This window comes from Arvicola amphibius, chromosome 1 (genome assembly GCF_903992535.2).
Source record: "Arvicola amphibius chromosome 1, mArvAmp1.2, whole genome shotgun sequence".
Classification (NCBI taxonomy): Eukaryota; Metazoa; Chordata; class Mammalia; order Rodentia; family Cricetidae; genus Arvicola; species Arvicola amphibius.
The window spans coordinates 144,731,729-144,802,856 of NC_052047.1; the positions used below are offsets into that span (position 1 = coordinate 144,731,729).

The window sequence follows — 71,128 nt, forward strand, 5'->3', positions numbered from 1 at the left end:
TGCTTCGTGGCACAGCCCTTCCTGCTCCTCACAGCTCCAACGGTTGTGCTCCAAACCACTCCCTCCTGAAGGGGTGCTTGAAGCACCCTAAAACCACCTGGGGATCCCCTCTGCCCCTCCCAAACCACTGCAATAAAAGGGAGCTTTGGATACTCGGAGACTTCAAAGCTGCAGAGGTTCAGGGTCAAAGGTGGAGCTGGGTAATATCTCAGCAATCACAGCCTGGTTCCCTGGGCTAAGGAACGTGGGTGGGGAGTCCTTGGGAAGCTTCCAGATCTTCCTTGAGGGATCTACCTGCAGGGTCTAAGGATGGCCACTAGTCCTAGCAGCCAGCACAGGGGCCCAGCACATGCTGGCTGCAAGCTCATGGACACATTTTCCATCCCCTCTAAAACCTGGAAGGTTTAGACTCAGCACCATTTGCCAGCTCGGCAGTTTGCCAATGGCCACCCAGCTGGGTAAGGAAGAAAGAGACCTGGGCCTAGAGATGCCCACAGTTCAGAGACGGGAAGTCAATGGTTCACACACATCAAACTACCCTCCGTCTAGCACCCTGCACTTGCCCCTCTCACACAGACCCTCCCTAGGGGCAAGCAGCCATGCAGGGCAGACACTGGCTTACAGACAACCTGCATAAAAGCCCTTGTCCTCCAAGGTGTCTGAACTGCTTTGCCATCTGTGGAGAGATGGCTAGAATAGGCACTCACACCCATGCATCAGCTCATGCAATGTGGAGCTCAAGAGAAATCTCAGACACTGTCCACCCAGGTCTAGCCCTCACCTAGGAAACAGGGACAAGACGGTAGAAGGCACTGCAAACACCAACGTAAAACAACTTTATAGAATAGTACACTTTACAAGAGCGGGTACACTTTCCCACGCTGGCCAAACATCAGCGGCAGGCTGGGCTTCAGAAGAGGAAAAGTGCAGTCAGGCATCTTGCCCTCAGGACCTGACTGGTCCAAACTTTGGCCAGGTTGGAAAGCTCTAGACAGTGGGGGTGAGGGGACAGAGACAATCTTTATTGTGCTCCAAGCCTAAGGGTTCTTTATACAAAAATAAGTCTTCATATTTTAAGTAGAGTCCCTCCAGCAGTTCAAGTTAATTCGTAAAAAATAGATTGTCATTGTAAAATCCTCTCTCTTGAGAAATCTCCAAGTCCTAGTGCTACACAGACTGGGAGAAGGTGTCATTCCGAGGGGTGGAGGCCGAGCAGAGGTCAGAACTTGGCTTTTGGTCAAGCTGAACTATACAGCACGGGCAAGGCATCACTCCAGGCTTCGTGGGCAAGTAACGCGGGTCTGTCCACAGGAGACAATCAGAGATGGGGCTGTGAAGGGGACAGAATGCGTTAAAGTGTGTGGACACCGCCCCACCTCCCAAGGCGCAGCAGGTAGTTTCGTTTGCTTGGTTAGTTTTGGAGTCTCAGTTCGTGGGTGCCTCGATCCGCTCGGAGGCGCCGACGGGGGCGGGGCGCACGCTCAGAGTCGGCCCGCGGTGACTCAGGGGCCCCCTCCCGCCGACTTATTCAGCACCCCGGCTCAGGACGCGATTTGCAATGCAAACTCACCCCGCCTCCAGCACTCGACTCGGCCGGGCTCCGCCAGTTACTGGGACCTCGCCGGCCCGGCCCTGAGGCCGCTCCCCTCCTCTATCCTTCCCCCTCCCCCTCCCCCATCCGCAGCAGAGCCCAGAGAGGAAGTTTTGCAATCCCGGACAAACAAACGCTGGTCTTGCTCAGGCTTGAAAAAGGTTGAGGAAAAATGAAGCCTGCGCGAAATCGAAGTGATCGCCCCAGCCGAGCCCTAGCTGCACTGGGTCCCCGTGGCGCAAAGTGCCAGGCCCGCCCACCACGTGTCACCTTTACTGCCTTTCCTCCCCGCGGCCCTGGAATTTACCTTAGAGGGGTTGGGTGCTCAGTAGCCCCCTAACCAGCTGGAAAAGTCAAGCAGCTCGCGCTCCACGGGACTCAGCTCTCCCTCGCAGCCACTGTCCTCCGACGAGTAGGCGGAGCGCGGGGAACCAGGCTCCGAGCTGCCCCGGCGGTCTGGGGATGAAGACGCGCAGGACAGCGACGCACTGGGAGGGGAGGCAGCAGGAGGTGCACGGGCGGCCGAGGGCCGAGTGGCCGGTGTTAGCAGCCCTCCGGCAAGCGCGGCGCGCACCGCGTCGTGCTCTGCAAGCAGCCGCTGCAGCGCACGAATGTATTCTACGGCGGAGCGCAGCGTCTCCACCTTACTCAGCTTCTTGCTGGCGCCGCCGTGCGGCACGTGCTGCCGCAGCGCCTGAAAGCCCAAGTTTACCAGCTTCACGCGGTTGCGTTCGCGCTCATTGCGGCGTGCCACTGCCGCCGAGCCGCCCCCAGCCTCAGTTGCGCCAGATCGCCGGCGGCGGCTGCAGCGTAGCAGTTCCGGGGATGCGGGTCTCCGCCGAGCAGCGCAGGTTCCAGCGACTCCAGGCGAGGCGGGCATGAGTCGGGGCAGCGCGCAGCCGTCCATCAAGCTCGCATCCAGCCCTCGGGCGCCTGCTAGGAGTTTCGGAGCGCTACAGGAAAAGTGCCCGCGAGGAACCGAGTACGGTGGGAAGCAAACTGTCTCACCTCCGCTGGTCTCAGGCAGGGCACTGCTGCAGGATTTCCTGGGGCACGCGTCGCTGGCCTTCTGGAGTCCTGGGACCCCGTGTCGAACAAGGACTGAAAGTAGGGAAGCGTGGTACGCTCGTGTCCCGCGCGTGCGGTCAGACCTCCCCTGGTCTCCTTGTGCACCGCTCAGGCGGCTCCTTTTAAAATGTATAGATAACCCTCCTCCGCGGGCCGCCGCCTCCTTTCTCACGCCCTCCTTCTTTCGCCTCGCCCTCCCGCCACGCTTCACCCTCCCCCTGGCGTACACATTCAGCAAAGCTGACACCGCGCGACCCCACCCCCACTCCTCCGGGTGCAGTTCGCAGGCTACTGCGCCCCCACGCTCTGGGCAGGTGCTTAGTGCGTCCACGACAAGTACTAGAGTGCAGAACCCGGACTGCGCTCCTAGAGTCCCACGCCTCCAGGGCCTGTCAGAGGGTCCGTGTGTACTCTACAAGCACCCCTACCCACCCTGGTACTCAGCACTCAAGCCCCAATAGCTGCCAGGTCTCTGCACACCTAGAGCGCGCGACCGGGTGACGAACCCGACCAGGCTTTGCCGTGACCAAGAAGTGAGCGCGAACCCCTCACACCTCCACCCCTGGCACACGCGCCACGAGCCCGCTCCCACGTCCCTCACCTCCCCTCCCTCGGCGGAGGAGGCGGGAGCCGGAGTCTCAGCCAATCTGGGATCGTCCCTTTGGCCAATGACAGCTGGCGCGGTTCTATGCTGGGTCAGGAAGAAGCGTACGCCTGGCGCGTGGCTCCAGAGATGGGGAGTGTCTTGAGCAAAGCTCCACGCCCACTCCGCCCCACCCTGCTCCTCCTCCCGGACCCGGGTGTCCACGTACTGCTGGTACACACCTGTCCCACTTTGAGTGAGAGGAGGTCTTGAGAAGTGGTTCAGACATATGCTAGGAAATTTCATGTTCCCCAGGCACCTTGTCCCCGTTCAGTTCCTCATGCACACCCCATGCCTCTGTGGTTTCAAGGAGCCTCAGGACTCGGTGCCATTACCTGAGGGCATGCAATCAAGCCAACTCTGACCCCTCCTTTCTCACACGCTCTTTCCTATGCATCTTACAACCAGCTCTCCAAGTCAGGGTCCCTTTTCCCAACTATGCCTCCTGAATCCAGCCAGACTAGTTCTCGTTCAGTTCCTGGGCTTTTACTCAAAGACACTCCTCTGGATTCCAGCGGGCCTCTCAGTCCCATCCCTCCCCTGAGGCCGGTGGAGGGAGAGTCGAGGGGCAGGGAAATGCACTGACCTTGGAAAAGTCTTAGTCCTGCCCCCGCTGTCCCGGAACTGTGCCCTTGAGGCCATAGCAAGTCCAGTTTTCCCCCAAATGACTAGGTGCTCCTGAGCCAAGATCTATAGCGCTGAAGTGGTCTATTCGGCGGGTCTGGGTGCCTGGAGTTATATATGATTGAGGGAGGACAACCGGATCCAGGACTTCTCTCTGCTTCGGCACTCCCAGGGAGCGTTTGCTACCGGTGTGGTGGCTGCCTGCTGACTCCGTTACCCTCCAGGATCCAACGGAGCTATATCTACCTAAACTTCTAAACTAGCTTTTTGACCATGCTGTGGGAGGTGGACTATGAGTCTCAGCTTCCTGGGTGCCTGCTCAGAGCACCTAAATGAGTCAAGTCACTTCTCCGCCTTTTGGAGCAATCCAAGTAGAAACAGAAGCAGAAAGTGGGCTGGAGAGATTGTTCAGTGGGTAAAGGGCTTGCTGTGCAAGTGTAAGGATCCCAGTTAAAATCCTCAGAACCCATATAAAGCCAAGATGGGAAGCAGAGAACAGAAGAATCCCTGCGAACTCCCGGGCCAACTAGCCCCCACGAATGCAAAACTGAAAAACAGACTCTAATCTTAAACAGACTGGAAGGGGAGGACCAACACTTGAGATATCCTCCAAATTCCACATGCATCGTTGTATCCACCCTCACACACAAAAGCATGCACACACATACAAAATAAATGTAAACAGATTGTATCCTGGCTCCTTGACAAGCCTTGATCTGCAGACCTTCTCTGTTTAGAGGTCGCTGTTGTCCTGCTTGCCTCTTTTCTTTTCCCTGGGATTTTTTTTTTTGTTTGTTTTTTCAGACAGGGTTTCCCTGTAGTTTCTAGAGCCTGCCCTGGAACTAGCTCTTGTAGACCAGGCTGGCCTCGAACTCACAGAGATCCGCCTGCCTCTGCCTCCCGAGTGCTGGGATTAAAGGCGTGCGCCACCACCGCGCAGCTAAGGATGGCCTTGAACTTCAGAACCTTCCATCCTCTTTCTAATATCTCCAGAATGCTGGGTTTACAGGCATGTACCACCATACCCATTATATGTGATGCTGGGGATTGAACCCAGAGCTCTGTGCATGGTGCATGCTAGACAGTCTAGCAGCTGAGCCACATCCCCAGACCCCTTCCCTGGTTAAAAAATAATAAAGTTTATTTATTTATTATTGTACATGTATGAGTGTTTGCCTGCATGTATGTCTGTGCAACATGTTCATGCCTTGTGCCCACAGGGGTCAGAAGAAAGTGTCAGATCTCCTGGAACTGGAGTTACAAATGGTTGTGAGTCAGTCACCATGTGGGTGCTGAGAATTCCATCCAGGTGCTCTTAAGCACTGAGCCATTTCTTCAAGCCCCTCTTCCCCAATTCCTTCTTGGCAAGCTCAAAATGATGAGAGGTGCCCTTCCCTCTACACACCACCAAGGGAAGGCTGCAGAGCAAGGGTGGTGATAGTACCTGAGCCCTGCCCTGGTGGTGAAGGTCCACACAGGTTATTTCTTGAGACTCTGTGGGACTGTAGCCATCGCTCAAAGGTTTTTTCAAACTTTATTCACTTTGGGACTGTGGAGAACAGCAGCTTGTCCTAGTCATCTACCTGGCCTTCGACTAGATTTTTTTAATTAAAATTTAATTTTCGAAAATTTCATATATGAGAGATGTAATTATATCACTTCCAACCCTTCCTCGTCTCACTCCAAATCCTCCCTTGTCCACCCCACTCCCTCCCAAATGATGACCTCTTCTTATTTATTAGTTTTATACATGTATGCACACCCTACTAAATCCATAATGTTCATATGTGTTTAGGACTGGCTACTTGGAATGGGATAACCTATCAGGGAGATCACCCCTAGAGAAAACAGATTCTCCCACCTACAGAGCTTTGATTGACTGTAGTTTGTCTGCTAGGGGTGGAGCCCTGTGAAAGTTCCCCCATTCACACTGGCTTTTGTCCATTGGTGATGTCATTTTTCAGATCTTGTATAGTCAGCCATATGGTTGAGATTTCCTGGGTGTAGCTTCCCGGTCATATATTGAAGACACAATCTAGACGCATACTTCCTAATCCTCTGACTCGTACAATCTTTCTGCCTCTTCTTCCTCCATGTTTCCTGAGTCTTCCGTGAAAAGATGGCCTTATAAATGTGACAGCCAGGGTGGGAAATCCACAGCCAGTTTTTGCGGATTTCGGTAATGGTCTTTATCTGCTGTAAGAAGAAGCTTTTTTGATGAGATCTAAGAGCTATATTTAACCAGCAGACACAAGGGTAAATATTTAGAATGTGGCTGGCAATTTTACTGGCTTAAGAAAGAAAGTGGCTGTGGTAGGCTCTCTTCTTTACCCATGATCTCACCAGCCACGGGTAGTTGGCTAGGTTTATAGGACCAGGTATGAATTCCCTCCTACTGATAAGCCACAAATCCAATTAGGCAGTTGTTGTTACTACTAAGATGTGTCATGGGGCTGGAGAGATGGCTTAGTGGTTAAGAGCACTGGCTGCTCTTTCAAAGGACCCCGATTCAATTCCCAGCACCCACATGGCAGCTCACAACTGTCTGTAACTCCAGAATCTTACACCCTCACACAGATATACATGCAGGTAAAACACCAATGCACATAAAATAAAAATAAAATAGGCGGGAGGTGGTGGCACATGCCTTTAATCCCAGCACTCAGAAGGCAGAGGCAGGTGGATCTCTGTGAGTTCGAAGCCAGCCTGGTCTACAAGAGCTAGTTCCAGAACAGGCTCAAGAAAGGGGGAAAAAAGCCACAGAGAAACCCTGTATCAAAAAACAAACAAAAAATAATAATATATTTATTTACAAAAAATAAAATATTTTTAAAAGATGTGCCACTACTGCACCTTTAAGGATCTCTTGCTAGGCTGGCTGTTGCTGTTCATAGTTACAGCTTCTTCATCTAGCTCACTCTCCACAGCTGGTTTCTTCCTCTCAGGAGCAGAGTTTTCAAGACTCCTTAAGACCCAGGACTCCTAGGAGTCTCTGTTGAGACTTAAAATCCTTTCTGAGGTCCGACCATGTTTCCTTCATCCCAGGCTGCACCTGCCCTACTTTGTAACTCATCTTTCTCTTGTCTCGCCCAGCACCCAAATAATAACATGGAGACTTCTTACTAGTTATGAAAGCCTGGCCTTAGCTCGGGCTCAGTCTCAATTTGCGCTTAAAACGTAGCCCATTTATATTGATCTACATTCTACCACAGTTTTTTACTTCTGCCCTGGCATCTCTCTCATGCCTAGATTCATCTTCTACTTCCCCTCTCTCTCTCTCTCCCTCTCTCTCTCTCTCTCTCTCCCTCCCCCTCTCTCCCTCTCTCCCTCTCTCCCTTCCTCCCTTCCTCCCCCCCAAGTAGATCCTCTTATACCTCCTGCCTATCTATTGGCCATTCAGCTCTTTATTAAGCCAATCCCCGCAGTGTGTCTTCACACAGTATACAAACATCCCACAACACGACTTCTATCGTCTCATCCCAACCAGCACCTTTCCCACCTCTGCCACCCCACCCCCACCCTGGCCCTCTCACTTTCTGCAAGCTCACCCTGTCCTCCTCAGCCTAAAGGTGATGGTTCTCTAGGGATTGGTGACTTCCTAGGTGTCCCCTTCTTTTCTTAACCTCACTTACCCACACCCTCTGACCTCTGACTTCTTCCAGCCTTCAACATGGGGCTGTTCCCTTGCTCTGGAAGCAGTTCTCTCCTGGACATGTGATTCTCATGTGTCTCTCTTGTAGACCTTGGACCCTGGTTCTGTCTTTATTCATGTAGTCCATGTGGCTATTTTGAAACATATGGATGGATAAAGCGTGAGCTGACCCGAGAAGGGAATATCAATCAAACATGAGAAGAGATGGAACAGTGGTAGGCACCATGGTGTTAGTAGAGATGTGTGAGCAAAAGAAGGCAAAATCAGAAGACCACAGATTATATGACTTCATTTACAAGAAATGTCCAGCATAGGACAATCCCCAGAGACAGGAATAGACACAGGGACAAGAATGAGGGGGAGGTAGGGGCTACAGAGTATGGATTTCCCTTTCATCACAATATTCTAAGGAGGGAAATGGCTCAGCAGATAAAGTGCTTGCCATGCAAGCACAGAGGCCTGAACCCACGTGAAGCCTGGCATGGGAGTGCATTCCTGTAATCTCTGCCTTGCTCTGACTCTAGAGCATCAAGAAAGAAAAATTTTTGCTGGGCGGTGGTGGCACACGCCTTTAATCCCAGCACTCCGGAGGCAGAGGCAGGAGGATCTCTGTGAGTTCGAGGCCAGCCTGGTCTACAAGAGCTAGTTCTGGGACAGGCACCAAAGCTACAGAGAAACCTTGTCTCAAAAGAAAGAAAGAAAGAGAGAGAGAGAGAGAGAGAGAGAGAGAGAGAGAGAGAGAGAGAGAGAGAAAGAAAAGAAAAAATTTAAAAATTGGATAATTAATGATTAGGTAAAGTCAGCTGGGGTATATATTGTTGGTAAAATCATGTGCTCAGTGAGCTCAATGATCTGGGTTCAATCCCCAGAGCCCCAATATCAACAAACATTTAAAAAAAACACCAGAAATAAGAATGCTAACAAGAGCCGGGCGGTGGTGGCGCACGCCTTTAATCCCAGCACTCGGGAGGCAGAGGCAGACGGATCTCTGTGAGTTCGAGGCCAGCCTGGTCTACAAGAGCTAGTTCCAGGACAGGCTCCAAAGCCACAGAGAAACTCTGTCTCGAAAAACCAAGAAAAAAAAAAAAAAAAAAAAAAGAATGCTAACAAGAAGAATAAAGGCAAAAAAATATTTTAAGTTTTTAAGTTGAGGAAGTTTCCATTAATAACTAAGATAAAGTGTCAGGAATAGAATAGAACCTCTCTCTTTCCTAAAACAGAAATGGTCAGTTCAGAAAGCCAGAAAGGGCAGTGTCCAGGAGATGGGCAGCCAGTGAACGGCCGCTGATGCCCTGCTCCTATGGAGACGCTCTCCCTGATGTGGTCCAGAAGTCACCAGAGTCACTGAGGCATGTTAAGGCTTCTGTAGGAAGGAGTCAGAGGCTGAGCAAGGATTATGCTGAGGACTCAGTTCCGAGCCCAGCTCTCATTTGGGCTGTCCAGCAGCCATGGCAGGGAACCCCACATCAGGTACTGTGTGGGGGCTGCAGGAGTAGGGGACGTTATCCTAAGTGAGCACCACTCAAATCCTACCAAACCCCAAAACATCAAAGTGTAACTCCACTCTGCAACTCAGCCATTCCCAGGACAGAGCTGGAAACCAGGAGCACAAAAAATACCTGGGGTCAAAAGGCCTAAAACTTGGCCTGACGATTCAGCAGGGAAAGGTGCTCACCAGGCAAGCCTGATGACCAGAGTGGGGAACCTGGGAGCCATAGTGGAAGAAGAGAGTCCGATTTCTGAAAGTTGTCTTCTGACCTCCACAGGCATGCTGTGGAATGTACATAAGAACACCTGCACGTGTGTGTGTGTGCGCACACACACGTACACACACGCGCACACACATGCGTACACACACACTCACAGGCGCACACGCACACACACGCACACACACGTGTGCGAGCACACACACGCGCATGCAGACACACGTGCGCACGCACACACACGCGTGCACACGCACACGCGCACGCACACGCACACGCACAGACGGGTGCAGAAATGAAATCAAAATTGAAAAGAAAAGGATAGGGCCAGAGAGATAACTTCGTGGTTAAGAACAGCTACTGCTCCTTGCAGAGGACCGGAGGTCAGTTCCCTGCACCTATGTTGAGTGGCTCACAGCTTCCTATAATTCCAGCTCCAGGGGTCCAATGCCCCCTTCTGTCCTCAAATACACACTCAAACACACATACTCACATATCCTATACATCTTTAAAACGTATTTTTTTTAGATTTAAGTTATGCCGGGCAGTGGTGGTGCATCCCTTTAATCCCAGCACTCGGAAGACAGAGGCCGGCAGATCTCTGTGAGTTTAAAACCAGCCTGGTTTACAAGAGCTAGTTCCAGGACAGTATCCAAAGTGACAGTGAAACCCTGTCTTGGAAAACCAAAACCAAAACAAAACAAAAAAGATTTAAATTCCAGTGTCTAGTGCCCAACTATCTTAATAGCTTTTCTTATTACTGTGACAAAATACCAGGCAAAGGGAACTATGTGGGGTGAAGAGATGCTTCTTCGCATCTCCCAGAAATAGTGTCACAAAGCAGTTCACAGGCAGGGTCAGGAGAATATGACTGTACCTGAGTTCCATGTGTTGAATGTCAAGTAGAAGCGCAGGAGGTATTTGCAAGGGCAGAAGATGTGCCCAGAAGTTCTGGAGACAGGAACATCAGCATTTGGGATGGAAAAATGCATCGGTGGGAAACTGGATGCTGTGGAAGGAAAGTTAGTGAATCTGAAGGCACAGAAGTGGGCGGCATCCAAAGGTCAGCGCAGACAGGCAAGGCAAGGAGACGCACGTGTCTAACGTACACTGGAGCTCCTGAATGAGAACGAGAAATGAGACAGAAAAGACACCTGGAGAAAAAAATAGCTGAAAAATTTCCAAATTTGATAAAAATCGTAAGCCCACAGATCCAGAAAGCTCAGCAAAACCTAAGAACAAAGAAAATACATCACGATCATATTATGTGAAACCAGGAAAGGAAAAAACATTCTTAGTCAGAGGAAAATGATACATATGCATACATGCAGAAAAAAAAACAGTCTGTATGCAGAGACACCAAGAGGAGATGACACAATACTGGCACATCTGTTCGCAGCAGTATTTCTCAAAACAGCAAGTGTTGGAGGAAGCCCACATCCACTGGGGGTGGGGTGGGGATGTGTGTGAATGGATAAGCAGAATGTAGTTTGGCCCGTTCTTAAAAATGAAGGAGAGGATGGGATGGAGAGATGGCTCAGCAGTTGCTCTTCCTGCAGAGACAGGCATTGGGTTCCCAGCCTCCACAAGATGAATCGTGTCTACTATTCCAGTTACAGGAGATCCGATGCCCTCTTCTGGCCTCTGTGGCAATGCATGGACATGGAGACATGCACAGACATACATGGAGACAAAACACTCACACACACATTAAAAATCCCCCCTTTTAAAGGGAGGGGGCAGTGAGATGGCCCAGTGGGTAAATTGTGCCTGCCACCAAGCCTGACAATCTGAATTAGATACCCGGGACCCACATTGTGGAAGAAAAGAACCAGTTCCTACAAGCTGTCCTCTGATCTCCATGTGTGTGCTGTGGCAGACACCTCTCTCACCCCACCGCACCCCACCCCCGCCTACCAATCAATCAACCTGTCCATGTAATTTTTAAAAATGAAGGAGGTCTGGAGATGTGGCTTGGTTTGATAGCATATTTACCTGGCAAGCACAAAGCCCTGGGTTCAATCCTCACCACCTCATAAACCAGGCAAGGCTCTCACGGAGAAGTCCAAGGTCTTCCTCGGCTACGTAATGAATTCAAGCCCAGCCTGTGATATGTTAATCCTTGTTGAAAGGAAGGAAGAAAGGACCTAAAGGAAGGACATTCTAGCCAGAGGTGGTGATGCATACCTCCAACCAAGCACATAGGGGGCCAGGAGAGAAGGTCACAAGTTTGAGAGCAGCCTAGTCTACATAGTGAGACAGAAGAAAGAAGAGAAAAGTGTGGGAAATCCATAGACTTTGAGGACACGATGCTAAATGCAATAAACTAGTCACAAAAGGACAAGTGTTGAAGCTGGAGAGATGGCTCAGTGGTTAAGAGTACTTGTTACTTTCTGAGATGACCCAAGTTTGACTCCCAGCACCCTTTCAAATAGCCATAACTGCCTGCCTAGCTCCATGGGAACTGGAATCCTCTCCTGGCCTCTGTAGGCACCAGCAAAACACACACACATACACACACACACACACACACAGAGGGAAGTCTGGGTTGTGTCACCTTTTATTAGTATCAAAATCCATGTACAATAATTACAAGACAGAAAGAGAAATCTGTGCACATCACCATCTGCTCTGCTGCTCCTGCTGGGGGACCAGCTCTCCATCTCTGCTGCAGCAACCTGGTTCCCAAAAGGTGATGGGGAAACTCCAGGCTGTGACTTGCTGCCAACTCATTCACTGTCCAAGAGAGTGTGTGACCCTTGCCCCTCCCTCCATTCTCTTGTTTCTTATCAGGTCACCTATCCCCAGAGAAGACCATGCCCATGTGTATTGGGACAAGCAGCACCAATACAATTGGCTATCAGACCAAATTTCCACAACACACACACACACACACACACACACACACACTTCAATAGATTTTTAAGGCTTATTTTTATTTTTTCCATAAAATAAATTTTAGAAAAATAAAAGGGGACTCAGTCTCTATGAGGACCCTAGAGTCATCACATTCTTGGACACATAAGGTACGATGATGAATATCGGATACTTGCCTTATTGCTGTGTCCAAATGGCCGACAAAAAGCAACTTAAGGAAGGAGGTGTTTATCTAGCTCATGGGTATCAAAGGTACATCATTGTGGAGAAGACACGTCAAGCAGGAGTGTGGGGCCGCTGGCCACATTGCACCTAAGTCAGGAAGCAGAAAGAGGACTACTGATGCTCAGCTCACTTCCTCCTTTTTATTCTGTGTGGAGCTCCAGACACAGGGTGATGTCATCCCGTTCAGGGTGGCTCTTCCTTCCTCAGCTAAACATCTCTAGAAACAAGCTCACAGAGCCACAGACACGTGGAGGAGTGTCTTTTAGGTGACTCGACACCCTGTCAAGTTGATAGGCGTGGCCATCACAGTGGGTGGGGCGGGGTGGGGGCTGGGAGGAAGATTTGTAGTCCAGGTTTCAATGGAACAAAACTTTGGAAGGTGAAGTTACTCTGGAGTTCGATGGTTCTGATAATCGCACAGCAATGTTTATTGTTTTTGTTCCTGAACTCTGCATCCTGAAATGGATAAGGTGATGCTATGGTTTAAATGTGAAAGGTAATGAACACTCAATCCCCAAAGAGTGCTTTTGGGGGATGTTGTGTACCCTTTGAGATTTGGAGTCAATCTAGGAGGGCAAGCCTTGAGTTTAGAGACTAGCTCTGTTCACCTCCTGTCCTGTCTTTACTTCCTGGCTACCAAGGAAATGTAAGTGGCCACCACATACCCCTCCCACTGCTGTTCCTTTCTTGCTAATGGATTGTATCCCCAATCCTGAACTGCAACCCCCCCCCAAAAAAAAAATACAATCCTCCTTTAAGTTGCTTCTATTAGGTATTCTGTAACAGCCACAAAAAGTAACCAATGTGGGATATTGGTATCAGGAGTAGGGCAGTTTCTGTGATAAACCTGATTATGGACTGCACAGGGCTTTGGGATTGGTTTTGAGAGGAATGTGAATGAGTTTGGAGTGCCAAGATACCAAAGCCCTATAATGCTGTAAGAATTTACTGGTCAACTCTAGTGGGAGTCCTGAAGACATGAATGTCTATAGTAATCTAGACATTGAAGAGTGCGTGCATGTGGTTTTAGAGAACAAGGACTTAATCAGGAATTGAGCTAATGGCCATCAGTGTTACATTTTGACAAAGATATATTTTGTCTGTGCACTGAATACTTGATTGTAGCTGAATTAAAAATAATAGACCAAGTTGTCTGGCAGAAGAAAATTTAAGATAGCATAGTGGTTATTGCTTGTTGTGTTGACTAAGATTACAGCAAGAGAAAGCAGAAAGTAGGGAAGAAAGATATGAAAATGTGTAGCTTCCAAAGAAAGAAGCATGGATGAATTTAAGGCTGCAGACAAGGCAGCTATGGACAAAGTAGCATTGATTACTAAAGAAATCAGTGCAGTGAAAGAGAAGCCAAGCACTCTGCACTTGGACAGTAGGAAAGGAATATTGAAGGCCAGAACATACCCATCAATAGCTGTAACATAGAAAATGTAAATTCACTAGAAAGAGAATGCTAAGATAGAATAGTGGCCACAAGTGTTCCTTATTTAACTATCTATGACGTGTTTTCCCATACTGTACTGATATCACGCTGACACACAGAGGTCAAAGAATATCAAGCTACACGTAGAACTGGCAGCAGAAGCTGGCAGTTGTGATCTCATGGTGCTGATTTTGCAGACATGCAAAATGGAAAAAATATGGGGTTCATGGAGGCTTGCCCCAAGGTTTAAGAAAGCCACCAAGTATGTGTTGTAGGGTTGGATTTTCCGCAAGGACCTTAGAGGCCATTATGAGAAGCTGTAAAGATGATTGCATTAGAGACTTCAGGATGCTAGAGATTCCAGAACCCTGGGGCATTTACTAAGGAAAGCTGCAGGTGCCGAATGGAGTCAGGAAAAGTGAGAGGAGCTGGAAAAACAGGGCCATCCAAGGCTTTTGGACCCCACATAGCTCCATAGCTCCATCATTAGTCCTAGACACCAGACATGGAGCTAAGGGACCTTGAGTTGGGGTTTTCACTCTGGACTCCTGTCTTGCTCTGCTTCAGTCTTCCCTTGTCGTATCCCTACCCTTCCCTTTGGAATTCAAATGTTTACTCTGTGCCATTGTGTATTGGAAACATGTGCCAGAAATAGTGGTACTTACTTACTTACTTTATTTATTTATTATTTATTTATTGGTTTTTGAGACAAGGTTTCTCTGTTGCTTTGGTGCCTGTCCTGGAACAAGCTCTTGTAGATCAGGCTGGCCTCAAACTCCCAGAGATCCGCCTGCCTCTGCCTCCCAAGTGCTGCAATTAAAGGTGTGCGCTACCACCGCCAGGCCTGATCATTACTTTATAATAAGAGCACCATCGTTTCATAATTAAGAGCACTGGAGACAGAGCAAAATGTCAGAGCAGTTTATTTTGCAATATGACGAGGCTGAGTGTCAGCATGGGATGCCGAGCACACTGAGCGCGGCAGAGACTAGTCTTTGTAAACCCCAACACATGACCCTTCATCCCTTCTTGAATGATTAGAAAGTACAATTTTATGCGTCACCTCGGACTTATCTTTCCTTCTGACACTTAATTTGTCTTTTTCTCAACAAAAGCCATGCACAGGCTCTATGTTTTACATCGTCTTTGCTTTAAAGTTTATCAGATGTGTGACCTTGTAAGCATGGCCAGTTGTTAGTAGTTTTCTACTCTAAACCTCTAGTTTTGGGGACAGAGGTAGTTAGAATAGCAGACAACCATAAGAGTCCAGTGTTTTCTGTTCATTTGAAACGGAAACTGAGATATTATTTCTAACGGTGTGTGGCTTTTTAAAATTTTATTTTACAGAACTTCACAGTTACTGGCTGGAGTGTCAGGGGAGATGCTAAACTTTGAACAGTAAAACTAGAGAGACTTTAAAAACTTAATTCATTTTCCATTTTGAGCTGGCCATGAATGAGCCTTAGAGGCCTGTGGGGAAATATTACTGTTAAAGGTGAAATGTCCTTCATGGACTCATGGATGGGAACACTTGGTCCCCAGGTGGTGCTACTGTCTAAGGAAGCTGTAGAACCTTTGAGATACAGGGACTAGTTGGAGGAAGTGAGTTTCTGGGGGGCAGATTTTCAGATTTATGACTAGCTCCTTCTTTCTCTCTGAAGTGACAAGCCCCATCACACCGCACTGAAGTAGCTGAAAGCTGTTCCTGCCATTGCTCCTTCCACGCCGTGACAGACAGATTGCATCCCCGGAACTGCAGCGAGCCAGGAAACCCTTCTCCCCTAAAGCTGCTTCCCTGGGGTCGTTTGTCACAGTAATGAGAGAAACAGTTATTAGAGATGGCAAATCTGTGTGTTTTATTTTTAACTATGTCCTTCATAGACTCAGGTATTTGAACACATGGTCTCCAGTTGGTGGCGCTGTCTGGGCAGGTGTAGGAGGTGCATCTTTTCTAGGCAAAGTGTATCATTAAGGGAAGGCTTTGAGGGTTTACCCCACTTCCAGTCCAAACTCTGCTTCCTCTCTCTCTCCTCTCTCCTCTCTCTCTCTCTCTCTCTCTCTCTCTTTCTGTGTGTGTTTGAGATGTGATCTCTTAGCTTTCTTCCTCCTGCTGCCATGACTTTCCCATCATTATGGACACCTAACCCTGTAAACTAAGAATAAATCCTTCCTTAAGCTGTTATTAATTGTGGTATTTTATCACAGCATCAAATGTTTTGTTCATCTGAATGTTTTTAAGGCATAAGAAGCCAGGCAGGGGCTGGGAAGATGAAGATGATGGTTCTGCAGTTCAGAGCATTGGCTACTCTTGTAGAGGACTCAGGTTCGATCCCCAGAACCCATAAGACAGCTAGCATTAATGTGTAACTCCAGTTCCAAGGGGTCTGATGCCCTCTTCAGGCCTCTATTGGTACTTTACACATGTAGTAAGCATGCAAACATATAGGCAAAATACTCATACACATAAAATAAGTGCTATTTTTTTAAATAAACAAGGAATTGAATAAAAATAGCATATCTCAGAGTAAATTATGTCGTACTAACAACAAGGCCAGGAGGAAGTCACGGAACACACTACCTTCAAGTTCTTTTTTTCTTTCCCATTTTCATGTGTGTATGTGTGTGTGCTCGCATGTTTTTGCATATGTGAATGCATGTGTGCACAAGCATGTGGAGGCTCAAGGTTAAACAGGAATTATCCTCGACCTTTCTCTCACCTTATCCATTGAGACAGGGTCTCTCAATCAAACCCCGATCTTGCTGGTATGGCAAATCTAGATAACCGCTTTGCTCTGGGGATTCTGTATCTGCTCTCTGTGGCTGGAATTACAGGCAGGCAGTCCACATAGTTTGAATGAGAATGGACCCATAGTCATATATTTGAATATTTGGTTCACAGTTGGTGGAATGTTTGGGAAGGATGAAGAGGCGTGCCCTTGCTGGAAGAGGTATGCCACTGGGAGCAGGCTTTCAGTTTCAAAAGCCCATGCTCTTCCCAGTTAGTTCTCCCACCCCAACAAATCTCTCTCTCCTCTCTCCTCTCTCTATTTCTCTCTCTCCTTGCCATCCATGATGGTCATAAACTCTAACCCTCTGGAACTGTGAGTCCCTGAATGAAATGCTTTCTTTTATAAACTGCCCTGGCCATAGGAAAGTAGCTAAGTCAGAAATTGGTACAAGGGAGTGACATATTTCTGTGACAGGCCTGACCATGCTAGGGTTTTTTGTTTTTTGTTTTCGAGGAATGTGGAAGACTTTGTGACTTTGGACTAGGAAAGTGACTCAACACTGTAAACTGAGATTAATGGGTCATTCTAGTAGGAGCTTGGAAAGCTGAGAGCAATGTAGACTATGGAAGCCCGGCTCAAGAGGTTTCAGAGGGGAACAATTGTTGGGGAAGGTGTTCTTTCGTACCCAGCTGCCCAGACTCGAAATAAGCACATAAAAACTGTATTAATCAAACTACTGCTTGGCCTAGCAGCCAGACACTAGAGTTCTTACCTGTACCAATGCTCAGACCAAAGGGGCGATCCTGTTCTCAGACTGCCTCCTGCCTGAGACTGCATCTGAGCCCTGTCTCCTCCTGCCTCATATTCCTCTCTCCGCCCAGCCACATCGCTTTCCATCTCCGCCTCCCTGGTGCTGGGATTGAAGGTGTGAGCCACCACCCCTGACTCTGTTTCTCTTTGAGACTGGGTCAATCTAGTGTAGCCCAAGGTGGCCTTGAACTCACAGAGCTCTCTCTGCCTCTGTTTCGTGAGTCTTGGGATTAAAGGTGTGTGCCATCACCACCAGGCCTCTAGTGGCTTATTTGCACGTTGATCTTCAGGCAAGCTTTATTTGTTAAACACAAACAAAATATCACCACAGAGATCAATACCCAAGGTTGGCCTACGACCAACACACACAGACTATAGATAGCATTCTTACACCTACGCACATACATATACACACATCTACAAAAATAAAAATTTCTAGTCAGATGCCACAATTTCCTTAAGGAACGTAAGAAGACAAAAAAGGCAAATTAAATTCAATAATCTAATAGAAGTGGACAAACTAGAGACACAGGGCCATTAATGAGCCAAAATATACACAGAGAGAAATGAGAAACCAAACACAGTCTTTGAGAAGGTAAATAAAATTGACAAAAGTCAGATTGATTAAGGGAAAAAAAGAAAAGAAAATCCACTAGCTACCAAGAGCAGGAATGAATGAGAGAACATCAGGTCTTGCAGACAGCAGTAGACACACATCTAGACAACAGAGAGCAGCTTCATGCCATTAGTGCCTCAATTTAGCTGGGGTAGGTATATTTCTTGAAAGACACACACTAGCAAACTTTACATAGGAAGAAATAGTTAAGCATAATAGCCCCACATCTACTTAGTAAATTAAATCTGTGGCTGTGCTGATTAGGGTTTTCTATTTTATTTATTTATTTATTTATTTATTTATTTATTTATTTATTATTGTCAGCCTGACACAAGCTAGAGTCTCATGGAAAGAGAGAATCTCAGCTGAGAAAATGCCTCTATTAAACTGGCCTGTTGGTAAATCTGTAGGACACTTTCTTCCTTCCTTTCTTCTTTATTTTTTCTTCCTTCCTTCCTTCCTTCCTTCCTTCCTTCCATCCTTCCTTCCTTCTTTTCCTCCCTCCTCTCCTCCCTCCTTCCTTCTTCTTCTTCTTCTTCTTCTTCTTCTTCTTCTTCTTCTTCTTCTTCTTCTTCTTCTTCTTCTTCTCCTCCTCCTCCTCCTCCTCCTCCTCCTCCTCCTCCTCCTCCTCCTTCTCCTCCTCCTCCTCCTTCTTCTTCTTCCTCTTTTTTGCTTGTTTGTTTTGTTTTGCTTTTTGAGATAGGGTCTCACTATTTAGCTTTAGCTATCCTAGAACTCACTATGTAGACGAGACTAGCCTTGAACTCACATAGATCTACCTGCCTCTGTTTCCCCAGTGCTGGGAATAAAGGTATACACCACCACTTGCTTCTTAATTAGTGATTGATATGGAAGGGCCCAGCCCACTGTGTGGGGTGACACCACCCCTGAACAGGTGGTTCTCTGTTGTATAAGAAAGTATGTTGAACCACAGGGAGCAAGCCAGGGAGCAGCTTTTCTCCATGGCCTCTGCCCCAGTTCCTGCTTCCAGGTTCCTACCTTGAGTTCTGCTCTGACTTCTCTCCATGATGGATTGTAAACTGTAAAATGAAATGAACCCTTTCCTCCCCAAGTTGCTTTTGATCATGGTTTTTATCACAGCAGCAGAAAGCAAGAATAAAACCTTCCAACAAAGAAAACTTCGTGTCTGTGTGGCCCATGTCAGCGAATTCTACTAAATAGTTAACAAAGAAATGTAGCGGCGGTCGGAGGAATTTGGAAATTGGAAATAACCGAAAATAGTCCTTTTAGAATAAATCAGGTTTTTTTTTTGTTTGTTTGTTTGTTTTTTTTTTTCGAGACAGGGTTTCTCTGTAGCTTTGCAGGAGCCTGTCCTGGAACTAGCTCTTGTAGACCAGGCTGGCCTCGAACTCACAGAGATCCGCCTGCCTCTGCCTCCCGAGTGCTGGGATTAAAGGCGATCAGTTTTAATAAAAGGAGAATAAGGGAACTTACAGAGCCAAAGGTCCAGCGAAGCAGAGCGTGATTGGGGGGGGGGGGGAACAGGGCCTCCCTCCCGGACCGGTTCTTTTTAAAGGTACCCTTCTCCCCTGGGGCAGCCACGCCCCTGAACGCAGGGATTGGGCCAGCTGCCCCAACAAAGAAATAAAACCAACCTATACAAACTTATCCAGAAAACCTTGAAAAGGATGCAACCTTCCCAACTCTCTTTATGAACCAGCATTGCTCAGATGCCCAAACCAAATGAACCAGTCTTTTGTGCCTCGTGAACGCAAGAATTCTAAAAGAAAATTCAGCCAATCCAAACCAACCTACACAGTGATGTTTGTCCTTGGAATGCAAGGTTGACTTAACATTTAAAAAAAATGGACTTGACTGGGGTTGGACAGAACACTGGCTGCTCTTACAGAGGACCAGGGTTTACTTCCCAGCATCCACATGGCGGCTCACCACCATCTGTAATTCCAGCCCCAGGAGATCCAATCCTTCTTTTGGCCACCAAGGGCACTGAACATACATGGTGCAAATATATACATAGAGGCAAACCATTTATCAACATAAAACAAAATAAATAAATTAAAGGAAAAAAAAGAACTTGATCTCTAGAAACTTTCAAGTTCATTGTACTTTGAATGGCATCTTGTCCAGGTTCCATCCTTCTAGATGCCTCTATCACCTTCCTGAACTTGTGTCTCTGGTTGTTTGAGTATTTCTTTCAAAGGGTTGGTACAGTGGCTCTTTTTGAAGCAGGTATCTGTAGCATGCCTTAGATGAGTGTGCCTAAGCTTATTTTTATCCCAACTGCATGTAAATACTAGTTATAACCTATAAAATCCCATGCCTGGGCTAGGGAAGTGGCCAGTCAGCAAAGTACTTACATAAACATGAGGATCTGAATTTGGTGCCCAGCACCAATGCAACAGCCAGATATATAATCCCAGTGCTGGGAGGCCCAAACCGGAGGATCCCTGAGGCTGACTGACCAGTGAACTCCAGGTCCAGTGAGAGACCCAATCTCAAAAAAAAAAAAAAAAGGAAGAGGAAAGCCATTAAGGAGAAACCCATGGACCTCTAGCCTCTACATGCACAGATGCACACACACACACACACACACACACACACACACACACACATTCTCTCTCTCTCTCTCTCTCTCTCTCTCTCTCTCAAACACACACACACAGTGTCCAAAGATATTTCTCTTTAGAGCTATAGAACTTACTTTTCTCACATTTAGCAGTGTGTTGTGTGTGTGCGCGCGCATGTGTGTGTGTACATGTGTGTGTTTGTATGTGTGTATACATGTGGGAATTGAATGTTGATGTTAGGTATCATCCTCAATCACTCTTCCACTTTATTATTTGAGGCAGGGTCTCTCTATGAAACCAGCACTCACAGAACTAGTCTTGCTAGCCATCTTACCTCTCCTTCCTCGGGTAAAATTACTGGCGGCCTACTGCGCCCATCCAGCAGTTCTGTGAGGTCTGGATGTCTCATGCTTGCCAGGCAAGTGCTTTAACAGCTGAGCCAGCTTCATTTCTAAAAATTGCATTTTGAGCCGGGCACGGTGGCGCATGCCTTTAATCTCAGCACTCAAGAGGCAGAGGCAGGTGGACCTCTCTGAGTTCAAGGACAGCCTGGTCTACAGAGTGAGTTTCTACATAGAGAAATCCTGTCTCAAAAAAAGCCAAAAAAATTATTTGTGTGTGTGCTGTGTGTGTGCACAAGCGCATGCATGCACAAACATATGTGTGCAGAGAGGACAGAGCACAGTTTTCAGGGTTCAATTCTCTTTTTCCACTTGTAGGTTCCAGGGGTTGAACTCAGGCCATCAGGACTGATGTAAGCCCTCTTACATGCTGACCCTTCTTGCAGATCCTCTAAAATTACCATTTTTCTGATAAAAAGCAAGAGTTCTTTAGAGTGAGGGCCATTCCACCACCAGGCATAAAGCACCTGAGATGACACACCTCATGTCAGAAAGCACATCAGCACTTGGAGGCGCTGGGCACTTGTCAACATGACACAGGAGCCAGCTTCAAGGGACAGCACCACTGGCCACACTAGGGACACCAGGGTAAATGGCAGTGACAGATTTCAACAGTTGGCAGTGGGTACATTTTAAAGGTCATTTATTATTCACTTTGCTGTGGGGAAGAGAAAACAGGAGTTTTTTTTTTGTTGTTGTTGTTTTTGTTTGTTTTGCAGCAGAATGTCAACTAATAAATGTACAGGGAAGGATGGGGTTAGAAGGCCATCTCTTAGCAACACCACAATAATGAAATCGGCCCAAGTGGTAACAAGGAGGTTTTAATGGGACAGTTAGGTGGCTTCAGCTTCCCTCACACCGTGGGTGGGTTTTTTACAAGGGAAAAGAGGGCACGACACTGGATAAAACTCCTGGGCACAACTTTTAGCCAGTGCTCAGTCAGTCCTGCCTGTGCATCTTTTCGGACAGTGATGACAGGAGCAGGCCACACGTGCCTGTCCACTTCCAATACTTGAAAACAGGACGTGATCTCACCCAGGTGAAGCAAGAGCCTCCGGGCGGCATCAGCAGCAGGAAGCCAGTGAGGCCTGAAGCAACCAGGGACCTGAGCCGTTCACTGAGCTGAGGGCTCCTGAGGTGGGAGATACCTGGGGGGAAGGGAGGAGGAAGAAGTGGAAGAGGGGAGGAAAAGGGAGGAGGAGAGGAGGGAGGGAGAACAGGGAGGAGGAGGGGGAAGAAAAGGAGAGGAAAACAGACAAGGGAGGAGGAGAATGGGAAAAGGAGAGAGAAAGAAAAAGAGAGAGAGAGAAGAGGGATGGAGACAAACAGATGAGGGAGAAAGGAGAGAGACAGAGATGGGGGAAGGAGGAGAAAAGAGCAGGGACAGAGGAGGGGAGAGAGTGAGAGAGGTAAGGGAAAAACAAAAACAGAGACAGCGTGTTCTGCAGGTCCCGGGGAGGGCTTTGAGACACTGGCAGAATACTAGTCCCCACATGGACACGTGGTCTGGAAATTGGGTCACATTAACAGTTAAAATGGAGGGAGAAGCTTCAGAAGTCTCTCAAACCTTGATGTCAGATGAACCTTGACCTTCAGCAGCTCTGCTAACTCATTGATCTTCAATAAGACTTTTTCATAGGAGGAATGAATTGGGGTTCTGTGGCTTAGGTATGGCTTGAATCACCCCCAAAGCTTTCTGTGTTAGAGGCTTGGTCTTCAGTGTGGCTCTGTCAGAGGCCCTGGGTCCTTTAAGAGTTGGTAGTAGTAGCCCAGCAGCGGTGGTGCACGCCTTTAATTCCAGCACTCAGGAGGCAGAGGCAGGTGAATCTCTGAGTTCTAGGCCAGCCTGGTCTACAAGAGCTAGTTCCAGGACAAGCTCCAAAAGCTACAGAGAAACCCTGTCTCAAAAAACTAAGAAAAAAAAAAGGGAGTCAGCAGTAGTGAATGAGAGACCAGGTCTCTGGAGGCAACATTCTAGGGAGAGATTAAATAGATTAAATAGTATTCAAGGGCCCCAAAGAGGACTGGCGCAAAACAAACAAACGGCAAACAATCAAAGCAAAAACAAAAACAACAAAAAATCCAAGATAAGCCATATCAGGTAAACTGCTTGTCCCACAAGCACGCAGGCCTGAGTTCTGTATCTGATGGCCACATAGGAAACCAGGCACGGTGTTCCAAGCTTGTAATCCCAGAGCTGGGGAGACAGGTGGAGCCCTGGGGCTCGCTGGCCAGACAACCTGGTCTTATCTTCAACTTCTGGGTTGCAGTAAGGCACCCTGTCTCAAAACACAAGGTGACTGGCTCCTGAGGAATGACAGCAGAGACTGACCCCTGACCTCTACAGACACTCGCACAAACATGCACCTAACACACACCAACGAGTGCGTACTTGCTTACACACAAACAAAGCAACTCTCACCCCTCCCCACTCTCTTACACCTACAGCTATGGTGACACCATCATCACGAGGTCGTCACCAAAGCCAAGCTGAGACAGCTATCATGTTTTGAACCTATACAAATCTCTTTTCTTCACACTTTCCCCAGCTTCAGAAGTTTTGATATAGTGAGGAAAAATGGGCCAAGACAGGGTTTGACACTTGTCCTAGACTGAGGTGAACACGGGTAACTGCTACCCAGGGACTCATCTGCATCGGACACACCCTTTAATGGAATGTGCCCCATCCCCAGATTCCTTAGCTTGGACTTGCTCCCTATGTGTTCTGGCTTGAAGGTGATCTGAGTGTGTCCCCACAAGTCTGTGTTCTGGAAGTTCAGTCCCCAGAATGGCAGGGCTGAGACCTTGCAGAGGTGGCTCTGTCCCTGGAGGCACCCACCTCAGAAGCATTAATGCCAGTCTCAACCTCGGCTTGCGTATGTGGTTGTGAAGGGAGGCAGCTTGTCCTGAGTCCCCTGGCATCCTATCTCACTGTGGGTGCTCTCCTGCATAGCTGATGAGACACAGCCAGGACACACTGGTCATCCAGGAGTTGAATGAGCAAATAGGAGGCAGCCACTGAAATTCCAGTGGAAAACTGGAGACCCCTCGGCATTCCGTGACATTTAAACCCACGGAAGCTGATTCTATCTTTAAAGGAGGAAGAGGGAGAAACAGAAAGGCAGCTGAAGGAAACCCTATGTTTCCACAAGTAGAACAGTGATCTAAACGAACCCTTTTCTACTATAAAATACCCGCCCTTGGAATCTTGTTACAGCTTCAGGAAGCAGACCAAGATGAACTGACAACATCCTTCTTGTCTCTGTTGCATGCATGTGACTCTCATGCTTACGCATTGTAGCAAATGTGTCACGAGTCTCTTGGTCATTCTGTCTATCCTCGGTTTTATTTCATAGACTAAAACAACAAAACCATCAGAGGCCTCATCAGCCCATGGCTGATTCTAAGATGAGAGCGGCCAGGTGAACAAGGCAAGGCTGGGGGCTGACTTGTGGGCTATGCCTCTTATTCTATCAGGACCCCTTGCCTGCTGACAGGCAGGAGTTTCTAGTTTTCCCTGCTTTCCCCCTGCCATCATGGCTGCTGCTACACATTCCTTTGGTGAAGGGGTCGGCAATGACTACAAGGCCACTGGTGGGGCTTCGGGGGTGGGGAGTAGTGACGCTTCCTCCAACTACTGGCCCCTGTCATTGCCTCTGGCCATTCATCAGCATGTACATGCATGTACATCCACGTGCACACATGGTGCAGTGCAAAACAAGGACAGTACAGTGCACACACATGGGCCCCACCTACCCACATGTATGCACACATGTAAAAAGATGTGTGTGTGTGTGTGTGTGCGTGCACACACACACACACACATACATACCCTGCAAACATGCAGACAGGTTTGCACACAGGTATAAATATACATATCTATAAATGTTTGCACACACATACATGCACATACACATGTATGAAGCACAGAAACACTTGTACATGAACATGCAGGCATGGATATGTGAATGAACACATACCCACACCAACACAGTCTTTAGTATTTGGTTGGTTGCAGGCTTTTCCTCAGATCCCTGAGAGGCAGGATCTATAGTACTAATTGGGGGGTAGAAACACAGTCTGGGCAAGCTCACCATGCTGGCTACTAATGCTAGCTCAAAATGGTCATACTGTTACATAGATAGATTAGGTGAGGGAGGGACAGTGTGGAAGAAGACTTCTGGGGGAAGGTGAGCAGAAATGATGGCCTGCACAGTCAAGGGGAAAGATGTGGAGCAAAGAATGTTCCAGACACTGCTCAGGAAAAGAAGTCTACCACAGAGACATGATATAGGATCCCTCTCCTGAGATCTCTGGAGACCCCAGATCCACAGAAACAGAAAAAAGGGTGGGATGATGGGTGCTGAGGAGAGACAGAGAGTCCGTGTTTCATGGGGAAAGATGCAAGCAGGAGGTGAACACCGCCGAGCTGTCATTTAGACAGTGCAGTGTTGTACACTTTACCACAGTGTGTGCAGGTTGTACACAGGCGTGTCTGTAGAGGCTGCTAGGACTGGATGGGGTCTCTGCTGACCTCAGGCTTCTGCTGTAGTCTGCAGGTGGGATGGGAGGGGATGAGGATGGGAAGAGAGCACGGGGAGCATGAGACTAGGGCCCATGGAGCTGGCTATGCCATCGAAGAAGCAAGAAGAGAAAAGGCAGCTTGAGGATTTTCCTTGTTTCTGCAAGAATAGAACAAGAAGAAGATAGAGAGTGGTCACATTCTAGTAACCAGAGCTGGGGACAGATGCCACCCAGGCACTTCATGGGGAGAAGTCAGGGCCAAGACAGAAGAGCCCTGCTAGACTTGGGGGCCAGGAGCTCGTGGAACATGTCCTGACTGGGCACAGTACACAGTTACCTGTTGGGATCTCAGGGGATGAGAAGTAGGAAACAGGAGGTCCCCTAGGATGCTGGGCTCCCAGGAAATCTGGATTAACCTATGGCAGACAACTGCACGGCTCTGACCTATGAACAGCATAGGAGGAGGCCAGTACCCAAGACTTCAGGGACGGGTTCTAGGTGGGCAGGCCAAGACAAATGTGAGACCTAAAGAAGATGGTCGCCCCTCCACCTCCACACTCAGGGCTGCCACTTTCAGCTCAGGGAAGGTGGTACCATGCAGACCCCATCTCCCCCTGGCATCCATAGATACTTCTCTATGAAAATAAAATACTTCATTGCATCTAATTGACATGGGATCTGATTTGCTCTTAGCAAACATAACAGCTCTGTCCTTTTCAGTAACTCCACTAGACAATCACCATTATGTGACTTTAGAATATTCCCAGCACACAGGCCCCAATCTCCCTACCACCATTAGCACCTACTCCCCCCTTTATTCCCTCCGTAGCTCCAGGAAGCCACTTCCTTCTCTAAGAACCCGGCTCTTCTGGGTTTCTTACATAAACGGAACCCTTTGGTGAAACTTCCGGATAAAACAAAGCAAAGTTCCACTTTCACCTAACGGACAGCTGGGACTGCACAGCCAGGTGTACATCCCCACCCCCACAGAGGGGGCAGGGATGGTACCCATCCCCCTTCTGGCTGAGCTGCAGCTGGAACAGTCAATCCTGAGAGAGAAAGGTAGCATCTAGGAAATCATAAATACTAGGTGTAGCGGTCTAGAGGAGGGGAAGGAAGAGTCGTTCATTCCGTCCTACTTGCTCACAGCATAGGGAAGGATTCCATAGCCCTCACAGGCTCAGAGCTGCAACCGGTCACATGGTCTGGCTGGTATTTATAACCATCTTCCTGCATGTCTCTTTCCTTCAGCTAGTGCCTTGGCTGATTGTGGCCCTTTACCTGGTGGGTGACCTAAGCCTTCATTCCCGAAGGGTCTGGGCCCTCGGCGGTCCAGCGTGGATTGGGCAGTAGAATCTTTCCACTGATGTTAATCATTGGGACCCGAGCTGCAGGTCATCATCTATGTTCTAGACTTTCTGTTGTGGAACCACAGCCTATCTCCCCTGGTCAGGGCAGTGGCACCAGCCCGTAATCAATCAGCCCCTTGCAGCCTGGCGATTCTCTCACAAGAGTACCTCAAAGTGGACCTATGGTCACCTCAGCCTCCAGGGTACTGGGAGTTAGTGTAGCACCTACTGGCAGAGGTTTTGATCAAGAGGACCTAGACTCGTGGGGACAGGGAGACAAATGCTACCGGCAAAGGGCTAGGATATAACTTGGTAGCAAGGTACTTGCCTGCTACGTGCAAAAGCCCTGGGTTCAACCTGCCTGTCACTGGTGGACTTTCACTGGGGAACAAGAATATGATTGATGTGTTAACCTCTGTGTTTCCAGGACCACGAGCAGTGACTACAGGGACACAGGCACATGGATGGGTTCAGAGGATGTTGTTCCGGCTCCTCAGTGTCCTCAGACCAGGGAGGGGGAGCCTGTGAAGGATGGCGGTTCTCTGAGCTTGCACTCTCTGCTTTATGGCCCTGCCTGTGCCCAGTCCCTGCCCAGAAGGAAGCCCTGTGATACACAGCAGGGCGGCAAGCAGGCTGTGAAGGTACCCTGGGGTCAGGAGAGCCAGTTCATATTCAGGTTTGCCTTGGTGCCAGTGGCAGCAGAGGGGTACCCCCATGATGGCAGTACTCCAACGTCACCCAGCAGTGTGTGCCAGGCAGGGAACCTAGCAGATGGGCCTCGACGAGTGGACACCCATGTACTGTGCCATACCATTCTCAAACCCTTTTGGGACTGACAGGGACATCTGGGGGAAAGCCTGGCTGGCGGCCACTGACTAGGTCCTCTCATCCACCGCGGACCTCCATTCGGCACAGGGCTTTATTTCTGTGGCCACCATCTACAAGGGACATATGCCTCTTCACATCCTGTGCTCTGCACCCCGGGAGACCCTGGGAGAGGTCCAGCCCTTTCCTCAACCTCCTACCTCCTGCTACCACCTTTTTCAAATGTTTGCCTTTCAATCCTTTGATTATCATGACTGACTGGCCACCAAATGGTGAAACCTATAACCCTGATCTCTCCTTCCATGTCAAGTAGAGCAACCAGGGTAACTGTGCTGAGCCTCACCTGCTGGGGTGTAGCCTTCCCCCATTTCCGACAGGAGGCTGCAGGTCACCCTCTCACTTTGGGATTGGGCTGACGTGCCATGCAAAGCTACTGGAAGCCGAGGCAAGACTTTTTCTTTCTCAGTGACTGGGTACCAAGAAATTACATATGAAGGACAGGTGGTGCTGGGAGGGGCTGCAAAGAAGCAGGAACAAGCCACTGGCATGATGGGAGCTCTTTATGGAACTCCCTGGTGCTTTGAAGTACGTGATGGTCAAGCTTGATTGTCAACCTAATAGGATTTAGAGTCACCATGGAAATAAACCTTAGGGCAATATTTGTTCGGGATTTTCTAGATTGGGTTAGTTGAGGTGCAAAGGCTCACCCTAAATGTAGGTGGCACCATCTCATAGACTGGGGTATCAGGATGGATAAAAAGCAAGCAAGCTGAGCACCAGCATTCATCTCAATCTGCTTCATAACTGCGTGCAACGTTGCGAGCTGCCTCACGCTCCTGCCACAAAGCCTTCCTCACCATGATGGACTGTCCAAATGAACCTTTTCTTCCTTAGGTTGCTTTTGTGAAATATTTGTTTCGGGAATGAGTGAAGTGGCTAACATAGAGTTGGTAGTTATCAGGCCTGCCCTGCACCCACTGCCTCTACGAAATGCTGAAACACACCTGTGTCCCCCAACCCATCGAATCATGGGTCATTTCATAGCTCATTTATAATGGACAGTTCAGGTCATGTGGCCAGTTGGTGTCACATGGCCACATGTTCTGTAAAGCCTAGGGGCAATTCAGGATCTGAGGAAGTATCCGTGGAGGATGGCAGGGCTCAGCTCCATAGACCAAGATGGTGGACTGTGAAGTCCCTGCAGGAGCCGGAACGGCCCCCACAGAACTTCCTATCTCCCGCAGTCACCTTGCACACCATGACTCTGATGCTCAGAGACGCTCATACAGCTAAGAAGGTTGCACAGCAGCCTGGGCCTGTCGCAGAGCCTCTTCTTGTCTGGGTGTCTTAGTTTTCCATTGTTGTGAAAGGACACCATGACCACGGCAACTCTTATAAAGAAAACATTTGATTGAAGGGGACACTTATAGGTTCAGAGCTCTGATTCCTTATCGTCATGACAGGGAGCATGGTGGCGTGCAGGCAGACGGGATACTGGAGCTGAAAATGCTACATCTTGCAGGCAACAGGAAGTTGACCGTGACATTGGGTGGTATCCTGAGCCTAGGAAACCTCAGAGCTCACCCCTACAGTGACTCACATCCTTTAACAAGGCCATACCCACACCAACAAAGCCGTGCTTCTTAATTGTGCCACTCCCTATGAGATTATGGGGGCCAATTACATTTAATACCACACTGGGCCTCATTGAAAAGTGACATTCCTGTGGGTCACTTGATATCATGTATCCGATAACTGTAAAATCCAAAGAGAGCCACAAGGCCCTGTGCTGTATCTTACACAATAGAAAGTACCCTAAGCAGTTCTCCACTTGACCCAGGCCACTGCACTGTAGCATCAAGGCAGAAGCCTCCTCCAAATCACATGGGATTTGATCACCTGACCTTCAAACGCACACCATGTGGTCAAGTCATCTTTAGAGATCATGAAGGCCAGCATTAAATGTCAACTTGATACAACCTAGAGTTGTATCCTGGGAAGAGAGTCTCATCGAGGGGTTGCCTACTTCAGACTGACCTGAGAGCATGTCTGTGGGGACCTGTCTTAATTAAGTTAATTATGGGAAGACCCGGCCCACCATGGGCAGCACCATTCCCTATGATATGAGCTTCTGAACTGTGTGATAGTAGAGACTAACAGCCAAAGAAATAAAACCAGGACAGATGCCTACAACTTCCTGCTCGGATGGCCCAGGAAGCACAGCTCTGTGTTTGGAGCAGCAGAGCAGCAAGATGCCCATAGGAAGAGAAGTCAATCCCTAGGATCCCTAGGGCTGGAATACGACAAGGTGTTTCCAAGCCTCTGAGGTGGGACAGACTAGTGTGTTTCTTAGTAGCTGAAGACAGCAGGTTCCTGGTAAGTTTTATTAAGATGTACAAAGAAACCCAGTGCATTCACCAGCTCCACAGCCAAATAAGTTGGACTTTGTTAAATTGAAGGCTTCAGTTGTATTAGTCACCTCGGCTGTTGCTATGTCAAAATGCCTCATAGAAAGAAACAACTGGAGGAAGGAACCATTTGTGTGCGCTCCCAGTCCATCGCGGCAGTGGGAACAGCTCGTAGCTTCAGCAGAGGAACACAGGATGGCTTGCTCACTTCTCTGTGGATCAGAAAACAGAGACAGGTTAGAAAGTGAGGCCATGCTATGATCCTCTATGTCCACACCACGGTGTCCTACTGCCTCCAAGGGGGGGACGTACCTCCTGAAGCTGCAACCTTCCCAAAACAATGCCCCAGGTGGGAACTAGGTGTTCAAATACATGGGCCTGTGGGAGGCATTTCACACCCAAACCACACATCTCCTTTGCAGAAACATTGCTAAAAGAAGAAAAGGAACTGGATGTGATAACATGTACCTGTCATCCCAGCATTTAGGAGACAGGGACAGGTGAAGTCCAAGGTCATTCTCAGCAAGTCAGTGAGCTCAAGGGCAGCCTGGGATACAGGAGACCTGTGTCAAACAAGAGAGGGTCAGGGATGCGGGAAGCTGGTGAGATGGCTCAGCCGTTAAGAGGACACGCTGAGCAATCAGGAAGACCAGAGTTCAGATCCCAGCATTCACATGATAACTTGAGAATTCTGTGTACACCTGTGACCCAGTTCTGAGGGGATCAGAGGCAGGAGGATCACTGGGGCTTCCTGGTTCCCAACCTAGCTGAGAAAACACAAAGCACAGGTTCAGGGAGAGAGCCCCTGCTTCAAAGGAACAGGTGGAGAGTGATATACAAAGACACCTCATATCCTCTTCTGACCTCTGCATGTAGACATTGATGTGTGCACCCACACACACAAGTGTGCATATACTCACACAGACATATACACAAATAAGTCAATATTTTTAGGAGAAGAGGAGGAGGAGGACAGAAAGAGAAGCCACAGACTGGGAAAATAACTTTGCAATTAAAAAAAAAGATTTTTTTATGTATGAGAGTTTTATGTCCATGTATATATATATATGTGTGTGTGTGTGTGTGTGTGTGTGTGTGTGTGTGTGTGTGTGTGTACCACATGCATGCCCGATGCCTATGGAGGCCAGAAAAGGGCACTGGATCCCCTGGTGTTAGAGTTGTTGGTGGGTGTGAGCCACCAGACGGCTGCTGGAAACTGGAGCTGGGTCCTCTGCAAGAGAGGTAAGCGTTCTTAACCACTGATCCCTCTGTCCAGCATCATCAAAGTATTTTATATGATAAAGGACCCCTATTCCAAATATACAAAGAACCCTTAAATATCAAGGATAAAAATTTATTTAAAAGATGTAGATACCCCATCAAAGGTGAGTGAGTTGGGTGCCTCACCTGTGTGTGTCGGACAAGCAGATTTTCAGTGTCTCACAGAATTAGAGAACTGCAACTCAAACAATAAGGAACCATCACTGACCATGATGATGGCCAAAGTCAGGAAAACTGACAGTACCTGATACTGTGGGGACGCCACGTCACTGCTGGTGGAATGCCACATGGCACAGTGCAGAAGCACAGTATGTCAGGGTTGTAGGGTAAGTGTGAAGTGCCTGACACTGGCCCACGTGGTAAGCACTTAGACCCCAGTAGGTGGTGCTATTATTGAAGGTGGGAACTCTGGACCAAGGGGCTCAGCTGAAGGAAGAAGGCCATTAGGGAATTCCTTGGAGTGTAGAACGAAGCAGGCGGGGCTGCGTCCCGCCACCCGGCCGCCGGCTAGCTTTACACCCGAAATAATTACACAGAAACTGTATTCTTTTAAAACACTGCCTGGCCCATAGTTTTAGCCTCTTATTGGCTAATTCTCACATCTTCCTTTAACCCATATTTAGTAATCTGTGTAGCACCACGAGGTGTGGCTTACCAGGAGAGATCTTAACCTGCGTCCATCTCGGAGAGGAGAAGCATGGAGACTCACTATGGCGACTGCCTGAAGCGTCTCCCCAACTCTCCCAGAATTCTGTTCTGTCTATTCCGCCTACCTAATTTTCTGTTCTCTTAAAGGGCCAAGGCAGTTTTCATTATTAATAATGAAAGTAACACATAAACATTCCTCCATCATTGGAGAACATGACTCTTCACCAGGCCCCTCTTGTCTTTGCTTCGTGTCCATGACGAGATGAGCAACCTCCACCTGCACACACTCCTGTCACTCCAATGCTCCTGCTGCAGCCAGGAGACACTGAGATGCCTCTGTCTCAGGTGCTGCAAGTACCAAGAAATGGTCCAGAAATACCGCCCAAATCCTATTTCTGTTTCCCCTAAGCAAAGGCACCAGGTGAGTGGCTGCAGGTCTCTTTAGGAGGCTGGAAGAAAGAGGAATACAAGATTGTATAGCAGAGCAGGACCCTTTCTCAGTCTGGGATGCTGAAGTGGGTCTTGGCAGAGTCAGGCCTTGTGTGAGTGAAGCCAGTGGGCAGGGCCTGAAGCTCCTCATTAGTGCTGTCAGCTGACTCCACTGCTAGCCCTTCAGTCTTGGAGATGCCATGACCAACTGACCAGGCACAGGAATTTACAGGCCTGGTGATTCTAACCACTGTCCACCACAGATGCCACGTTAGCAACAGGCCCAGGGGTTCCAAGCCATGTCCTGGCAAAGGTTCCTCTTGTCTGTCTTCCATAAAGGTCTCAGTTCTCCTAGCCCAGCACCCACCCTGACCAGCCACCCCTCTCACGTCTGCCTCATTACTGATTCTGGTGTTTGAAATGTCAGAATTTGGTTGAGCACAGTTATATATGCCTGTAAACCCAGCACCTGGCAGACGGAGGCAAAGGATAGAGTTCAAGAAAACAGCCTGAACTACGTATGTGTTTCCAAACCAGTCAGAACTATATTCGAAGGCCCTGTGTCAAAAATGAAATGAAATAAAACATCAGAAGTTTATAACACATTGACTTAAGACAGGAACAGTGGTTGGCTAATGTCACCATCAAAGCCCAGTGTGAACAAGCACATTGACTGGAGCAGGACTGCACTCTCTGTGTGCCTGTGGCCTCTAGGAGGCAGAGACAACCCTAGTAGCCTCCTTCCTACTTCTCAGTACTCAGAGTAACCTCCTAGGGAGACTCCAGCCTTCAGTGCCACAGCTAGGGTCAAGAGGGCCAAATCTTCAGGGTGATTACCTAAACTTGGTTCTGGCAGTCTCTGCAAGCCCTGGTATGATAGAGCTGAGAGTCTCTGGGTCTCTCCGGGTCTTGGCCCTTCTACTTCAGCCACATCTAGAGCTTTGACTGTTCAACTCAATGCTGCCAACTCATCGATATCTGATCTCTAATCCCAGAGACTGGGTATAAGAAGATACAAGACCGGTCAGGTCAGGTGGGGTTGGGGAGTTACAGTCATCATGTTGGGACACCACAACAGAGGAACAAACATGACTTCAGTGGTCCAGTTGATGAGTTTCTGACAGGTTTTCCGGTGCCACTGGAGCCTGGAGGAGGTCCAGGGGTCACCCCAATAACAGCCCTCCCAGGTACCCTGAGCACCGGCCCTTTCTCTTCTTCACCGTCACGGGTAACCCAGGTAAGACTGCAAGACTCTTCCTTACACTAAAGAATGGGACAGCACGGAGTAGAGGAATGTGCTTCCTTAAAGGGATCCTGGAGCCTGGGAGGGGGTCATGGACCTTGGACACCTCCCCTCAGGGAGGACAGCTGCAGCCTGCAGGGCAAGCTGGACCCCACTGATGAGGAGGAAGGGAGGACAGGGATGGGTGGAGCAGGGCTGGCCTTGGTGTCCACTACTGGAGCAGGTGTGAGTGCAGACTGAATGGGATTAGCGACCAGATGCCAGAAGCAGAAAGCAGAGACCCCTGGGCTCAGCTGTGGGTAGAAGGCAGCCCCTAATGTATCTCACTCTCACCGGAGTGGACAGTTTCAGAGTTGGGACAAAGGCAAAAGTCAGGCTACTCCCAGGTTAGGCTCCCTAACAGTCCTCTCAGGTTTGGAGCCCCACTCTCCAGGAAGTGACAAGGGCAGGAAGAGAACCAGGATGTGGGTACCCCCATGTACCCAGGTAACAGACAAGCTGGCCTGGAGTGGGAAGGGCTGTGTGTCACCCACCTTGCCCTACCAGAACCTCAGATGTCAGGTGCAGGCTGGGCTGGTCCCACTCTGCTTGTCCCCAAGGAGCTGAAAGGAGTTTCTTCTGTCACACCTCCCTCAAGGTGGCTCTTAAGAGGACAAAAGAGGAGATTACTTTCTGGCCCAGGTAATAGTCTTCAAGTTGCAGGAGCCTGCTCTTAGGCCAAAGTCCCCCATCCCACTAGGCTTCCCGGAGGCAACTATGTAGGTAAACTGAGGCACCAGTGAAAGAAAGCTACACAGGAACAAATGAAGCATAGGACAGATGAGCAACAGCTTGAGGGGAGGGGTGGACAAGTGGGTGGTGGGTGGATGGATGGACACCAGTTGGCAAGTGTTGTCCTCTCCCCTCTCTGATGGAGAAGGAGCAGTGGGAAGGAAAGGTTTGGGGGAAGACCAACAGGGCAGGGCTTAGAGACACAATCTGGGGGCCGACACAAACAGGCTTTGAAATGAAATCAACTCTGCAGAGTTGTCTGGGCTTATAGAAATGCTGGGGTTAGGCCAGAGCTCACAACGACCCTCTCACAGCCTCTACTGCCAGCTGGGAGGACAGACCAGGAAAAAAAAAAAGAGCTGCATCCTTCCTGTACTATCAGTATGTGGCACACCTGGTGCGTGAGGGTGGCTCACACACACCAAGCATTTCTCTGGCATACGCTGGCTGGGTTCCCAATTCCATCTGACTCTGCACGGCCTACCCAGAGAGAGCATCAGATCCCACAGGTGGGCCCCAGCCTACAAGACTGCACATCCTAACCCCCTAAAGGTGGCATCACACTCCAGGCTGTGGCCTGTTAAGTCGAGAGCTCCTGCAGGCCCCTCCTTGGTTCTAGGTCACTTGCTGGAGTAGCTCATAGAACTCAGGGCAGCGCTGCCTTACACCTGCCCACTACTTTATTATAAAGGCCACGATGAAGGGCGACCACAGCCACCAGACCAGAGTGCCTCGAGGTGAGGCACCTGGAAGGGGTGCCTCCATGTCACCTTCAGGTCCACTGCCCTCTGGCACCTCCTGTGGTCGGCAGTTTGGATACTCCTAGACTGTCCTTTACTAACTGTGGCTTTAAGGTGCAGTCGGGCTGATGCCATCACGGGACTCTAGTCGCTCCCCACTCCATGGAGGCTGGGTAAGGGGTGAGATTGAGATCCCCTAAACTCTCCATCCTAGCTTGAACTTCCCGGTGTACAGCCCCACCCTAAGGCAACCTGGATGCCAGAACCAGTAGCCAACCCACGAAGGCTGTTCCTGCCACACTGGAGATTCTAAAAGGTTTTAGGTGTGTCCAACTTCTAGATCTCATGACCAACACTGTCACCTACAAAGTTCATGTGTGGAACCCTCACGATCAAGTTTCAACTAAACCAAAAGCCCCTACAGGGCTGGAAAGATGGCTCAGTTAGTGAACTGATCAATGAACAATGAGGACCTGAATTTGATCCCAGCACTCATCTTAAAAGTTAACTGTGAGGGGCTGGACAGATGGCTCTGTGGTTAAGAGCACTGGAACCTCTTCCCAAGAAACCAGGCTTGGTTCCTAGGATGCTTATGAAGGCACACAGCTGACTGTAATGCTAGTTCCAGAGGATCTGATGCCCTCTTCTGTCCTCTTCAGGTACTGCACCACATATGTGCAGGCAAAATACTCATAAAATGAAAACAATCTAAAAGGAAAAGAAATGAAAAAGAAGGTGGAGAGTAATCAAGGAAGACACCTAAAGTTGGCCTTTGGCCTTTGCATGTGTGTGAGTGCACACTGTGGAAAATAATGTTCTTAGTATACTCACAATTTTATGTTCAGCCACACATAGGATAGCTAGCTCTCCTCGGTCACATGCAGACCACAGGACCACAGGTTGGGCATCTGTAGGAACTTTGGACCAGGAAAACCAAATATGTTTCACAGCAACATGTGACGTTGATGAGGGGCAGCTGTCACCCGGTATTGATGTATTACTGTCAATTACCCATCTCCTGTGTCCCTGCCTGTCCTTCTCTGGCCCAAGGCTCATCCAGGATCCCAGATGACCTGCATCCTGCCTCCCAAGGCTCTTCTGGGATAGAGCAATTTCTCACTGTCTCTGCTGCAACCATGAGATCTGAGGTGGCTGCTCGGGTGTCCTGTGGAGGGCCCTGAGCTGGGAAATGTCCCTTTTATTTTATTTTTTTCAGTGTTAGATGGGAGTCATTGGTTATGGAAGAAGACAGCCCTCTCCTAACCTCCCATACATGTCCCCACCATCCACATGACTTGTCCCTGGGTGTCATGGCTGGGCTGCAAGCAAGGCCTCCACTACACAGAGCCTCTCTCTCTTTTCAGGAAGGAAGAGGCTCTGGCTGTGCGTGTTGAGATCTGCCCCACCTTCAGGAGAAGGGGGCTGGAGCCTTTGGATGGTTTTGCTGGGGTTCTTCTGGATAGGACATTTGCTCTCTTCTTCCTCACACACTGATATAGTTTATCGTTTACTTTAATGGAATGGATTTGCCATGGGGGTGGGGTGGTGCCACAGCGCAAGTATGGAGGTGCTGTCAGGGGACAACTTGCAGAAGTCCATTCCTTCTACTCCGTGGCACCCAGAGCTCAGTTTGTTAGAATGGCGGCAGGTGCTTGCTTTTTTTTTTTTTTTTTAATCTAACACTATTACACTATTCAAAATTTTCAGCTTTGGCCATCGAATTTTTTTTTTTTTTTTGGCATAGAACCATTTTTAGTCAGCTAACTCATTAGATGAAGGAACAAGCAACAAAGAGGAAGTAATATTCCAGCAATAAGTGCCTTGTTGTAGATGTATTTGCACACAGTGGGAGGAGGGGAGGAAGAGAGAGAAATAAATAAATACGCACACAGAGTCATATACACAATACAAAGAGAGATACATATAAATACAAGTAAACACACACACAAATACACAACATACAAACACACACATATACAGAGACACACATACAAAGACAAACTAACCCATAACATACAAAACCACACACACACGTATACAGACACACATACAAAGACAAACTAACCCACAACATACAAAACCACACACACACATATACACAAACATACATAACACATATTCAAACACACACACAAAAATACATGTATACACATAGATATACACAAGCACACACAGAAAACACATAAATGTACACAGACACACAGACACACATATATACAAACACACATGGAAACACACAAATACATACATAGATACACACACACACACACACACACACACACACACACAGCATTTTAGAGATCTCGGCAGCCAGCAATGGGCCTGGCCTCAGGACAAGGTCTAGCATAGGACCAAAATGGATCGATCTCTGAGCCATTTCTCTGAAGCCGAGCATTCAGCTTTGGGCCTCTTCCTGACTTCAGAGGGCCAGTACTGCCCTCTACTGGGAGTGGATCATACTGCAGGGTGCCCTAAGATAGGCAGTAGGCAGGACAGCAGCTTCCTCTGACATACCACTTCTTGCTAGAGAGAGAGTCACAGCAGAAGGTGTGTACCCAAAGGGTATGCTGCCAGGTAGTCCTGCAACACATGGCTCCCTGGCTCTGCTGGTGGACTCAGGGAAGAGAAAGTGGTCACTGGTATTGGGGGGACTGGCTTGTCCCCACCACTTTGTGAAGACAAAGTAAGGCCACCTGAGCAAAGCACCTGGCTCCGCTCTTTTCTCCTAGGCACCGAGTAATCAGGGAACGGATTCTAGGTTATTCCAGGCCTATCTTGGGCCCTGGCGGCTGCCTGGCTCTCCCTCCCATGCAGGTGGAGAAAGGTGTTGAGGAATGAGTAAACTAGGTGGCGAACAAACGGAAGACTCTGCTGCAGGTGGCCTGCACACTGGAAGCTTAGGTCACCCTTGAGGCATTGCTCGGGCCGCACCTAGGCTGCTCTGCACCCCAGCTGGGCCCTGGACTCTACCTTGAGTGATGCCACCCCTCACCTACCTTACAGCCTCAAGACAGGGTCTCTGGAAGATGACAGCTACAGGAGAGTCATCCGGGGATCTGGAAAGAGTCCCTTGGAAGAGAGAAAGAAGAGGTGACTGTAGCAATAGGCTCCCGTGTCAGTCTTCCTGAGTGGGTAGCCACTTGGCCATCTTCCCAGCACCAACACTGGTAGCCAGTACAGAGCCCTGTTCCACTGGCTTCTAGAAGGCCCTGGGGGTCACTCCCTCAGTTACCTGTTTTTCCTACCAAGGTGCCCCCTGACCAGGAGGACCCTATATTACAAGATGGGAAAGGAGAGCCATGCAGTCCTTGCTGGAGTACCCAAAAGTGGCCTCAGGTGTTTACAAAGGCCCAGACTTAACCAGATTTTATGGGAGCCACTCATTGTTATGGCCAGGTACACCATGGCCTCAAAAGTCCACTTAGCATGGCCCACATGTATTTGAATTTGCAGTACTGTGCTATCCATGGCTTACGTCATTCTGTGTTATTGTAGATGATGCTTTAACAAAGATTCCTGTGGGTGTGTATGAGGCACAGGCCCTCCTGTGAGGCTCTGATATTTGAAATAAGAAAACAGTTGTTCCCTTTTCAAAAAGTGACTGGTAGCCACTTCCTAAATATAACTCCAGTAGCACAGACACTGAGAGAAACAATAAACGGGACCTCCTGAAACTGAAAAGCTTCTGTAAAGCAAAGGACATGGTCAACAAGACAAAATGGCAGCCTACAGAATGGGAAAAGCTCTTCACTAACCCCACATCAGATAGAGGGCTGATCTCCAAAATATACAAAGAACTCAAGACACTTGACATAAATAGAACAAATAATCCGATAAAAAATGGTGTACAGCCGGGCAGTGGTGGCGCACGCCTTTAATCCCAGAACTCGGGAGGCAGAGGCAGGCGGATCTCTGAGTTCGAGGCCAGCCTGGTCTACAAGAGCTAGTTCCAGGACAGGCTCTAGAAACTACAGGGAAACCCTGTCTCGAAAAACCCAAAAAAAAAAAAATGGTGTACAGACCTAAACAGAGAACTCTCAATAGAGGAATCTCAGAGGGCTGAAAGACACTTAAGGAAATGCCCAGCATCTTTAGCCATCAGAGAAATACAAATCAAAACAGCCCTGAGATTCCATCTTATACCTGTCAGAATGGCCAAGATCAAAAACAATGATGACAGCTTACGCTGGAGGGGATGTGAGGTAAGAGGAACACTCCTGCATTGCTGGTGGAAGTACAAAATTGTACAGCCACTTTGGAAATCAGTATGGTGATTTCCCAGAAAATTAGACACAATCTACCTCAAGACCCAGCAATACCGCTGTTGGGCATATACCCAAAAGACACTCAATCATACAACAAGGACATGTGCTCAACTATGTTCACAGCTGAATTAGATGTAATTGCCAGAACATGGAAACAACCTAAATGCCCCTCAACTGAAGACCGGATAAAGAAAATGTGGTACATTTATACATGGAGTACTACACAGCGATAAAAAAATAACATCTTAGAATTTGCAGGCAAATGGATGGATCTAGAAAAATCCATATTGAATGAGGTAACCCAGACCCAGGAAGATAAATATAGTATATATTTACTCATAAGTGGCTTTTAGACATAAGCAAGAAGAAAAACCAACCTACAGGCCATAATCCCATAGAAACTAGACAACAAAGAGGACCCTAAAAGAAATATGCATAGATCTACATAGAAAGGTGAAAAAGACAAGATCTCCTGAGTAAATTTGGAGCATAGAAGGGAAGAGGGGAGTGGAGAAAAATGTATAGCTTAATAAAAACAATTGTTTAAAAAGGTAACAAAATAGTATAGACAAAAGTCATAAATTCGAGACGTATTCGGGACACAGGAAAAGTGGGAGGACTGGTGGGAAGGGTAACAATGATGTAAATACAATACACAGGCATGCAATTCTCAGAAACTAAAAATATATAAATAAAAGACAAAAAAAGTGACTGGTAGCATCTTGAATAGTTCTTTATTTTTGTGTATTTATTTATGTGTGTGTTCCTGGGGTGGGGCGGGGTGGAGGCATGTGAAAGCCAGAGGTGAACCTCAGGTGTTCTTCCTCAGCAGCCTTCCAACTTGTTTTTTGAGACAGGGTCTTTCACTGGCATGGGAGTCACCAGATAGGCTAGGCTGGCTGGCCAGTGAGTCCCAGGAATCCTCCTGTTTCAGCTGGAATTACAAGTATGCCTTCGCTCAAGGCCTGGCTTCTTTAACATAGATTCGGAGGAACTCTTGAGTCTTCACGCTTGACAGGCAGGCAAACACTTTACCAACTAAGCTATCTTCCCACCCTATTTATTTCTGAGATAGGGTCTTACTATGTGGGTTAGGCTAGCCTCTAACTTGCTATAATCCTCCTGCCTCAGCCTCCTAGGTGCTGGTTGTGAGAAACATGTTTTGCTTTCTATCAGAGATGGCTAGCCCACCAAAGGCCAATACCTATAAACTTGCCCCATCTTGAAATTCCTATGTATGCACCATGCCTGCTTGCCCAGCCCCTGGACATTCCTGAGAGTGGACTCTATCACAACCTTCCCCTCTGTGTTGATTATGAACTGGCCAAAAGCATCAGGTCCTGAGATAGTCACCACCTGCAGGAGGACTTTGGGACACAGGGTCTCTAAACCAAACACTAAGGGTCCTAGTGTAGCTGGGCAGGTTAGTACACTCTTATAACCAATGCCAGACATTGGGCTCTTCTCTTACTGCTCCTCTCCAGACTCCACCCCCTCCCCCATGCTGCAGTGTGGCCCAACCCATCCACTGGGAAGCCTCATATACCTACAAAAGCCCTTGGGCCTCATATACCTACAAAAGCCCTTGGGCCAGGCCAGGGCAGCTGCAGGTATAGAAACTGCCCCTCTTCCGGCCTGTCTTTCTTCCTTCCCCAAACCCAGCCACTATGTTAGAAGGGCTGTTGACAGATGTGAGGGCACAGCCTACCTACTGGGTCAGCTGTGGTCTGAGGTTCCCCACCCAGTGGGGAACCACAGAAGGGAGGGGAAGGGAGGAAGGGAGGAAAGGGGAGGTGGAGGGAGGGGAGGGGAGAAGAAGAGAGAAGAGAGGAGAGGAGAGGAGAGGAGAGGAGAGGAGAGGAGAGAAGAGGAGAGGAGCACCATGGAGCACTGGAATCGAATCAAGATTGCCAAATGCCAGATACTGATCACCAACTTCTTTGTCTTGGTAACATGCAAGTGGAACAGGAGTGGGTGGGCAGGTGGGCAGTAGGGGAAATAATTCACCATGCCCAGGTCCTCCAGCACTGTGGTCTCCCCTCCCCCGACACCACAGTAGCGCAGACTGGGTCTGGGTCTCTGGTGGCCGCCCTTAGAGGACTGTGGACACACGTCCTTGTAGGCACAGCTGTCACCCCAAGGGGCAGTGAAGAGCCTGGGAGAACCCAGGTTGGCTGGTGATTTGGAGTGTGCAGGGACAGCCAGGAAGGGGTGCTGCCTGGGATCCAGGAGAGAACAGGGATGCAGGGTCTCTGCAGACAGTTTGATGTGATCTTCTGGGTTTCTAGAGAAAATGGGCACGAGTATGTGTGTTGCATACTTATCTGTGTGTGTGATAGCATGTCTGTGGAGGGCCCGTCCCTCCCATCCACAGAAACATGTAGGCCTCCCGCAGATGCCTTGCGCCTGGAGGGAGCCAGCTTGGGGCACCCAGAAGCCCAGGCCCCACACTCTGTCACTGTGGGAGGGCCTTTGCAGCTATGCACACCTTCTGTGCTGAGCCCACCTCACTTTCAGCTGCTGGGCCTCTCTACGGCCACCATGGCATTTGTCACTCACTTTGGAGACCACTTTGCTGTCATTCGCCAAGTAGCCCTGGAGAGGAACCCCTATGAAGCAATGCACTATTGGGGTGAGTACGGCCAGAAATGGCTATGGAGCGGGAGGTGGGAGGGCTCCAGAGTAAGAAGCACCTGGGAGGAGTGACCTAACTTCCCAGCCCCAGACTGCCCTGACTCCCTGGACTTGGGCTTTGGACAGAGTCAGAGGTCAGGGCAAGGAGGAGACGCCCCAGTGTCTTGGTTTTACTAATAAAAGCGGGGAGATTTAGGCAACATCAGGCACTCCTGCCCTGGTTCTCCTGCCCCACAGGACTGTTCAAGCTGTGGCAGACCCCAGATCTGTGCTTTCAGGGCAGGGATCAGATGGCCTGTGGGTCTCGGTAGTTAATACCATATTCAAAGGGCAGAAAATGCCTAGCTAGGGCCAAGTCTGCCAGAGTGCCCCACCTCCACAAGAGCGGGCTTTAATGAGGGGGGTGTTCCTAATAGGAATGCAAAGTACCTAGTAGGGTAGGAAAGGGTAGGAGAAATTGAGGCGACTGAATGGGGGGTCGTCAACCCCAGTCCCTAGGCCCCCTGCCTTCCAAGGTGCTAGGCCCCGCCCAGGCAGGAAGCCTGGAGCCTGGGCCTGGGCTGATAAGGTCACAGCCCCACACTGCCACCTGTCACTAGGGCAGGGGGATGTGGCTTCAAGATAGTCTGTGAAGAAGGGAAGGCAGTAGAAACGGGGGAAAGAATATGGTCCCTAGCTTGTTCCCTGATCTTCCCCCTTCCTTCCCAGTCTTGGGAGGAAACAGGCTATCAGGCTATGAGACACCCCATCTTTTTGGGCCAGAGATATGTGCCTTTTGGGACCTCCCTAGAAGTTCAGTCCTAGTTCTGTGACCCCCCCCCCTCCCCAAGTAGATTTCAGATCCACCCTCTGTGCCCAGTCCCCATGCTGGGTCCCTTACCCTCTGCCTCTCCCGTTCTACAGCCTTCTACGTGGGGATCAGCCTAGCAGGTCTACTGAGTCTGGGCGCTGTCCTGAGCACCATAGCCACAGTGAGGGAGGCCCATGGCCTTATGGCTGCGGTAAGTTCTGTGGTCGGCCAGATGACCCAGCTTCCAACACCCAGACAGGGACAAGAGCTGGAGAGAAATAAGCCAGGGAACTGCCTGACCTCAGTCGAAGTATCCTAAAAGGAGGACAGGTCAGGGGCTATGCACCAATGAGTCCCTCTACCTACACAGTTAGGGCCTTCCACTTGGCCAGACAGGACTCTCCCACCTGGGCCGCCACTTAGTTTCCACAGGGCTCTATGCTACTCTGCCTTCCCCAGATCTAAGCAATGGTTCTGCAGCACCCCTGATAGAGAGTTGCTACTCTCAGCCCTGAGGCCATCTCCAAAGACCTTGGGAGGGCCTGGTTCTGATGTCTCGCTAGGTCTGGACACAGGACCTGGTTCTGATGTCTCGCTAGGTCTGGACACAGGACCTGGTTCTGATGTCTAGCTAGGTCTGGACACAGGACCTGGTTCTGATGTCTCGCTAGGTCTGGACACAGGACCTGATTCTGATGTCTCGCGAGGTCGGGACACAGGACCTGGTTCTGATGTCTAGCTAGGTCTGGACACAGGACCTGGTTCTGATGTCTCGCTAGGTCGGGACACAGGACTGGACGAATTTCACTTCTCATTAGAAGACGACCAGGGACCAGGAAACCCTGTTCCTGCAGCCTGGGCTTTCTTCTCACAGGTTCACTATTCCTGCCTAGCCGCTGACCAGAAGTTTCACAACCCCGTAGAAGAGAGCCCTTGTTGCTGTTGTAACTGTTTCTCCATATGCGTGTCCTAGTGTGCCCCTACAGCCCCCAATAGTTAATCCGGGTTCTCTCTGGCAGGACCTTCCCCATGGCCACCCAGTCCCCGTTTGACCCAGGCTTTCCCAGTCACCCGAACTGAGGCAGCTCCTTCCTGATGCCCTGGTCTCTTACCTGCCCCACTCCATTCCAGGCATAAGATCTCATTTCCCTCCTCCATCCATCCCTGTGCCCCTGTTTGTAGACTCCCAACCTCTGTCTATGAGTGATTGGGGGAAATCCAAGAACCCTCAGGAACCTGAGCTGGAGGCTATGCTTCCTAGATAGACCGAAACTAAACTTGGCATCCTTGTCTTCATGTTCAGTGTATTTGCTGATGACCCTTGGTCTCCAAAGACAGGGACAGAGTCACCTCCTTCCCAAGCTACTCCCATGTCCTACTTGGCACTTGATCTGTGGACAAAGGATTCCAGGAGCATCAGAACCTACCCAGGCCTCCCAAGTCTTCAATCCCTCAATTCCACATCCCTGACAGACTCGGGGCCTGCTGCGGTACTGTTATAGGGACAAAGTCACCCCCTACCTAGAGCTGCTTCAGGGACCACCCGTAACTGGGTGGTGTACTAGGCAGAACCTGGCAGCTTTAGCCTCCCCGGGATTCTTGCTCTGATGATACAGGGGCAGGGTAGGGATAGTTCTGGTCGTGAATAAACACTAAACAAAGATAGCCTGGATTTGCCGCCCAGAGGGAAGCCCTAGCGAAGAAGTCACAGAACTGGTGGACTGTGACCCCAGAGGATTTGTGTCTTGCTAAAGGAAAGCATGGAGGAAAGACAAGATGGAGGCAGGGGTATGCAGGAGACACTGCGCCTGGATATAACTTCAGCCACCAGGGGGCACCATAGTCAGCATGAAGCCTGTAGAGCGGGAGGCGGGAGGCAGGTGGGCCAAGGGGCCCAGCTCCAGATCAGCCGATTCCATCTCAGCCTTCCCAAGCTCCTCCCCAAGTCCTGCTTGGCACTTGATCTGTGGGCAAAGGATTCCAGGAGCATTAGAACCCACCTAGGCCTCCCAAGTCCTCATCCCTAACAGACTCAGGGCCTGGTGCAATTACTGTTAGGTGACTCAGGCTAAAAGACACATCCAGATTCCTTCTGTTCAGAGTTGTGTTCTCAAGGTCACTCCAGGCTCAGTGCTCTGCACTTTGCTAAATCCTAGCACCCTCTACCCCAGCATGGACAGTAAGCCCAGTTCAGTCACCACAGGGCCACTGGGAGTTCCACTGGTCACGGCCCCTTTGTGTCATGTTTATACTTGTGCCTGTGTGTACCGTGGGCACCGTCTGCCTCTGCCTGCCCGGCTGCCTGTTGTTGTCACTGGCCTGCATACTGGAGCACATACAAAAGGGTCTAGGGAGGGGAAACATCCCCCTTCGTGACTCTGTGCCCACTGCCCCCCTCCATGTTCTTTCCTGCCCCGCCTTCTGAAACACAGGAAATGAAGGAGCTAGCTAGTGGCAGGAAGCAGATTCAAGTTGTTTACAAGTTTATTTATTCATTTATTTTCATTTAGAGTGAGTAGAGACAAAAATGGTCACAGTTAGGCCTGGCCCAATCTCTCTCAGCACTATGCAGATCTTAAGACCCTTTCTATACACACACAGAGAGAGAGAGAGAGAGAGAGAGAGAGAGAGAGAGAGAGAGAGAGAGAGAGAGAGAGAGAGAGAGAGAGAGAGAGAGAGAGAGAGAGGGGGGAGGGAGGAGGGAGGGAGGGAGGGAGAGACCAACCCCCCCCCCCCAAAAAAAACAGAGACAAAGACAGAGGGAGGAGGAAGGGAGAGGGAGAAACTCCCTCTTGAGAATGAAATGGTTTCTGGAAAGGGCTGGACTCTGCGGCTGGCTCACAGCCTCAGCTGGGAGGCAGAGTTGAGGAATGGCTTCCAGACAGGAAAGTCAGCCCTCGACTGCCAGACTGCCAGCAAGAGGGAAGAGGAGAGAGGAGGAGAACGAGGGAAGAAAATGTGGAGGAGAGAGAACAAGAAGGCGGGAGGAGGAAGGAGGGGGAGGAAGGAGGGGGAGGAAGGGATAAAGGCAAAGATAGGAGCAGAAGCAGCAGGCAACCCAGGGCCAACTTGAAGATAGTGATGCAGGCTCTAGGTCAGGCAGGAGAGTGCAGGGAAGAGGGTACCCCACCACTGCAGAGCCCACACCCACCCAAGTTTGAGGGGGCAGTGCAGATGCCCCCAGTTCTTTTCACACACTTGAGAGAGCTAATCTGGCCCTGGCATAAGCTGTTTGTTCCTGTCCTCCTGGCCTATGACTGTAGGCTGCTCTGCATACTGGCCTCTTTTCCCTGAGTAAGGCCATGGCTACTCATACCCATTGACATGCTAGTGACACTTGAGAGTGAGGTGGTGGTTGATCCAGAAGGCTCAATGGTCACCCGGGACCTCTGTGTACTGGGTGAATCTATGTGCATGGCACTGGAGCTGACAAGAGCACAAGGCAGAGGCTCCGAGGTCACCCAGATCGGAGGTCACTAGATGGGACTTTGGTGGGTGCTATTGAGGAACAGGGTTCTTAGTGCAGAGTGACCCTGTGAAACTAGTCACAGAAGGGCAGAGACTTGCGCCTGTGCCTGTATCAGGGGAGAGGTGGGCACTGCCCACTAGTTCTGTAAGGAAGTCAGCAGTTGTACCCCGACTAAAGTCAAGAAGGAAAGTGTGGAGTGTGTAAAGAAGTCCCTTTTTAGCACTTGGGGTGAGGGGTAGGAATGGGATGACCACAGGTACCCACACAGTGGTGTAGAAGAAGGGTAGGAAACTCACGAGGAAAGGAAGGTCACAGTCTGGGGTGCCAAACCTATGCCCGGGGTTGTGGCCTGTGGTTCTCTATGAGTCAGGCTGTAGAGGTTAGGGTTTCCTTGGAAACGGGTTTCAAAAACGAAACAACAAAGGGCCCACAGAAGACACCCTGTATGAGGGGGCCATTACCTACCTTCAAGAGAGACGTTTCTGGCTGAGGATATGGGTCAGTTGATCGCTTGCCTAGCACATATGACAGCCTTGGTTGAGACTCTGGCACTGACTAAAACGTCGCTGTTGTGTACACCTGTAATCACAGCGCTGAGGAGATGGGGGGCCACGAGCTCAAGGCCAGCCTGGGCTACCTCCATGAGAGTCCACCTCAAAGGAGAGGATGGCAGTTAGGTGAACAGGGCTGGGGCAAAGGCTCAGCAGTTACAAGAGCTGCCTGCTCTTCCAGAGGATCCAAGTTCAGTTCCCAGAAACCACAAAGAACTACTGTAGCACCTGTCCCAGAAGATCCAATGCCTTCGTCTGGCCTCCCCTTATATGTGGCATACATAAATATAACTTTTTTAAATCTAAAAAAGTCTAAAGGGTAGGGGTAGAGGGTTCTGCTGCCAAAATTTCAGATCTGGGGAGGCACTGCCTGGCCCTCCTGGGGTCACTGTTCCTCCTAGAAGTAGCTGTAGTGGGCTAGGGTCTCTACCATATTGGAAAGGCCTACCATTCCTGAGGAAGCATGTGCCACCTTAGGTCCCAGGTCCTCCAGAGGCACAGAGAAATCCCCCAAAAGAGCCTCCCCCAAGCAGTAGTTAATGGAGCACAAGCCAGTAGCTCAGCCCAGGCCAGTTGGGGAAGCTATCTACCTGGTACCCTTCCCTACCTCCCCAGGCCACATACCTGGCTGTACAGTGACCAGGCCATCTCTGTCCCCAGGGTTTCCTGTGCTTTGCCCTGTCATTCTGTGTCCTGGTGCAGGTGGCATTCTGGAGATTCCACAACCCCACCCAGGTGAGTGCAGCCAGGACCCTCTACCTGGACCAGCCTGGCCCAGAGTTTCTGCTTTACCCTTTCTCCCTGCCCAAGGAGACCCCTGAATGCTCACCCCAACACTGATATTAAACGAAAAAATATTTTTTTCTATGGTCCAGAGGATCTGGAAGAGGGCTGAATCCCAACAACAGCTTGAAGGTATGGGTGTCCAGAGTTCTGCCTGAGGCAGCAGGGCCAAGCAGCATTTGGGCAGAGACCTTCCCTGTCCACTGACGGGCAGTCTGGATGGCTGGTCACAGCGTGGGTGGCCTCAGTCGAGACAGCTGCCAGGTATCAGGGGCTGACCTCGGGTTAGCCTGCAGCAGCTGCAGCCCATCTCCCTGCTCTAAAGCTGTTTACATTCTAAGCCCTAAACTTGGGGTGCAGAACAGGCAGAGGACTCTCGCAGGAACCAGAGGACAGGCAGCAAGCAGGGTTTAGTCTAAGGAAGGGAAAGGGTTTCTTACTCCAGTCCTTATAAGACTGGCTGCTGGGGCAATTCTCCAAGGCCTGCCTGACCATGGCGGGCTAGGGTTACTCCTGGACCCTGGCCTGCTGGCCTATCTATTGTCTTGGGAGTTCTGACTTCCAACATGGCCCTGAGACCTGGTGAGCTACCTGGAGGTAACCTGGGTGAAAGCACCCTAGGTTTAAAATCAAGGGTGGCAGGCCAGTCCTTTGTCCTCCCTGGACCTCTGTGTCTGCTTCTGTAAATTGAGAGTAGAAAGCCCTGCTGCAGAGCTACTGCATGGTGGAGATGAGCCAGGAGTGGAGGGCCAGTCCGGATCCTCTGCACTCCCAGACTGTCTGAAATGTGGACCTAGTTCTGGGTCGTCCTGAGCTGGAATGAGGCCACGTTTGGTACCAAGCACAACTTGCACAGAGCTACCAAAACATCCTCCCATCCTCCCATGTTCTCCCTACCAGTGAACCAATCAATCCAAGCCAAATAGGTCACAGCCTTAGTCCTATTAGACTATTAGACTTAGTCCTCCTAGCTGTCCCAGCCCCATGGGTAAGAAAGGACACAGAAATCAACTAGTAATGCTTAGAAGCCACCCCAGCTCCCCAAAACCTCCCTGGAAAGATCCCCAGGACATCCTAAGACAAGGGTCTAGCAAGAAGGTAAGGGCAGACGAGGAGACCTTGACTGTCTCTGTAGACTAGGCTCTGGCCTGAAGTGAGGATGGGGGTGCTCCTTCCTGATCCCCCCTCCTTCCAGGACACAGGCCTTGGCAGGCACCCAAGGTTGGTGAGGCTAGTGGTGTGGGCCAGACTGCCATGTACTGAATACAGAGAGATAGGGCTATTCATTACCCTCATTGTGGCTTCAGAGCTGCTCTGCCACAATCTCCCACTGTCCCCAAGGAGCGGAAAATGAATTGTTTAGCTTTCCTTAATAATTCATGTCAAGACCAAGCACAGAACAAACATGTCTATGTAGCCTGGGGACCCAGTGCTGGTCCACAAGCCACCTGCAGCTCCACGTGGGGGTCCTCCTGGCCATGGCTGTACTACCCTGATCTAGCAAACATGAGGGAAGGGACGTCACCAAGCCCGGTTAGGTATTACAGTGTCTTGGTCTTGGGAAGAAAGATAGGAGGATCTCCTAGACATTGCCCCTCAATCCGCAGTAGCCTAGGCTGCCATGTCCTGCACACCTCCAGGGATTGGCCTGACTGAGGCGGCAAGGGAATGAAGAAAGGACAGACACACAGACACACACGGGAAAGCTAGAATCGGGCGGTTTGAACTCTGACTGGAAAGCTGCAGGCTCTTTGCCCCCAGCAGCTCAGTGTGTTTATTATCTACAGCTGAATAAGGAGGCGGGGTTATTACAAGCAGATAAACAAGGAGAGTGCTTTTATCGCATACAGCTGGACAAGGAGGCAGTTTGAGCTAGTCTCAGTGAGACTCAGGATGGGAGGCTTTGCCAACATCTCATGGATCTGAGGCTTTGGTCCTTGACAGCACACACCCACTCAGTACGTCATATACTCAGAGCTTCCTCTACCCTCCACACTGGACAACACACTTACAAAGGAGACTTGGTACCCCAGAAGGTGCTTGCCAACCCTGCAGACTTAGATGCTTGCTGGGAGGGACCCTTGGATAAAGGATGTGGAGGCTTGGGGCCCTGATTTAGGAAGCCTCTTGTCTACCCTCCCTATTCCCATGAAAGAACTACAGCCTCAAGTCTCTCACAGGACAACTTAAATGCCAAAGGGAGTGCAGATGGCAATGTACTAACCCCACCCCCACCCCACCCCTCACCCCACCCCTGCCAACGCCCCAGTGCTGGGCTCTGCAAAGAGTCCAGCCTGGTCTCTAAGGCCCCTAAGTCCGGTTTTGAGGTCTGGGCAGACTTCTGTTGTTCTGCTCATGGTGGGTGGGATGCTGGGCAGAACCAAGCTGAGCTGAGCTCTAGAGCTGATGTCATCTCTATTGTCCTGTAGGAATGACAGTGGACCAAGGGCCCCTGGGCGCTGGGGCATCCCTGAAAAGTGGCAGGACTGAGGAGGGAAATAAAGTCAATTGTGCTGGGGGGGGGGTGCAAAAAGGGCTAGTCCAATAGCGCCTGTTTGTTTCAGCTACCTGCCCCACCCACCCCAGAGCAGCTCCCAGCCCTCCCCAGGATTTGCTCTCTGAAGGACACAGTAACCCCACAGGCTTGAAGAAGCTGAGCCCATGAGAGGGCTCTGGCCCAGACTGACCAGCAACCAAGGCCAGCTTGGCACCTGCCCTGGGTGGGGGAGGGCCGGGGCAGGCTGAGCTGGGGATGACTCATGGGGATGTCTGGCTCTGTTGCATGGATGGAGAGGGAGAAGTCGGTGCCAGGATCAGCCGTTAGCACGGAGTTCCCCTGACTCCTACAGGGCCCTTTGGGCCTGGGCTGGACTTGGTTACAAGAACCTCTGACTACCTGCCTGCCCACTATGGCCTGCAGGCAGCTGGTGAGTGAGGCCCATAGTGGAACGAACATCAGGCTGTGGGACAGACATGCTTCCTTTCTGAAAGGCATGAGTGACCAGGGGAGACATAGGGTTTCAACACCACTCCAGCCATTCAGGACAACACTCTGTGTGACCTGGCTGTTGGCCTGGCATAGGGCTGGGAGTCGGGAGAACTCAGGGTCTTCAAGGCAGAAAGATCTCACTGTTGGAGATCAGTGAGTTCCACATATTTAGGATGCCTTCCTGGAAGAGATGAAATTCCAATTTGTCTCTGAAAACATATTCGGCCTGGGGGAAGGGATTGAGCAGAGTAGGGAATCAGAGCTAGGACACAAAAGCAAAAAAGTCTAGGCTGTTTGTGTGTGGAACAGAAGCAGGGCCAGCCTTAGCCCTGCCCAGCTTCCTTCTTCCTCTGATGTGTCCACCTGGTCCAAGACTAGAGAGAATCTAGTCCAGGCCTCTGTTCATGCTTCTCAGCAGGCTGGGCCTATTGCCTATATCCAGATGAGCAGGATGCTACCCCATGCTACCCAGAACCCACACTAAGGGTGGGTAGCTGAGATCTACTGGCCTCTTCTTTAACCCTTGGGAGTCTCAGGGGCAACAGGCAAGCCGTAGGATTGCCATGCTAGGAAGAAAGTTCCTGGAGAAGGAGGCCCAGGATTTGGGCTTCCCTGGGTCTCCCTCAGGCCATTGTTTCCTGGGATGCTTTTGGTGCAGGTGGAGGATGCAGTATTGGACACCTATGACCTCGTGTATGACCAGGCAATGAAGAGCCCATCTAGCAGCTGGTGGCAGGAGCTGGCTACCATCCAGGACAAGGTGAGCAAGGGACAGGGTGGTCATACTTGCTGTGCCCCCAGAGAATGGGTGCCAGACATCCTCTAGAGTCAGCCATCCTGGCCGGGCTTCCAGAGAAGATCCCAGGACACAGGTCCCATTGTGGGTAGATGACTGAGATCTCACCCATCCCCCTCTGTCCCTAATAGGACTGGCTACCCAATGTAAGTACAGAATAAAAGGGTAATGTCCTTGTTCAACATGGACTGAGAATTCTAAGAAGGAATTGGGTATTCTTCAAGGAAGTAGGTGTTCAGGCACCAGGCAGGCAGTGGGGCCCTGCTCTACGGGGACAAGGTCCTCAGAGAGCTATGCAGTTCCACCACCAGGGCTAAGGCACTGGTGGATATTTTTCCAGCAGCAGCTGTGATCTCGATTCCTGGCTCCGGTCTCTTGGGGGCCCCCTTTGCAGAATCGCCTAAGTTGCTTGTGCTTTGTTGCCTTGGTTTTCCCATCAGTCAGTCCTGCCCATGCTATGCTCCTCTCTGGTCTGTCTTCCAGTTTCTGTGTTGTGGGAAGAAGTCTCCTTTCGGGTTTCTGGCGAGCACCAGAGCCATCCCATGTCAGGGCCAGGAGGCCATGAGAGAGGTGAGGAGGAGGGGGACGAGAGTTTCTATACTCAGATCAAATGAAGGTTGGACACTCCAGGTTCTACCTGTGAAGGGACATCTTCATCCTCTTTACCCCTTTGGCCTCTCACATTTTGGGATCTGTCCTAAAGTCTCAGGGATGTACCCCCCCCAACTACCCCCCTATGATAGGTGGCTACGGGGCAGGGAACTTATGAGATGGCCAGCTTGACTTGGCCCAACTCCCTTCACAGTCTAGCATTGGGCATATACCCCACCCACTCTTCTCCTCCTTCTTGAGGCTTCCCCAGGCCATCAAACTCCTCCCCCACTCTCCCCTCTGAAGCTTCTAGAAGCTCAAAGCTAAGGCTCTATATAAGAAGGTGATTGATTTACTACTTAGGAGGAGTAGGAAGGGGTCCCCAGAAAGAGCAGAAAGTGCCAGGGGAGGGACAGGGAGGAGCTCTTCTACCCTGAGGACTAGGCCCTGACCCACTCTCCCCCACCCTGGCCCTCTCTCCCTACCCAGCCCCCTCTTTGTCCCATCCCCCTGCTATCCTGGAAACAAACCAGCCCTATCTCATGGGGAGAGATGTCTGGCTACTCTCCAAGAAACAAGAGGGTGGGGAATGGCTCAAGGCCCAGCAGGGAAGGGAGCTGGCCTGATGGGAAGGGGCTGAGAGTCAGGGAGTCCCATCCACCCAAGAATAGTCCTCAGGTCCCAAATCCAAAATAGCTCAGTGCCTGCCTCCTGTCGCAGGGTGGCTGGGGACCACAGCTGGGTTACAAAGGACCCCTGGTGGGAGAGAAGCCAAGGCCAGCTCAGGCCAGCAAGAGGATCACTTACTTGCCAAATTAGGGCTCTGCATGGTCCAGGCTATCTTCACCCTCCCTAAATGCTATCCCCAACAAAAATGTGAACATCTGAATGTCCCAGAGGTCAGCTGTCACCTTCCTGTGCCCACAGCAAAGAGACCTGCAGTTCCAGAGTCTCTGCCCCCACCACTAACAGCAGGTCCAGGGGACTAGAGTGCTTCCACCCTGGACTGCCTGGAGACAAACAGCGGCCTATGGAGGAGCTCAGGGCAACTAGAACAGGACAGTGAGCCACTGCCCCCACAGAGACAGGCGCCATGCCTCAGTCTCAAGCTTCCTAAAGCCTCTTTCCCAGAGGGTTCAGCAGTTCCGCTGGGGAAGGTGCACACCTTGACTGCCCTGGCCTTAGCACTGACTGAGCAAACCATGCAGCCCCAGGGGCTTCTAGGAGAAAAGGGGAATGGGGAGAGCCGAGCACAGTGTGCAGGGAGGGCCAGTCAGGGCAGGCAATCAACCGTGCATGTTGCCTCTGTCCAGGACTGCCTACAGAGGATCGGGAACTTCCTGTGGACACACTACAGTATCGCCTCCACCCTGACCTGCACCAGCCTGGCCCTCACGGTAGCCACCAGTTCCTTCTTTGGCCTCCTTCTACCCAGCCCAGCCTTGCTGCTTACCAGACAGAAGCAGTCCTGAGCTACTGCCTCAGACCAACACTCTAATCATGGCACTGCCCGGATCTTCCAGGCCCAATCAGCAGGGAGGAGCCAGACCCTGACCCAGGGAGGTGGTCTGGTGTCTATCTCATGCCCTCCATTTCTCAGTCCTGGGAACTTCCCTGGAAGTGGTAAGGCTCTGCCATCAGGACTGTTGGTGGCTGCTGACGCCTGGGCATCTCTCCTGATTGCTCCAGGTATACGCTATGATGCTCTGCGCCTTCCTGTGGTTTGCCATTCACTCCTACTGTGGCTTGGATCGCAAAGGCAGATATACCCTGACCCCACGGTAGGCCCCCCTCTCTCTAGAAGAGTCTTACAGCATCACAGGGTCCCAGTGTATCTATTTCTCCCACGGCAGATATGTTATTACCCATGCCCAGTCGGGCAGGTATGGCCTCCCTAGGAAGCCCTTCGGAACTGTGACAACATGCCCTCCTCTGCTCTGCCCATTTCCAGTCTCTGATGAGACCTGACATCACCCTACCACCAACACAGAGATAGGAAGATTCCAGCCCTGCCTCCCCACCCCCTGCTGCCCAGAGCCATGGCTCCAAGGCCAGGATAATTAGTCTTAAGGAACCCCAGGACTCCTCATTGACAGAATCAGGAAGGACCCAGTCCCAGCAGCCAGGAAAGCCCTTCTGTTCCCAGAATGCTTGGACCCTTCTGTCAGCAAGCTCCACCCACACACCCAGCGCTCTGACATCTGGATTCCTATACCCATCATCTGCACTGGCCCTCTACGTTCTGAAAATAGTCACGCCATTGCCTCCAGAACACTCTGGGGCATATTTATAAATGTTCGTATGTGTGCACAAATGAGTGTGTAAAAGCTGGAGGACAATACCCGTTGTCATCCTCAGGAATGCTGTCCTGCTCTGACATAGAGTCTCTCCCTGGCCTGGAGCTCACCATCTAAACTAGACCAGCTGGTTAGGGAGCCCTGAGAGCCTCTGTCTCCACCTCCCAACACTGGGATTACAAGCATGCACCAACCACCACACCTGGCATTTTTAGGGTTTTAGGAATCAAGCTCAGGTCTTGTGGTTGCAAAGCATTTTTTATATTTATTTATTTATAATTTATTTGATGGGCAGGAGGAGGGGGCATGTGTACATTCCACTGACTGAATTATACCCCAGTCCTTCTTATAGTACCTTCTGGAACATTCTGAAACAGCCTCACCACCCCCTCTAGACCATTCTAGGATGGACTTGCAGTTCCTTCTAGAATGTTCTACAACAGTCCTTAGTCCCTATAGAACATTCTGGAACAGATCCCCAGTTCTTTCTAGAATATGCAGAACAACTTCACTGTCCCCTTTTGCTTCTCAGAGCCCATGGCTGCCAGCCCCAGGAACCCAGCTTCTTCAGATGGACCAAGGGTGGAGTGCCTCAATGCCCTTCTGAAGCATAAACATTTGCTAACTACTCGATATCCCTCGAAGCACGGGTGTTTGCCGATCACCGGGTCTAGTAGGGTGCTTACTGCCTACTTGCCCACAGAGATGAAGACTTTTGGCCCTGAGCCCTCCATGATCCACGTGGTGGGGCAAGGGAAGGGGAGGAGATTCTATCAGGTGTGTTACTTACTTGTACATTGTTGTGGCCAGACACCTACCAGAAACAGGAAGGATTTACTCTGGCTCATGGTTCCAGAGAGATTCTGGTCCATCACAACAGGGAAGGCATGGAGGGGTGACTGTGTCTATGGCAGCAGGATCAGAGGGTGGCAGATGCTGGAGGTTGGATGTTGAGGTAAACTAACTTGCTCTGGGTCATTGTGGAGCAAAGGTGACTTTGGCTCCATAGCCCCAATAACAAAATACCCAGAACCACATGGCAATAGCCAGGTTTTAAAAAATGGCCATGGGTCTGTTAATGCTCCTTAGTTTAGGGAGAAGAGGTCACCATATCCTCACCTGCGATTCCAACTACCACTCCCTCCTGCCAAGGAAGTGTTAGGATCTTGGGAGATGCTGGAGTATGAAAAGTTATCTGAAGCCTATTCTCCATGATCCAGCATCCATGAGGTCATCACCCACCATGGCGGGGCTTTTTAGGGGATGACACTGTTTGGGGGTCACCCACGCTCCCTATAAGTAATTCCTCATCCCAAGAAACCCATTGGTTCAGGTTGAAACTTGGGTAGAATCCTTTCCACGCCCCATCTGGGGTGATCAGTTTCCTGTCCATGTTTCCCAGAGAAAAGTAATCGCAGAGAACAGGTAGAGTGGAATGAAGGGCAGTGGTTTATGGTTTATTGCTGTGAAGAGACACCATGACCATGGAGACTCTTATAAAGGAAAACATTTAATTGGGGGCTGGCTTACAGTTCAGAGGTTTAGTCCATTATTGCCATGCTGGGAAGCATGACATCATGCAGACAGACATGGTGCTGGAGTGGTAGCTGAAAGTTCTACACTTGGATTGGCAGGCAGCAGGAAGAGAGGGTGCCACTGGGCCTGACTTGAGCATCTGAAACCTCAAAGTCAGCCTCCGGTGACACACTTCTTCTAATAAGGCCACACTCCTAATAGTGTCACTCCCTATAAGCCTATGGGGCCATTTTCATTCAAATGACCACAGACCTTCAAGAGCCTACCCTTAATGACCTACTTCTGCTAGCCAGACTTCAAGTCCTACAGGCTCCACAATAGCACCAGAAGCTGGGGATAGAACATTCAGAATATGAGCCTGAGGATGAGGTTTCAGAGCAAACCCATGACACAGAGCAAACACACATGAACCTGTGGAAAACACCAGATTACAACTATGACATCAGGTAAACAGCTCCATGCGGAACAGACAGGAACACTAGGGTGATCTGATGAGTCTGTGGAACAGGACAGAACAGGTAAGCACAGAGGAAACCAACACAGGGCAGGCCAGGAGCCCTGGTCAGATGTCATCCTGCACCTCCCACTTCCAGACACTGCTATGTTCATGTCCTGTGCTGTGAAGCGAGGAGCCTCAAGCTGGCAGCAATGTCTCTGTCGTCTCTGTGACAAAATGCCTGAGGGCGTCAACTTAAAGGAAGAAAGGGAGAAAATCAGCTTAAACAAAGGGAGAAAAATCAATTGACACCTGAAAAAGTCAACTTAATTTGACTCATGTTTTAAGAGGTCTCTGTCTATAGTCAGCTGGCTTCATTGTCTGGGGGCCCGAATGAGGCAGAACACAGCCGGGATGTGTACAGTGGAGTAGAGTTAACACCCATGGTGGCCAGGAAGCAGAGAGAAGGGCCAAAGACAAAGAAAACCTTCTTCAAGGGCACCACCCAGGAACCTCTTCCTCAAAGGAAGCCTCATCTTTTAGCTTCCTTTTTAAAATGTCATTAAATTATAAACCCCTTCATGGATTAATCACTTCCTAGAAGCCCAGAGACTGAGAACTGCTCTGGGGACCACGCCTTTGGTGTGTGTGTGTGTGTGTGTGTGTGTGTGTGTCCGTGTCCTCACAACAGCAACCTGAAGTAGCAGCAGATTGTGGGTCAAAGCCCAGATGTGGGTAGGTTCTAACCTCTCATGAGGCAGGTTTGCTGGGCCCTACTCAGAGGCTTCTAGAAGCTCCCCCATCTGGGCTCACTCTGGCTGCTGGAAGAACCTAATTTATTGCAGCTGTGGGCTTGTGGGCCCTCTCTCCTCAGTGGCTGCCAGCTAGGACAACTTTCTGCTCTGTGAATTTGGTTCACTCCCCTCCTCCAGCTCCTTCTTCAGACCCTAGCACAAGCTGAGCCTCCCTTGTGCTATGCAGTCTCTGGCTTCCAGCAGCTGGTGAAGCTCTTTGCTTTAAGGGCCACATGATGATCTTGTCTGAACAAGAATTCTTTCTTCTATTCCTGGTAAAATGCACTGTGCCTGACACTGGCCATTTGACCACGTTCAAGTGCACAGCTCAGCAAAATTAACATCCACCCACACCATCCGCTTCCAGAACTTTCCATCTTCCCAGACTGAAACTCTGTCCCCATTCAATGCTGACTCCCTGCTCCCTCCCCAGTTCCTGGCTCCTTGTCCTGCTTGCTGCCACTGTTATTTGGTGAGCCTGAGGCCCTCCTGGGCATGGCTATCTCACCACATGGTTCCTCCATGTTGCATGGTGAGGGAGACTTCTTACCAAACTAACCATGGCCTCATAATAACCTGCTGGGAGACTGTGACAGAGCAAGGTGGGGCACATAATCTAAAACTCCTGCTCCTGTAGCCACTGTCACATGACAATGCAGCCACTTCTAAGGAGAATTATCAACTGCTCTTGAATAGTCACATGATTTGTGCAAGCTGATCAATCCCAAGGAGATACACTGACCCAGACAAGGCTCAGACCCCAAATGCAGCCTAAGAGAACATAAAGGATGTGACCCTGCCTCACACCCAGACCCAGAAAGCGAGGGTCCCCCCCCAAATCAGAATCATTCTGCAATTGGTCACCAACACATGGGGAAAGCCTGTTAAACCCCACCTTGTGTTTCAGATGCACACACTCCCTCCTTCCCACACATCCACTTCCTCAAATAAGAGGAATTAAGCACCCCACATCTGAAAACATGGGAGTTTTTCTCCCTAGGGAGATTCCCCCATTGCTATAAGCATTTGGTTCCCTGAGACAGAAAGTTCAGGGTCTCTGGTGCAAGCAACTTCTTTGCTACCTCACTCTGCTTCATAAGAAATCAGCAGTAAAGAAAGCACAGATATTCAGGATATTCTAGTTTGGTGGTTAAACACTGACCAAAACCAGCCTGGGGAAGATAGGAAGTATTTGGCTTATACTTCCAGGTAACAGTCCGTCACTAATGAAAGCCAACTCAGGAACTCAAGCAGGACAGGAACCTGGAGGTGGGGACTCAAACAGAGCCACATAGTAACATCGCTTACTAGTTTGTGCTTCATGTCTTGCTCAGCATACTTTCTTTTACAACCCAGGGTAGCACTGCCCACAATGGGCTGGACCCTCCCACATCATCATCAATCAAGACAACACCCCACAGACTTGCCTACTGGGTAATCTGATGAAAGCAATTCCTCAGTTGAAATTCCCTCTTCCCAGATACGTCTAGGTTTGTGTAAAGTTGGCAAAAAAAAAAAAAAAAAAAAAAAAAAAAAAAAAAAAAAAAACTAACCAACACACAAGGCAAGGTCCAGCACTCAAAGAGACAGAGAAGGGGATTGTGAGTTTGAGACCAGCATGAACTAAATAGAAAGACTCTGTTTCAACAAAAACAACACAAAAGAAGGGGGAAAAGGAAAGGCAGAAATAAAGAGGGAAGGAGAAAGGATCCCATACACAATGGCGGTGGGAAGATGACAAATAAAGAAGAAAAGTAAGATCAAGAGTCTGTAAAATGTACATAATGCAGCACAAAACAAATCCACCAGATGCTATAAGAGAATGATCATCCCTGCAGCTGCTCCCCAAGTCACAGTGTGTATGGCTCTAAACAGCCATGGTTTGTCCTGTTCTCCCAGCTCTTCATCCCTGGGAGAATCTCTTCTTGACTCCTGCTGCCATTTCTTCCATCACTAACGGGGTGGGGGAGGAGAGCTCAGACCACCAGAGCATGCCTAGAATGGGCATCACTATCCTGTTTCTTCATTTGAACACTACTCAGTCAGCACCCTTTCGGGTCTCTTAACCCAGCAGAAGAGAAGTCCGAAGTAGCCAGGGGCCACCACAGCTTCTAGCTCTGCAGAGAGAACACTGTTCTCTGACCAGAGTGTTCCCCTGTTGGCTACTGAGAGCTTCAACCCAGTGCAACGCCTTTGAAGGCACAAGGCAGAACTCTTAGGATGGTTCATTAGCTATCCTTATAAGAGGTGGTGCTCCCACACCCATCCCCTCAGGCTTCCGACCTAGGGGCTCTGGTTTTGGAAAAGCAGCATCACAATGGTTACCCATACCACATGCCACAAGAGGCTACACAGTTTTGCAATGGAATCTCCCAATGTGATCTTAAATGATACCTAAGAAGCAACACACATTTCCACAAAATGTCCCTGATCACTAGCTGAATAGCAACTTCAGTGAATCCAGGGCAGCCTCCCCATGATCTTCTGCCTTTGGCTTTAAGGTTAGTTCCTTAACCAGAAACAATTATATGGGTTGGATGCAGTTAAGCTGAAATTTAATGTTAAGTGTCAAAGTTTGATATCCGTTGTGAGGATTAAAAGAATACAAACTTAATCTGACAGTGGTGTTCAGAAACAGGTCCTCTAGGAACAAAGAGAAATAAATACATGCAGGCCTACTCGCTTGGTTGCTCTCAGCTAACTTCATCCTTCCTATTACTGCTCTGGACCATTTGCCTATGGAACGGTATTGCTGGGGCTTTCCAAATCAATTAAAAACTGCGACAATTCCTCCACAGGCCAAGTTGATCTGATAATAGGCTCACAAGAATAAGGCCCCACAAATTTCTTCATGGCTTTACACTCATTCTGTCGCTTGCCATGGGGATGACCTTTATTGCCCCAGGACTCTGAAACAAGGAAGCCATCACCAGCGGAAAGCCCCTTGACCTTGACCTTTCAGAAGCATGAACAAAATAAAAATTGCAAGAGCATCTTGCCTCAGGTATTTCATGATGATAAGGAAATACTGATTAATATAGAGAACAACAACAGACAGATCTCACTAGAAAAGGGTAACAGAAGAGACAGTTATAGATGGATGTGGGGAGCCGGAACAGAAGGATCAAGTGCAGATGGGGAGGAGAGAATGGGACAAAGGAGAGGATATGGAAAGGGACCACTAAAATTAAGGTCCATTTGAGAGGTCACACAATACAGTAGAAGCTTCCTAAAATATATACATATATGAAGGCAATCTAAATACAACCATCAAATAATGGGGACAGACAAGAGTCCCTTGCCACCAAATGAAACTTCCAGTACAGGAATTGGGTTACATCTAAGTGAGTTGTTGGCCAAAAGGGTCTCGTGGGTATCCCCAAACAACCCAGACAACCAATTGTTGCCAAGACAATAGGTTGTTCTACACAAACTTGGAACAATAAGGCCCCACTGCTGAAGACAACACCTACACAACTCATGGAACATGGGGAAATGAAGCTGGCGCTATATAAAGCCTTGACTTCTACATTCTAGCGTCTTTGGTACAGGTAGGTACTCTGTACACTAGCAAAAGAAAAACATAAACAGCAATACAGCTACAGATCTACAGTAGGACTACCTGCAAGATACGCTAGGGCAATGGTGGCATAAAGCTTGTAATCAACCAACACCTGATTTGACTTAATGTTGGAACCGAAACCCAACACTGCTTGGGTGGCCAAGAACCAGAGACTAGATAGCCCAGGGACCTAAGGTAAAACGAAATACTATTGTTCCAAAATACAAACTATCAACAAAAAATTAGCAATAAGATGACTCCTAGTGACATTCTGCTATACTCATGGGCCAGTGCCTTGCTCAGCTATCATCAGAGAAGCTTTCCCCTGCAGTGGATGGGAACAAACCCACAGCCAGATATCATGCGGAGAGTGAGAGACATTGAACACCCAGTCCTAAATGGGATGTTTCTATCAAACTCCTCCCCCTCAGGAGCCAGGGAACCCACAGAAGATGAGGTGGAAAGAGTGTAAGAGGGGATAGAAGACACCAAGGAAACAAGGCCCTCTAAGCCAACACGATCAAAGAACATACGCACTCTCAGAGACTGAAGCTGTTTTCACAGGATCTGCTTGGGTCAGCACCAGGTCCTCTGTGGTGATATTGCGGCTTCCAGTTTAGTGTTTTTGTGAAAATGAGCGAGTCTCTGATTCTTGTGCCTCCTATTGGACTTTTTTTTCTTCTGTTCATTTATCTTGTCCAACCCCAATGCATTGCTTTTGTTTTCTCTTATTGTATTTTACTTTGTTATATTTTTACTATTATCCCCTAGAAGCCTGTTTATTTTCTAATGAGAAACAGAAGGGGGCTGGATCTGGATGGGAGAGGGGTCAGGAGGAACTGGGAGTAGGAGGGGAAGGAAACCGAAATCAGGATATATTATGTGAGGAAAAATACTATTTTCAATAAAAGAAAAAAATAATAATTTTAAATAAATAAAAGTTTTTAAAGAAAGAACAAACAAATGAGCACTGGTACCAAGAGTCTCACCATTAGAAGTGTACGGGCGTAGAACTGGGAAGCTGGCAGAGGAAGGGAGAGTTTGAGGAAGCAGTTATCAAATGACTAAACTGAGCCGGGTGGTGGTGGTGCACGCCTTTAATCCCAGCACTCAGGAGGCAGAGGCAGGCGGATCTCTGTGAGTTCGAGGCCAGCCTGGTCTACAAGAGCTAGTTCCAGGACAGGCTCTAAAAAAGCTGCAGAGAAACCCTGTCTCGAAAAACCGAAAAAAGAAAAAAAAATGACTAACTGTGCTGGGGTGATGGCTAAGCGGTTAATAGGACTTTTTGCTTCTGCAGCCACACCAGACAGACCACAACTACCCATGCCTAACTTCAGCTCTAGAGAACACAACTCCCTCTCTGGCCTTACATGTGCATACTGACACACACATATACATACAATTAAAAATAGTTTGTTTAAAGAAAAAAGGCTGAACTGTAAAGGGGACATTGTGGGTAATTCTGGTGTGGGTACAGAAGACAAGAGACCAGGGAAGATCAAGGACAAGTTAGGGACTGCCTACATGGTGGTAACTAGGATGCTTTGGGAACTTGAATGGCTCTTGTCATGAGACTCTATGGAGGCTGAAGTAAGAATAGTGAGCTTGTTTACTTGCTGAAAGAATCTCAACATGACACAGCATCTAGGATGTGGCATAGGTAGTTGGGCTGGTTGGTTTGGTGGTTTAAATGAGAGATGTCTCCCATTTGAACACTGTAGTGTGTGTCTGTGTATACACCATGTGTATGTGGGACCCCACAGAGGCCAGAAAAGGGTGTTAGATTCCCCCGAAAGTGAAATTACAAGTGGTATGAGCCACATAATGTGGCTGCTAGGAATCAAACTCTGGTCCTCGAAGCAGCATGCACTCTGAGCCACTGAGTCATCCTCTCCGAGAGTCCTGTGCGGATTAGTTTTTAACGGTCAACTTGCAACAGCTCAGAACCACTTGGGAAGTCTTAATGGTGAATTATCTAGCTCAGTCAGGTAGCCAACAGACATGGCTGCAAGGAGTTGTCTTGGTTGTCAGTTGGTGTAGGAAGACCCAGCCCACTGTAGTAGGCAGCACCATTCCCTAGACAGGTGGTCCTGAACAATAATACAAGGGAGAAAGCTAGCTGTGGCTCTCAGCAAGGCCTGCATGCATTGCTTATTTCTTTTTGCTCTTGACTGTGGATGTGATGTGACTACCTGCTTGAGTTCCTGCATTGGCTTCCCTAAAATCATAGACTGTGACTTGAAATTATTAGCCAAATAAGCCTTTTTCTCCTGAGTTGTTTTTTTCTAACTTTTTACTTTCTAACTCTGTGTTGTTTGTCACAGCAACAGAAATGAAGCGAGAACAGTTTCAACAATTGCTTTCTATCAGGTTAACAGGCTCAGGAGCAAAGGGGCCCAGGACACAATGGTCTGGGGGAAAAAAATCTTGGCCAGAGAAAAGCAAGAAATAAAGGGATATAGGGAACAGCACAGAAATCATTTGCTATGATGTCAACACAGATAAAATGAAGCCAGTGGTTTTACATCCAGACAACTGGAAAGACCTCTAAGGCATCTCACAAATCTAAGAAAGAAACCCTCCTTCAGAGTGGAGGAGGAGGAATGGAGGTTGAGTCACCAGCAGGTGTCGACAGGTACCTCAGAGGACACTGCCAAAATGTTTCCCAAGCGCTGGTCCCAGATTAAAAACTCCCTGGCCACACGTAGGTGCCCTGTTTGATATGCATTTCTTGCTCACACATTTAAAACTGTATATGCCAGCCGTGTAAATTGGTATTGTTTTCTGGTTTTGATTTCCCATTTCTCTGCTTGTTAACTAAGTTTGCAGAGGCTTGGTCATGTCTGTGTCCATTTCACAAACACCTGCTGTGCCTCCTGTCAACCGATGGACGAGATAACATGCCTCGTCTCGCTGGCTCACAGGAACTCTAGTGTATCACCATAAAGATCACACGTTGCTCATAATCAGGGTAAATATACTCTCCAGACCTGGGACCCTCACCCCGTGTGTCTGTCTGTCTGTCTGTCTGTCTCTAGGTGTTACTATACAGCCCTAGCTGTCCTGAAACTCAGAGATCCCTTCACCTCTGCCTCCTGATTGCTAGGATGAAAGGTGTGTGCACCATGGGTGGCTCCTTCCACTTTCTTCATGGAGACTTTTATTTTGAAAATTTGGAAAATCTTTGTGTCTTTTACCATTTTGTGGAAAAGCAACAGAAAGAACACGGCACAGACGCACACAGCACACACACACAGACACACATTGTGATGGCTTACTCTATGCGACATCCAAGCAGGGTGTTAATTTTGATTGTCAACTGGTCTGGATTGAAAACCCCTGGGAGTGCTGGAGAGGTGGCTTGGGAGTCAAAAGTACTTGCTCTGAAATCATGAGGACTGGAGTATGAATCCCAGGACCCATGTAACAAGGCAAGAGATCTCCACAAAAACTTGGAGCCTCAGCTCTTAGGTGAGAAGAGACAGGAGGATTGCTGGAACTGCTGGTTCCAGCCCGGGTGAGAGTAACCCACATGTTCAGGGAGAGACCCTGACTCCAAAGAAGAGTAAAGAGTGAGAGAAGACACTGGACAACCTCTTCTGACATTTGCATGTGCACACACCCCTGCACACAAATACCCATATACTCACACAGGTGTATACACACACATAAATAAACACAAAAGAAAAATAAAGGACCTGGTGATGTGGGAGGGTCTTCTGTTTGAGTTGATTTCATTGGTTAATAAAGAAACTGCCTGGCCCATTTGATTGGCCAGCCCTTAGGTGGGCGGAGTAGACAGAACAGGAAGAAGGACGTGAGGTAGATGGCTCAGACAATTGCCCCGCCTCTCCTCTCTGGGACAGTCGCCATGAAGCCAGCCATCAGGTCAAACATGCTGAATCTTTCCTGGTAAGACACCACTCGTGGTGTTACACAGATTATTAGATATGGGTTAGTCAAGATGTGAGTAAGAGGATGAAACTAATGGGCCAGGCAGTGTTTAAATGAATACAGTTTGTGTGTTGTTATTTCGGGGCATAAGCTAGCCGGTGGCCGGGAGACGGGAGGGAATGCAGCCTGCTGCTCCCCCACATCAACCTGGGTCTATTAATGAGGCACCTTTGGATGAAGATGTTTCTGGTGTAACAGAGAAGGGAAGACACCACCCTGAATATGGTTGTACTATCCCTTAGGCTGGGGTTCCAAACTGAATGAATAGGTTAACAGGAGAAAGCCAGCTGAGCTGGAGGGGGTTCCCATTTCTCTGCCTCATGCTCTGCAACATGAACCAAGCAGCCCTCTGCCATGGTGCACGCTACATTCCCTGAACTGTGAGAACAACCCTTCTTCCTTCAAGTTGGCTTTTGTTAGCTATTGACCACAACACAGAGAGAAGTAACTAGTGACCCAGGACATGCTACCCAGATGTGGGTTTGAAACCCTGCTGCTGTGAGAATTTTTTATTCAGGCAAGGAATAACTGAGCAAGCGTGCTGGTTAGTTTTTGTCAACACAAACTAGTGTCACATGGAAAGAAGGAACTGACATCAGATGGGCATGTAGACAATTTCTGTGGGGCATTTTCTTGATTACTGATTGATGTAAGAGGGGCCAAGCTTGGTCCTGGAGATACAAAGCTGCAGGAACTCCATGACACAGGGCAATAACAGGATATCCAAGAGGAGTCCTGGTGAGGGCCCAGTACTGATAGCGTAGCCGAAGTCAGAGCTATCAAGCCAGAACAAAGACGCGTTGCAGTGAACACTTGCAAGTAAAGATGCATGGACTAAAGGCTATACTGTGTGACTCACTGGGCCACACCACAGCTTCCACTATGAGAATTTTTCCTTAAATCTAATTTTATTTTGTGGGGGAGGATGCAAAGGCAGAGGGAGGATACGAAGGGACAGGATGAATGGGATCAAGATGCATGATGTGAAATCCACAAAGAATCAATAAAAAGTTAAAAGAAAATAAAGTTCATACACAAGTATAAAATTATAGAAAAAAAAAAGAGGCTAAGCCATGTGAATGGTGTCATCTCCGGGTATGTGGTCCTGGGCTGTGTAAGAAAGCAGGCTGTCCAAGCCATGAGGAGCAAGTCAGTAAGTGGCCTTCCTCCATGGTCTCTTCTTCAGTTCCTGCCCTGAGGTTTCTGCCCTGGCTTCCTTAATGATGGACTTAGAATCCGTCAGGTGAAGTAACTCCGTTGTTCTCAAGTTGCTTTTGGTCATATAGTGTTTATCAATCACAGCAGCAGAAATCAAACTAGGACACCGGGTGATCCCCATGATGCAGGGTCTTGTTCAATAAGTAGCAGCTTGCAGATCAGAGATTCCCACTTCCCAGAGAAGCAGTTTGAGCCACAAGAAACCTGCTTGAGTTTCCAGTCTGCTGGCTAAGATCTAGAGGTTGTATTTGCCAGCCCACTGTGATAGGTACCAAGCCCTTCAAGAAAGCATGTGTGTATTTCTCTCTGTGTTTGCAAGTACCTGTGTGTGTCTGTGTGTGTGTTGTGTGTGTGTACATCTGTGTCTGTGTTCCTAAGTGTAATGGCAATTAAGCATTTAGAATTAAAGTAGATTGTAAACATAGTGTTCCATATGTATATTAGTTTAGCAAATTCAGCACTCACCGCTAAATATGGAGGGTGCACTCCCATGGAACTGCAATCCATCACTGTCACATCTGCTATGTTCATAATAACTCTCTACTCACATTGAAAACATAACCCAAATTCAGTTTTCCCATGTCCCCAGATGGCTCTTGCTACTGATTTGCTCAAGCCCAGACCCAACCAAGCTGCACCCTGAGCCCGCCTCCTTGGTCTAACATTTACTCCAATTTCCTCTCTCACCCACTCTCAAAACCTGTCCCTAGCCGCTGCCTTGCTGCAGGAGGCCGGCTCAGCAGCTGGAAATCCCCAGTCCTCGATGCTCTCCTCTATACTTCACTCCTTCCTATTCCTGTCACAGGACGAGTGGCGTCCTCCTGGATGAGGCCACACCCAGGCATCTTGTATCTGCTAAGGCCACCAGGGTTTAGCTAGACATTTCTATTTCCTGTGTGACTGTTTATTTATGTCCCTTCTGTTTGCTACTTTTCTTGGTGCCATGACGCGTACTTGAAAAGAAGCCATACAAGAGGAAGGGTTTGTTCTGGATGATGGATTGGGATGGCATAGTCCATCACGGTGGGAAAGGAGCGGCGCTAGGGGAGATGGAGCAGCGACTTCACTGCAGTGAGAAAGGGTGGCAGCTACTTGCTCTCACCTCTATGGGCCAGGAAGCAGAGACCGTACAGGAAACGGCAGCCTATAAACCACACAGCCTACCCATCTCTAAAGGAGGCCATGGGTATTAGATCCCCTGGAACTGGAGCTACAGGTGGTGCTCAGATGCCCCACCTACTGAACTCAGGTCCTCGGTAAGAGCCGCAAGCACTCTGAACCACTGAGCCATCTCTTCAACCCCATTTTGTCTATTTTGAGTCAACTTTGCCCCTTTACAATTTTTTCTTGCAATGTTTTGATTTGGTTGACATTTTCAACTTTCATGGCCTGAAATCTGTTGGAACATTGTATTTTGAGACAATTATAGATTCCCAAATAGTACACAGAAAGTCTTGGTGCATTATTCCTTCCGGCCTTCCCCAAAGCAGACCTCTGCATAAATACCATGCTAACAAGTACAGCCATCACTTGTTCAATGCACACAGATGATGCAAACGCTACCAGATGTGCCTGTGTTCACATGTGTGAGTATGAATGCACATGTGAGTACTGCCTGCCTGAATGTGTGTGTGTGCGTGCGTGTGTGTGTGTGTGTGTGTGTGTGTGGCTTTGCATAACCACCACCGCAATAAGCAGAACGTCATCCTCACTGCCTCCCTGATGCTTCTTAAAGCCACAGACCCCTACCTCCCCAGATGACCACACAACTCCCGATCTCCTCATCTCTACATTCTCCATCTTCCTTTGGGAAGGAGTGAGACAGGGCCTCATAGCCTAGGCTGGCCTTAAATTCCCTCAACAGCTGAGGATAACTTTGAACTGATCCTCCTGCCTCTACTCACAATTTGGAATAACATTCATTACACCTAGCCAACCAGTTTGGTTTTTGTTGTTGTTGTTTGTTTTGTTTTGTTGCTGTAATTTGTTTATTGCTGTTGTTGTTTGAGATGGGGTTTCTTTGTGGCTTTGCAGACTTTCCTGGAACTTGCTCTGTAGACCAGGCTGGCCTCGAACTCACAGAGATTCTCCTGCCTCTGCCTTCCGAGTGCTGGGATTAAAGGCGTGTGTCACCACTGCCCAGCCAACCATTCACTTTTTAAGGCACATTTTCATCTATTACACTTGGTGATAATATGAACAAAAAGATGTTTGAAAAGGTCATAGAGAAACATATTTTGTTTACTTAAACATACATGTACACTTATGCACATACATATAAAACAATAATCATTAAAGAGAAGTCATGACTTTGGGAAGGAGTGGGTTGGGATATGGGAGGAGCTGGAGAAGTGAAAATAATGTAAATAGAGTACTCATGTATGACATTCTCAAAGAAATGTTTAAATAAAAAATAGCTGCTATGTATTCATGCCTAGAATCCCAGCACTCCTGGAATCTCATTGTTAAGTGTCGAGTTTAACTAAGGCCCATTAACAAGCTAAGAGTTGTGTCTTAAAGGGAGCATGGTTGTCTATAGATGATGATAGGGCCACACTCCAGAATAACAAGGGTCTCCCTGTGCTCACCTACAAGGACCTGCCAAAGACTCCAAACAGCATCGCTACCTGCCACTGCCACCTTAAATAACCATCAAATCTGCTGGATCATATGGTCCAAGCAGAAGAGCAGCTGGGTCCCACTCAAAACTAGCAGCTTTCTGAGTTTATTTGGTGTATGGACTAAAGCAACACACCCAAGTAAGGAGTTTGCTGCCTCCAAAATACAAAATGCTTTACTAACAAGTCCTGAGTGCCTGTCACTTTCCAGTTCCTTAGTACTATTAGCATAACGTCATTAATGTAATGAGTCAGTGTGATACCTTGTATATCAGGTTCCCTGCAAACTAAACTATGACACAGGGCTGGGCGTTAATATGCTCTTGAGGTAAAATTGTAAAGGTTACTGCTTTGCCAGCTGAAAGCAAACTGCTTCTGGTGGCCCTTATGGACAGGTTTCCAGAAAAAAAAGAACTTGCCGGACCAATGGCTGAATACCAGGTACCAGGAGATGCGTTAATCTACTCAAGTAAGGAAGCTGCATCTGGCATTGCTTCTGTGACTTAGGTTGCCACAGTCAACTGCTATTCTCCATGATCTACCTGTCTTTTAAAGCACAGGCTAACAGGGAGAGTTCAAAGGAGATATGGTGGGAACCATCACCCCTGCATCGTTCCAATTTTTCCTGCTTTATCTACGTATTGCATTACTTTGTTTATGAGTGTTTTGCCTGCTTGTATGTCTGTGCACCACATGCATGCTGCCTGGTGCCCATGTGAAGAGGGCATTAGATCCCCTGGTACTAGAGATACAGACGGTTATGAGCTGCCATGTGGGTGCTAGGAACTGAACTAGGGTCCTTTGGGAAATCAGCCAGTGCCTTTAACCTCTAAGACATCTCTCTAGCCCCTCTCATTAAAAAAAAAAGTTAGTATGGGTATTTTGCCTACAAAGTTATCCATGAATCACATGCATGTAGTGCCCTTGGAGGCCAGAGGAGGGAAGGCATCAGATCTCCACGAACTGGAATTACCACTAGGTGAGCGCTGTGAACCCACCCTAAGTCCTATGCCAGAGTAGCCAAGTGCTCTTAACCACCGAGCCATCTCCCCACCCCAGTCTACCCCAGCATCTTGCAAAGCCTTACTGGTAGCATTTATTTCCACAATTCCGCCAGGTTATTTTCTCTTTCTGGTTCATGATTTTTTCCTGGTAGAGGCAACTAAGGGCTTCCATTCGGCCTTTCAGACCATAATAGTCCTCATTCCACAGGTCTGACAGCCAACGCTGGGGTGCTGCCAAACTCTAAGTATATCTCTCCCACTGGATATAGTTTGTGGGTCCATTGGACCCACTGAGAGTCAGACTTTGGCAGAAACTTCATTAGTCACCTGACCTCCACAGGCCCTAACTTAACTGGATGCCCATGACACTTTGGAGGCGGCCTCCAGAATCAGTGTCAGTTGAGAGACAGTCTCTAACAGACCCTGGAAAGACTGGTTATTTCCTTTTCCTGGATGTGAGTTACTCTAATCAAAGCCCATGGGTTTCTTTGGAGAAAGACTGGTTGACTGTAAAACTTTCTGAAGTGTGACACAGTCTCCTGAGGGGGACCTGCTTCTCCTTCATTCAAGAGGTTCTGGCTGTAAGCTGCCGTGTCTGGGCATTTGTTGAGGAACTGTGATTCATCGTCGCTACAACTCAAAGTAAACTTTTAAAACTGTTTACATTTCTTTTATATGTATGGGTGTTCCGCCTGCATGCATGTCTGTACACCGCTTGCGTGTCTGGTGCCTACAGAGGGCTACAGCAGACACTGGAACGCCTAGGATTGGAGTCACTGCAGATTACTGTAAGCTGCCATGAGGGTGCCAGGAATTGAACCCAGGCCCTCTAGAAAAGCAGTCAGTGCTCCAAAACACTGAGCTGGCTTTCCAGTCCCTCAAGGTAAGTGTTTCATTTGCTCTGGAATTTGCTTATACAGATGGAGTGGGTGCTAAGTAAACCCCTCCCCCATCTGTTGCTCTTTTGGGAACACAGACCACTAAGCTATCCCAGTTGGACCATAATGGACTGCTTGGTGTCTCTGCTGTCCATTAGCATAGCATGCTGGGGGAAAAGAGGGTAGAAATTAACATATGAAAGAAACCAATGGCAGAGGAAGACTGGAAACATCCAACTAGGGGCTGCATCTAAGGGACAGATTACACCCGACTAAAGCTCCGGCTCTCAAACATTCCAAATGTGGAGCATGTAGCCGTGATATAAATGACCCACAGCAGCTCATGACTGCCCTGGCCGAACGCCATCAGGGCTTCTAGCTTTTCCCAGCTCTCAGTCCACTTCCATTCTGAGAAGGGCCTTTCTCTTTCCTTTTATTTTCATTTTAAAGTTACATTCACTTATTTATTTATGTATGTGCATGTGCGCATGCTGTACCGTTCTCTAATTCACAGGATGGAATAGCTATGCTCTCTCCCCACTTCCAGAGTACCGTCGAGTCTTTAGCAGTTTTAGGTGTGGATGAATTGGAGAGCCAGCTCCAGACACCGTCAAGTCCACTAGAGAAATTCATCCTTAGAATTCTGCCTCTCTAGAATCTGCTACTGGAGCCACAAACTGGATTAAATGGAGTTCTTGATAGAGACAGAACTAATAGACGAAATATGGATTATAAAGAAGGATTTGTTAGATTGACTTACACAATACTAGAGATGCTGTTTAGTCCACACAGTTGATCACCTTGGCAGTCCCAGTCTGGTGC

At 49.0% G+C, this 71,128-nt stretch overlaps 2 protein-coding genes and 1 long non-coding RNA gene across 3 annotated transcripts in view; 1 reads left to right on the forward strand and 2 right to left on the reverse strand.

Moving 5' to 3' along the window:
• Positions 1-1,916: 1,916 nt before the first annotated feature.
• On the reverse strand, positions 1,917-3,835 carry Ascl2 (achaete-scute family bHLH transcription factor 2). The gene is made up of 2 exons (XM_042054408.1): positions 3,705-3,835; positions 1,917-3,048 (listed from the first exon to the last, which is right to left on the reverse strand). The coding sequence occupies exons 1-2, from the start codon at positions 3,833-3,835 to the stop codon at positions 1,917-1,919; spliced, it is 1,263 nt and encodes a 420-aa protein (XP_041910342.1).
• A 37,397-nt stretch (positions 3,836-41,232) lies between these two features.
• Tspan32 (tetraspanin 32) lies at positions 41,233-55,105 on the forward strand. The gene is made up of 9 exons (XM_038313353.1): positions 41,233-41,354; positions 41,924-42,038; positions 42,944-43,041; positions 47,511-47,585; positions 51,281-51,382; positions 51,902-51,988; positions 53,323-53,406; positions 53,699-53,790; positions 54,839-55,105. The coding sequence occupies exons 1-9, from the start codon at positions 41,289-41,291 to the stop codon at positions 54,918-54,920; spliced, it is 801 nt and encodes a 266-aa protein (XP_038169281.1). The 5' UTR covers positions 41,233-41,288; the 3' UTR covers positions 54,921-55,105.
• A 15,618-nt stretch (positions 55,106-70,723) lies between these two features.
• LOC119819712 overlaps positions 70,724-71,128 on the reverse strand; it is a 5,125-nt gene continuing 4,720 nt past the window's right edge. The window contains exon 2 of the long non-coding RNA XR_005286326.1: positions 70,724-71,128. This exon is cut by the window's right edge and continues 224 nt beyond it. This is a non-coding gene — a long non-coding RNA (uncharacterized LOC119819712).

What these genes read in the sequence shown, in the direction of transcription:
- Ascl2 (XM_042054408.1), bottom strand. Translation starts at nt 3,835, where the DNA reads ATGGGACTGAGAGGCCCGCTGGAATCCAGAGGAGTGTCTTTGAGTAAA. An exon ending in CCTGACTTGGAGAGCTGGTT is followed by an intron (nt 3,049 to 3,704) that starts GTAAGATGCATA and finishes ACCCTCTGACAG; the next exon opens with GCCCTGGAGGCGTGGGACTC.
- Tspan32 (XM_038313353.1), top strand. Translation starts at nt 41,289, where the DNA reads ATGGAGCACTGGAATCGAATCAAGATTGCCAAATGCCAGATACTGATC. An exon ending in TGAAGCAATGCACTATTGGG is followed by an intron (nt 42,039 to 42,943) that starts GTGAGTACGGCC and finishes CCCGTTCTACAG; the next exon opens with CCTTCTACGTGGGGATCAGC. An exon ending in TGGCTACCATCCAGGACAAG is followed by an intron (nt 51,383 to 51,901) that starts GTGAGCAAGGGA and finishes TCTGTCTTCCAG; the next exon opens with TTTCTGTGTTGTGGGAAGAA.